This window comes from Nymphaea colorata, chromosome 10, assembly GCF_008831285.2.
Source record: "Nymphaea colorata isolate Beijing-Zhang1983 chromosome 10, ASM883128v2, whole genome shotgun sequence".
Lineage (NCBI taxonomy): Eukaryota > Viridiplantae > Streptophyta > Magnoliopsida > Nymphaeales > Nymphaeaceae > Nymphaea > Nymphaea colorata.
In genome coordinates, this window is record NC_045147.1 from 5,989,285 (window position 1) to 6,044,100 (window position 54,816).

The 54,816-nt window shown below is 37.7% G+C and overlaps 1 protein-coding gene across 34 annotated transcripts; it reads right to left on the reverse strand.

Moving 5' to 3' along the window:
* Positions 1-7,883: 7,883 nt before the first annotated feature.
* On the reverse strand, positions 7,884-46,455 carry LOC116262466 (phospholipid-transporting ATPase 2-like). 34 transcript variants are annotated; one of them, XR_004174484.2, is made up of 38 exons: positions 46,371-46,455; positions 46,171-46,270; positions 45,830-46,071; positions 43,815-44,113; positions 43,435-43,671; positions 42,164-42,339; positions 40,711-41,217; positions 38,021-38,211; positions 34,650-34,734; positions 32,504-32,610; positions 32,269-32,382; positions 29,700-29,755; positions 29,474-29,590; positions 29,109-29,245; positions 28,860-28,966; positions 28,625-28,738; positions 26,042-26,097; positions 25,816-25,932; positions 25,451-25,587; positions 25,202-25,308; positions 24,967-25,080; positions 22,386-22,441; positions 22,160-22,276; positions 21,797-21,933; positions 21,548-21,654; positions 21,313-21,426; positions 18,731-18,786; positions 18,505-18,621; positions 18,141-18,277; positions 17,892-17,998; positions 17,657-17,770; positions 15,076-15,131; positions 14,851-14,967; positions 14,486-14,622; positions 14,237-14,343; positions 14,002-14,115; positions 11,421-11,476; positions 7,915-10,083 (listed from the first exon to the last, which is right to left on the reverse strand). XR_004174484.2 is itself a non-coding variant. In XM_050080033.1 (4 exons), the coding sequence occupies exons 1-4, from the start codon at positions 29,604-29,606 to the stop codon at positions 11,248-11,250; spliced, it is 360 nt and encodes a 119-aa protein (XP_049935990.1). In that variant the 5' UTR covers positions 29,607-29,693; the 3' UTR covers positions 10,093-11,247. The 34 variants fall into 34 exon arrangements, 2 of the variants coding, with proteins under 2 accessions (XP_049935990.1, XP_049935991.1); XR_007574433.1 differs by lacking the exon at positions 7,915-10,083 and adding an exon at positions 10,115-11,311; XR_007574434.1 differs by lacking the exon at positions 14,002-14,115 and having other exon boundaries at positions 7,907-10,083.
* Between the last annotated feature and the right edge of the window lie 8,361 nt (positions 46,456-54,816).

Below are 54,816 nucleotides of genomic sequence, written 5' to 3' on the forward strand. Positions count from 1 at the left end.
AGGAAAAAGTTGTTGACTGCTCAGAGTAGATAGAAAAGTTATGCCGACTTTCAGCGTAGAGAGTTGGCTTTTGAGGTTGGTGATCATGTGTTCTTGAAGATTTCACCTACTAAAGGTGTGTTTTGATTTGGTGTTAAGAGAAAGTTGAGCCCGAGGTTCATTGGACCTTTCGAAATCTTAGAGAAGATTGGAGAGGTGGCATACCGATTGGCACTACCACCTAATTTGAGTCATGTTCATGATGTTTTCCATGTTTTCCTGCTTCGAAAGTACGTACCAGATCCTATGCATGTGATCGATTTTCAAGGTATTCAGGTGCAAGATGAATTGACAATGGAAGAAAAGCATATTAGAACTGTGGATCAAAAAGATCAAGTGCTTCGTACAAAGAGAATTCCTTTAGTGAAAGTGGAATGGCAACACCATGGCTTGAAGGAAAGCACGGGAGAACTCGAGGAAGATATGCGAAGGAAGTACCCACATCTGTATTTGCATTGAGGTATGAACTAAATTTCAAGGACGAAATTTTATTTAAGGAGGGTAGGATGTAACGCTCGTTTCATGTTTCAGGTCGGGTTGGAGCGGGTCCAGACCCGGACCCGATCTCCATGTGCAAGAGGGTCCCGACGTCGCCCTCTCCTCCCTCGTCTTTCCCTCTTCTCCCTTGTTTCCCCTCTCCGACTCTCCCTGAGCTACGACCGCAACATAGAGAAGAAGAAAGCGTAGGTTTGAGCAGCGGCGACGGTGGTGACATCGGCGGCTGCGGCGATGGTGCTTGGGTAAACACTCTCTCTTGTGATATTTCCCTTCTCCACCACTCCCATGCTCCCTTGCCCTCTCTGCCGCACATTCTCTCTTTCTCTCTCTCACCACTCTCTTTTCCTTTTCCGCTAGCTCTCTCCCGCACGGTCCCTCTCCTCACTCACTCTCACCCTCGTGTTTTCTTCTCCCTTCTCACGCACTCTCACCCTCACTACCGTTTTTCCCCCTTTTTTTTTGGTCTGAACCCTCTCTCTCTCTGTTTCCCCTTTTTGCCAGCAACTCCCCTGCCCACACGCTCCCTACTTGAGCTCTCTCTCCCCATTTTATATTTGTTTTTCCTTTTTTTCCCAGCCGAGCACTCTTCCTCACTGATTTTATAACTGTTTGATAGGATTCCAGCTTGGGGGACGTGTTCTTTTCCTGATAACAGCGATTAGAAGGTGTTAGTGGTGGAGGCAGTGATCAATTTTGGGCATTGGCACTTGATCGAATGCTTGAGGCGGCAGCCAAGAACATTGCGGCAGTTTGGACACTAAATTTGGGGTGAGCAAGGCTAAATGTAACCTAAATTGTCGAATATTTTCTGTTAGAGCATGTATAATTATTGTTTGAGCATGCTAGAAATTAGAAGTTGATGTTTAGGGATGCATGTTAGCGACTTTGCTTTTTGGGGAAAGTTTAGGATTATGTTAAAAAGCGATAATTCATGTATTTATTGATCTTTTAAGCTTGAGGTGTTGATTTTCGAAGCAATAGGGATGCATGGTAGAGATTGTGATGTTATGGGGAAGATTTAGAACTGTCTTGGTGAGCACGTGGCACATGTTTTTGTGAACGGGTGTATCTTGGAGTCATTTGGGGAAAGCATACGTAAGTTGGATATGACTATGGGGTTGACGCCTCGACTAAAGAAAGCAAATGAGAATTGAGTTGTGATGGATTGATCAAAACAGTGATTTTTGACGTTTGGTGGCAACGTCAAGAGGTTAGGAGGAGGCCTATTGGAGGGCTTGTAGGTCGAAACTACCTGTCGACACCTTCTTGAGGCAATGACATGTGCCTCAATGATTTTGTTTTATGTTTTTTTGGATCGTATAGGTACACCGGGCACGTCCCACAGACCTTGGGCGACCAGTTTCGAAGCTCGAGGCATTTTGAAGAGTTTTGTAGGCGCACGACTAGTATGGCAGCATTCCAGGCAAATCCATGCCTGGGCAAATGTGTGAATGAGTGTGTTAAGTTTGTGCGCCCAGGATCAGGTCTGTCCAGACAATCCGATCCAATTCTTTTACATTCGCATGCCCAAATATACTAGGCGGTGGCATACTTGTAATTTTTTTTTTACATATTTTTGTAGAAGCTGTTGTAATTTGATTAGGTTATCTTAATAACAGTGATTAAGGATTGCAGTGAACGAATGTGTGCATACATACAAACGATTTGATACATGATATGATTTGTTTTGAAAGACTATTAGAAGCATGTTTTGAAAATGTTACGCATTTGCATGTGCATACTAGAATTGATAACTGTTTAGGATAGATGAGGTGGGGTATCGAGTCGAGTGTCTCCTCGACCCCAATTGTGCATTAGAAAGCATCCTGTAATGATAACTGCATAGGACAGCTACGAGCTAATCACAGATCGAGACTACTCTATGTGGTTTGGCTAACTTTTTCAAAGAGGTGATTGTTGTGATAATTGATGTGAAGGTTGTGTTTTGTTGCATACACATTGCCATGGGCAATGATGCAAATGAATGAATTGGAGGGTAATTGTACCCGTATTGTATGACAGCTAGCTATGACTCTTAAATGTTATATGTGGACCTCGTGTGGGGGCAATTGGATGTGTGGGTGCACTCTTGAAGTGAACCAACCTCATGAGCTAGTCAGTCATTTTGTGAATGTGTTTTTGTAATGATAATAGTGTATGAATAAGAGATAAGAGGCCAGTGGGTTGTGGCAATGTGTTTGGGAGACATCCCGCTTTTGCCACTGGTCTCGCATGTTTGGAGCGCAGGCGGTGCAAGGCCCCAAGGTTCTCTTGTGTGTTGTGCTTGGAGCATTGGGCTCCCGCCTTCCAAACCTGGGTGTCCTAGGGAAGGCTGAGTATCTCTCCATGGAATTCACACACCCATGGATGAGTGCTCTACCGCTGCAGTGGATGAATGGATCCATACTGTTATGGGCCACCACAAGGGTTGTCTCTCAGCTATGGGCCGCCCATGGTGTGCACGTGCTTGTGTTTGCATCCACATGAACTGTCAATTCACTAAAGCTAATGAAAATGAAAGTATGTGAACGAATGAATGTGATTGGTGTGCATGTGAATGATATGAATGAAATGAAATGTTTACACATGCTTTGCATGAGATTGAGATTATGTTACTGTGGCCCTTGAGTGGCCTTGATATGTCGTGGTCTATGTAAGGAGTTTTCTTGGCAAATGATGTGGTTATGCCCTGATATGACATGATGATAGATTGTTTTTATGCTTGTTCTCAAATTTGAGCCCTACCTAAGTGGGTTTGAAATTTTCCTGGCTTGTTGCCATACTGCGAAGGCTAAGCCTTCTGTTGTTTCATTTTTCAGCTTTTGGTGGACCAAGGGCAGTAGGTTGAGCAGATGGCTTTACTCATGTCCTACTGGGGAGGTTTTGAGTATTTTGTAGCACCGGCGCGTCTTATTTTGATTGTATTGATGTCTTGTTTTTGTTAGACATCAATTATATGTTTTAGGGCATTTTTGTCATACACTTAGATGTGATTTTATATGAATCAAAGTTGTTATATGAATGAAATTTCGCCTCATTGTTTTGAATAGCATAGCTCCCTCTTTTGAATTGTTGTGTTGTCACACTTTAATGCTTTATGTTAGAAAAAAAAATGTGTTTGAGTGTCAAAAAGGTTGGGGTGTGACATTTCAGGTTCCTCATATCCTGGAGGCATACACTTATGTACTTCCTCTTCAAGGTCTCCATTAAGAAAAGCGTTCTTGACATCAAGTTGGTATATCTTCCACTCCTTCATCACAGCTAAGAGGATAATGACTCTGACAGTCTTCATCTTCGCAACAGGAGCAAATGTCTCCAAGTAAACAATCCCATATTTTTTACTAAACCCTTGGCCACAAGATGAGCTTTGTATCTTTCAACACTTCCACCTGGTTTGTACTTGATGGTGTAAACCCACTTAGATCCAACCAAGTGAGCCGCCTCAAGAATCTTTACAACTTCCCATGTCATGTTTCTTATCAGGGCTTCCATCTCTTCTTGTGTTGGATAAGTCTACTTTGGATCACTCTGAGCATCAGCAACATTCTTGGGAATCATAGTCAAAGAAAGAGAAGATACAAAACATTTGTAGTCCTTGCTCAGTCTAGAATATGAAACAAAGTTACCAATAAAATGTTGAGTACATGACCTAACACCCTTTCGCAGGGCGATGGGAAGCTCTTCACTTGCAACAACAGTCTGACTCTCTTCTTCAACAAGTTGCTTTTGAGCACGACTTGGGTCATCCAAGGAAGGACTAACTGGATTGGGAGTAGAATTCTCACCACCTGTCATCTCATCTGTACAGACTCTTTGCTTAGAGTAAACTTACCCAAATAGACGATTGCATTCCTCTTCTGTCCCAGTAGAACACTCTCCATTTTTCTCCTGTTCAGGCACCTCAATAGAAGGTCCAACAGATTCACACATGTAGTCCAAAAATCTGTAAACTGAATTTCTGGACTCGGAGAATACTGAGAATACTCTTCTTTTGACATAGAATTCTCCCCCTAAAGAGGATTCTCACCAAAATAGGAACCATGTTCAAAGAAAGTGACATCTTTGTAACATAGGCACGACCAGTGGAAGGGTCCCAACACTTGTACCCTTTTTGAGTGGAGAATAACCTAGAAATATGCCTTTAATAGACCTTGGATCAAGTTTTTTAATGTGAGGACTATGATTGTGAATAAAGCAAACATAACCAAAAACTCAGGGTGAAAGAGAGAAAGGTTCATGACTCCCCGGTAACATAGAGTGAGGCGTCTGCCCATTCAACATACGACTAGGCAAACGATTTATAAGATACACACTAGTCAACACAGCATCCCCCCAATACCTTTTTGGAACATGACGTTGAAAAAGAAGAGCCCGAGTCATATTCAATAACTGATGATTCTTTCATTCAACAACTCTATTTTGAAGAGGAGTATAACTACAGGAAGTCTCATGAACAATTCCCCTTTTTCGAAAGAAGCTATCAACAGACTGACACATATATTCACGAGCATTGTCAGATCGAAAGGTCTTAACAGATGCTCCATATTGAGTTTCCACATAAGCAATGAAAGTCTCTATACGGTCTTTCAACAAGTAGACAATCGTGTTACGAGAACAATCATCTATAAAGGTGATAAAATACTGAAAACCATGACAAGAAGGAATCCCTGAAGGCCCCCACACATCAGAATGAATCATGACAAATACCTCATTCGACCGATGGCTAGACAAAGGGTATGAAGCTCTAACATGTTTGGCCAGGTGACAGACATCACAAGACACCATGGTCATGTCTAACCTGGAACATAAATCAGGAAACAGCTGTCTAAGAAGTCCAAAAGGCAGGTGTCCAAGGCGCTCATGCCAACGGAAAATCAACTAAAGGGAGTCCTCTTTGTGCTTCGTTGCTTGGCTAACTGCCATCATAAGAACCTGAGCAGCCCCCATAGGTAAACGATATAACCCGTCAGAAGCCAGACCAATCCCAATCCTCTTCCCTATCACCAAGTCCTGCATAACACAGCGATCAGCAGAAAAGATAAGTTTGCAATTCAACTCTTTCGTGATCTTGCTAACCGACAAGAGGTTCAAGGGAAAATGGGGAACATGTAGAGCATTGTGGACTAAGAACTTGTTCAAAAGTGAGAGACTCCCTTTCCCAGCCACAGAGATAGATGAACCATCGGCAAGAGAAACATGTTCCTTTCCTGACGAAAGCTTATACCCATGAAAGACCTTAGGATCGCCGGACATGTGGTGAGTAGCGCCACTGTTGATGATCCAATCGCCCATATGGGAATCCACCATCACGTCGATAGAACACCCAAATTTCTTCCAGAACGACACTGGTGGCGCAGAATGAGAGAGGCTGCAGACGCTGGGGACGACAGCCAGACGACGCAGCTGATGATCCAAGGCGTGAGAGCACTGGGACCGTCGGGAGAAGTCCTCAGGCACAACTCAGCTTTAGGCCTGTCGAAGAGGGCTTCACTTGAAAAATCGTACAAAATCATAGACACCTTCAAAAATTCTGAAATTTGAACCACAGCAAGAGCACAAGCCAAGGAGTGGACGCTCCAAATTTGGGCTGAATCCGAGCAGTCTACACTCAGGTCATTGAGCCTTGAAGTCACAGGTTGTCTGTCGCCTGCTTGAGTTAGACGCCGCCGATTTCTGCCAGATTTCGTCCATCACCTCCAGAATGCCATCTGTGGTCCGATTGATGTCAAATTAGTGGAGAGGATCTCCTAGATGTTAGGAATCGAATGGCACCAGAATCATCAAAATCCAACGGTCTGATCACCGGAAAAGTCACCAGAAACAGGGACTGGTCGGCGGCAAAGCAGAACAGTGTCTAATCAAACTTCTTGAGCTCGAAAATCACTCAGCACCGATTGACACAATTCCACTTACCTTCGACAGATTGGTTTGTTGGGAAGCGATCAGAATCAAAAACCCCAAATGTTACAGCCGATTGAGCCCTCAATTGAAGCTCGGACAGAAACAGGCTTAGTAAGGCCTGTTAAAACTGAGTATACAGAATATGGCACGATCGTCTTCAACCGGCCCTCAAATCGGTTCTCCTTCGATCAAATCCGCTGGTAGGTCATCCACAAGTCGATGGTGAAGAAGCTCGCAAAGGCAAACCGCCAAGAGTCGACGGTGTCCACCGAAACTTCACAGCGGCAGACGATCACCACTCAAACGGTGGTCCAATACGAGCACAAACAAAAAACTCAGAACCAAGTGGAGGAGCAGAGGGCAGCTTAGGGCGACAGCAATCTCCGACGTCAATCTGGAGAGGGCAACAATCTCAGGCGATGCAGCCAGGCGGCGGTTGTAGTGGCGGCAACGACAGCGGCGGAACAAGAGCAGCAAGTGATGGAAAGGTCAGGGCCGAAACTCTACGACCGCAAAAAAAAATTCCCAAACTCGTTGGCTCTAATACCATGTAGAAACACGAAAAATAGGAAAAAGAATACGATGAACACGATGTAACGTGGAAAAACCCTCAACAAGAGACAAAAAACCACAGATGAGGAGGAACTGGTGCCCACTAGCAACCAGACTATCTCTCTCTTAAGATTTCATTCACTCTAAAAAATTAGGGTTACAAAGATATAAGTAGAGCCTCAACAGGCCTAAACAGGAGCACCCGCTGGACCGGGTCCAGATCCAAACCCGTACATTAAAACATATCAACAATTAGCTCATGTGTCTAAACTGTCATCACAAAGAAATTGAATAAGGTCACCTGTAGGCAGGCTGACAAAGAGAGAGAGAGAACTACATACATGCACACACTCAGAAGCTCTTCACACAGTCATGAATATTGGACATCAAAGCAAACAAGGGACAAACCAACGAGTAACTAGACAAAGTTAACTTACATAAAAGAGATGAAGACTATTTTCAAACTGCCTATCCAACATTCCAGTCTTCAAGACAAACAAAATAAATAATGATGGTGCCATCAGTCAAATTAACTATACCATTTTTAGGCATAAACATTAAAGAAGGGAAAAGGTCCATTGTATACACCAGCATCCACACGCAGCATAAGCAGAAGAAAAGTGAAGTTCTTAGCAATACCACCTAAACCTACATGCATCATAATGATAAACACTTCCCGTGAGCTAATCCACAATGAAAAATTGACAATTTATGGCGTCATGTTAAAAAATATTGTTTAATACAGAAAAAAGTATGAAAAAAATAAACCATAAAATAAACATCAATTTCCAAAAAGCATTAAGAGTAATAAGTACCTTTTAATCATCTACACTTTCAACCATGTCAAGATTAGGGACAGATGCTGCGAAAAATGGATAAATACAGTGAGACAAACTAAAAACTGTCTTCTATTATATACACAAAAAATGTAATACACAAACATGATCCACTTAGCTTAACTGATATGAGATTAATCAAGTTAGAAGTTGACATAACGAGGAGCCATAAGCATTTACGTAGTGAAATGCTCAAATTATGAAGAGGTACAAAAGCCATGTACATAACCATACATGCTTTGACAATGGAATGACCATTTAGGAATACGATATAGTTGTTTTAGTTATCCAGTACAAAGTAACAGATGAAAATATTTCTGTCATTAGTCGTTTCCTAATGCAATACCAAGCCTTCAATTTGCAGTGATTAGCACATTTAAACTTGGATTACATAAGCAAATGACATGAGGAACAATCTCTCTGGATGTTGTAAAGGACTATAACATGTATCAAGTTTTCAAAAGTAGAAGATGAAGCATAAATAGAGATTGAATACAAAGATCCAACAGTGACAGTCATTGTGAAAGCACAATATTAGGAAATTACAGGAGGCTAAATAATGCAAGAAGAATTAAGATTAACGAATCTTAATCCAACTGCACTCACTACTAAACTGAAACTAACTAAAAATCAAGCAAAGATCAAACAAACAAGAAGAACAAAAGAAAACTAACAAACAACTGGCATTTCTTTCAACTGATTGATTCCCCTACAACATGATCCAACGCCCCTTTATATAGAGAAAGGGATGGACTGCAGATCTAGATCCATTTACAAATACTAAAAATTCTAATTGGATCCAATTACAAAATTTGGTTATGCTTTCATCTTGCATCAGACTCCCCTAGTTGGAGAAAAGTCATCCTCGACGAGTTTAAATCATTCATTCTGCCAAAATGCTTCTTCACCTTAGAGAGTTTGGACAAGGTTTGGATCTGGTGAACAAAAGGTCCCATTGTTCTCCTGCGTATGCTAAAGTGGTGGTATGCTCCCTATCTTCTGATGATGATCAAAGTGGCAGCATCGTGGCGGCTTTGGAGAAGAAACCCAAGCTTGGATATAATCTATGGGCATCCCCAAATCAGATCCAGTCTCAAATGATGAAACAAACTGATTTTGATCCCGATTCGAACCCTTATACCTGTGAATCAGGTGATATGGACTCGAATCGGGTCCAAACTCTGATTTGGTTCGAACCAGTCCCATAAGGGACCGGCCCGAACCGTCATGCCCTTCGAGATTTTTCTCGAAGCCCCTCGACACATCGGTGGTTTCTCCTTTCCTCAGGCAGAAAGCTAAAGCCGCCGTGGGAGGGAGGGGCACCCACCGCCTCCCACCCGTGATGATGGTGGGATAACGGCGACAGTGGGCGTCCGCCCATCAGTCCACCTTCTTCTCCAGGCAGTAAGGTCATAGGCGGTGGTCAAACAGTTGGAGGCGCCTTTGAATCTCGCCCAATAGTTGCAGAAGGAGCAAAATGGACTCCGTGGGTGCCGGCAGCACTCCCTGCACCACCATCGGCCGGTGATGTCTGCCACACCTCTCCTTGCCACCCAAAGTGACGGGCAACCCTGATGTTGTAGATGCTTCCTTGGCCGGACAAGGCATCCTCGTCCATTCACCGGCGTGCAGACCAGTGACGGTCGAATCCACGGCTGAACCCACCGCCTGTTGATGGGAGGAAGACAAAGACGAATGCAAGGGAACTCTGACAGGGAGCCTTGACGTCGACCGCCAATGGTGCTTCGACAGGAAACCCTTCAACTGATACAAAGTCACGATCCCAATTTTCTCCCAAAACCCCAACTCCTCTCGCAAGGTAATCCCGCGACCGTTCGCCTCCAGCAGCTCCCAATGCACCGATGTTGGGGACACGGTTTGCAGCAGGAAATGCCTGGTGATTTTCGTCTTTATTCTGCGCGTTTTGCAAAACCAAGCAAAGCATTCCTCTGATTTCATCAATATTTCAGGTTACGACAGCAAGATCTTGTCTCATGCAGGTGATTTCGAATCCGTGCTTTGCCACAGTCTGCTGTAAGTTTTCTTGATTTTCTTCTTAAGACTGCACGATTTCTGCAGGATTTCCTTCATTTACTTTGGATGCAAACTCTACAAAGTCTTTTTCTGTAGCAACATAATCCTTCTCCCGTTCCATATCTTTTGCATCTTTTACAGCCATGCGCAGGGTAGGAACACACTTTGGGGATGACAGCAAGGTATGTTGAACTTGGCCTCTCATGTTCGTAAAAACCTCGCTCTAATACCAATTAATGCAAGAAGAATTAAGATTAACGAATCCAACTGCATTCACTACTAAACTGAAACTAACAAAAACTCAAAAAAACTCAAGCAAAGATCAAGCAGCAACATAAAATAGTAAAGTCAGCAATCAGCATACATAGATGGCCTTATGAACAAGGGCACAAGGCAACAGCATGGAACAATATTCTAAATGTGATAACTGCATGGTATTCAATTCAATAAATATCACTTGTTTTCACATCAAACAGCTGCAAACAAGAGCACCACGGTCCTAGCTTCCCAACATCTAGCAAAAACATGAAAAATGGCATGATAATTTCAGAATGTTTTCAACATATCAAGAAAGCAACAATACTGCCATGGAACCTACTTAGCCATTATTAATTTCCAGATTACTGCTTAACCACTCACAATTTCCTCAGTATTTGTTTCATGTAGTTCCTCAAACCTGTCTCCTACCTTCTACAACATCCCATTTACATTTTTTCATCCAACACCATTGGCTGATAACCAAAATAAACTGCAGCCATCAAAGGCAATATTAAGGCTTGACCCCAAATGGGATTTTCAAAATTCCCCCAATGTTATAGTGCTACAAGTTAAGGATAGAGAAACAACAAAAAAAAAAGTATCCAGCATCTACAAACCTGTTTTCTAAGCAGCATCATAGTGTCCCCTGCCAATTTGTGCTAACAAGAAGAAGTAGTGTAAACATATGTACGCATATGCACTAGATGTACTCCATGCATGTACAACTATGTTCCAAGTATTTATGTGGAAATAGAGTCACCTTCTCGCTCTCTCAAATAATGATGCACCAGGTAGACAGTAAGTACTCAAAAGCGCTAAGTCAAGGAAATGAAAAAGTGACGAGGTGAGCCAAAAAAACAGTAAATGAAAGAAAAGAAAACGAAGAAGAACTGGAAAGAGAGCAAAAAGAAAATAAAAAAGAACAAAATACAAAAAAGGTAAAAGTAGAAAAAAGAAGATAAGAGGAATAAATATTACAATCTTTTTTTTACTTAAGCGCATGAATGGCCCAGCCCAGTTTAGAAGGTAAACGGACTACATACATTTTCTACTACATAGGCTAATCAAAGGTGCTAGTTTTGTCTGACACAACTAGGCCCTTAATAGATTTTCTAACGTATTTTGTTTATCACCAATAAGCATCCAAAAGTTGATTCCAGCCTTCCGAAGCAGATCGATTGTTCCAGGAACACCTTCCAGCAATGACATCCAAAAGAAAACGATGACAATCTACTTAAGTCAAACCAGAAGGAAAGCTCTCGCACGAAACAATACCCCCTAGAGAAGGAAAAAGGGAATCACCTGCAGACGGTCTTCAATTGCAGCAACTCCAAGAACCTCAAGATTGTGTTCCAAACCTATCAAGAATATATATAGTTAATAAATAATACAGCACAACTGAAACTTAAATGCAACAGCACATGCCAACTAGAAAGAATGCATGCAAAATACTCTAGGGAGACCAAAAGCATGGCCAATAGACAAGCCATTCCTAAGTAGCGACATGTTGGTCCATTCATTGGAACATTCAAGCTCGACAACAACCTCATCTATAGAGCCCTAATTTGGCCCCCAGAGCCTACAATGAGTTGGATGAACTTCACGTACATCTAAAGTGCCAATGATTAGGTAAAACAAGACATTTGACAATTATAACCTACAATAAAAACTTGATTTTGAAGTACAAGATCAAACTCTCGTGCAACATGAATCGGCTTTTCCAAAACCACTGTACATCCACAAGAACACTGATGAGTTGGGCTTTAAACATTGACATCAGCTGCATGAATCAGAAGATACTGATAATGTAAAAAAAAAAAAAAAACTAGTGATAAAAAAGTTAAAAGCTAACGACTCTTTCAAACCCTTTCCTAAGCAAAACATAAAAGAGAAATAAAAAAAACTACTGCCTAGCCTTCACAAGAAAACAAATTGTGATGGGAACATGGAAAGGGGAAGATGGAAAATTCATTACACTCAGCATGAGTGGAATATGTTTGAGGGGTTTCATCGACTCTATGAATGGACTAACGGTTTGGTAATAAAAAGGACAACATTTTTCAAAAACAGAGAGGGGCTGAGAGTTCCTAATATGCCCATGAAGTCAGGAAACATTACAAAAGATGTCAACTGTTTACTTTTAAATAGTTTATAAATCATCAATTTAAATCATAAGCAGAAAATGCTCGTGTTGTGCAAATGATATGGCTTTCATTTACCCTCAATACCGTACAAGCATCGAGATTCATTTCGCATCAATGTTGTTGAATCTCAAGAAGGGTAGCATTTAAATTTCCAAAAAAAATGAACATAAAGTAATCGTCCTCAATGTCTTAGGAAATCAAAAAGAAGAGCAGATATTGACCCAAGGATCGCACATCCAGGAAAGATTGTCGCATTCCATATCCTTAGAGTTCAGCCTTCATGCCATTTATTTCTTGACAGGCACCTTTTTTGTTTTTCTTGGGTTTGCTTCTTTTTCTTCCTTTTTTTTCTGCATTTGGGTTTTTGCCTTTTCATTTTTTCTTGCTTTTGATTTTCTTTTTCAGGCCGACCTTCACCTTTGAGGGAATACCTCACCACCCCATAGGCTACTACGAAACTCCACCGCTTTGGCAGTCAGGTGTAGTTTTGTCACATATCAACCCGTTTCACCTTGCGGGTTTTCAACATGCCAAAAGTACATAAGTCATTATCTTCGTGGTATAGACATAAATCACCTATATGCCTACCCGGTACTCTTGATTATTAACCCAGATGAACAACTACACAAGCCCCGAGCCCATCTCTCAACTCTTATTTTGCTACCTGCCAATATTTTATAAGACATTATGGCTTCTCTCTTAGGATATTTTCCTGCTAAACCCTTACAGACACTTGATCACTAGAGTCAATAGCATCTCCTAGTCTTGACTTTCTCAGCTTCATAGGATTTTGCCAGATTGACTCTCTTAATGATTGACAACAAAAAAAACTTGAAAGTTTCCTTTTGCTTGGGCAGGTAGTAAGAACAAAACGAAGGCATATCATTCCTTGATAAGACACTTTTAAAATGTTTTTAGGCACAATAAAAAATTTTCTCTTTTAAAAAAATACTTGACATCAAATGGCATATCACCTAGAAGTAGGAGCTCTCTTCTACCAAAAGAGGAGTTTTTATGAAACCAGACTGATTTGTTGGGTAGAAGAAGAACTCCATATGGTCTCCTATAGAAGTAGGGAATATCTAACTATCCAATTCAAAAATCGAACTATCGAATTCAAAAATCAAATACAAACCATCTATTCTACTCTATCCCCACCTATCTAATCACTCCTTCCTCGCACCTTATGCTAAATAAATCAAGAATTCAAGCAAAAAAAATAAAATAGTTTAAAAGAACATAAACACGTCCTAAAAACAAAGAAGTGAACCTATATTTACTAAGTTGAACCCTTACCAACTATAAGATACAAAATTTCACTAAAAAAAATGAACAACAACAAAGCAAACCTTTCCACCAATGTCGTGTGAGTTTAATGACTAAAGATCCAAAATTCTAAAAAAAATGAAGACTACTAAATAATATTGCAAATCCAACCTAATTGGTCCAACTGAAAACTGGTGGCCATTTTACATATGCCAAAGAAGTTTTAGATACAAAAAAAACAAAAAAACAAAAATTTTTGAAGGTCATTTTTATATTTGAAAACGATTTTTAATTTGGTGAAAATTCTATGAGAAACATAGGACAACAGCTACAATTCCTAGTCTACTTCAAAAACGATCCTACAAATAAAAGTTCAATGTTCTCCAGTAAAAAAAATGATTTTAGCACGTCAAAAAACAGAAATAAACACTCAATTGAACAATCACACCCACACCAGGCACTCGTATCCATACCAATGTAACATAAGTATCCATGCAACATGGTATATACTACTCATGCCATTCATACGAATAACCGTACTTCTGATGAACATAGATGTGCATCTTTTTGAAAGTACTCCTCAAAACCTGCAGCAAAAGAAATGCAGACATAAAACCGATAGCTTATTTTATGAGGCACAATTGGCTGATATGGCCTACATGCAGCTCAACTAAAGTTAAAAAAAAAGTTGTGTGACAAAGTTTGCACCTTTGGCTCTAAGGTGCTTATTCGCAATGTAGGCAACACCCTTTCCAAGCTCCTTGCAACTTCATCTTCTGTCCTCCCATTTATTAACAGAAGCTGTCCTTTTGGCTCTGCATGATCTAACCGACATAAGTTCTACTACCATTTGATAGCTTATGCACAACAAAGTAGTTTGTAATAGAAAGCACAAGAAATAGGCCGGATCAAGTCCAACAGAAACAACATCAGCAAGTTTATCAAAAGGAACCATACTATTAGATCTGGATGCTAGCAGTATTCCTATTATCTTTCTCACGTATGCCTACACCATCTGTGCAGGCCTGAGTCTCCACCAACAGCAGCACATAAAAGGATCAAGGGCGTCTTCCGTTCATCCACATATTGAAGATCTTGTGTGAAGGAAGAAAAGACAACTAAGACCACATTCTGATCACATCCACATACAGCTTGCACACAGAAGAAAGTTTATGATCTTATATAGTAAAAGATTATTAATTTTCTTTTCGAAAGTTATCAAATGCCAAAAAGAGAAAACATTTCAGCTCTTTGTGACAATCTGCCTTGATGAGACAAAGTGACTTGGGCTCGTGAGAAAAGAAGAATGAAGCATGACTAACCAGGAGAAATTAGGTTGCAAGATAGCGCTATCTGAATGGTTGTATTTTGTTTATCACCAGTAAGCATCCAAAAGTTGATTCCAGCCTTCCGAAGCAGATCGATTGTTCCAGGAACACCTTCCAGCAATGACATCCAAAAGAAAACGATGACAATCTACTTAAGTCAAACCAGAAGGAAAGCTCTCGCACGAAACAATACCCCCTAGAGAAGGAAAAGGGAATCACCTGCAGACGGTCTTCAATTGCAGCAACTCCAAGAACCTCAAGACTGTGTTCCAAACCTATCAAGAATATATATAGTTAATAAATAATACAGCACAACTGAAACTTAAATGCAACAGCACATGCCAACTAGAAAGAATGCATGCAAAATACTCTAGGGAGACCAAAAGCATGGCCAATAGACAAGCCATTCCTAAGTAGCGACATGTTGGTCCATTCATTGGAACATTCAAGCTCGACAACAACCTCATCTATAGAGCCCTAATTTGGCCCCCAGAGCCTACAATGAGTTGGATGAACTTCACGTACATCTAAAGTGCCAATGATTAGGTAAAACAAGACATTTGACAATTATAACCTACAATAAAAACTTGATTTTGAAGTACAAGATCAAACTCTCGTGCAACATGAATCGGCTTTTCCAAAACCACTGTACATCCACAAGAACACTGATGAGTTGGGCTTTAAACATTGACATCAGCTGCATGAATCAGAAGATACTGATAATGTAAAAAAAAAAAAAAAAACTAATGATAAAAAAGTTAAAAGCTAACGACTCTTTCAAACCCTTTCCTAAGCAAAACATAAAAGAGAAATAAAAAAAACTACTGCCTAGCCTTCACAAGAAAACAAATTGTGATGGGAACATGGAAAGGGGAAGATGGAAAATTCATTACACTCAGCATGAGTGGAATATGTTTGAGAGGTTTCATCTACTCTATGAATGGACTAACGGTTTGGTAATAAAAAGGACAACATTTTTCAAAAACAGAGAGGGGCTGAGAGTTCCTAATATGCCCATGAAGTCAGGAAACATTACAAAAGATGTCAACTGTTTACTTTTAAATAGTTTATAAATCATCAATTTAAATCATAAGCAGAAAATGCTCGTGTTGTGCAAATGATATGGCTTTCATTTACCCTCAATACCGTACAAGCATCGAGATTCATTTCGCATCAATGTTGTTGAATCTCAAGAAGGGTAGCATTTAAATTTCCAAAAAAAATGAACATAAAGTAATCGTCCTCAATGTCTTAGGAAATCAAAAAGAAGAGCAGATATTGACCCAAGGATCGCACATCCAGGAAAGATTGTCGCATTCCATATCCTTAGAGTTCAGCCTTCATGCCATTTATTTCTTGACAGGCACCTTTTTTGTTTTTATTGGGTTTGCTTCTTTTTCTTCCTTTTTTTCTGCATTTGGTTTTTTGCCTTTTCATTTTTTCTTGCTTTTGATTTTCTTTTTCAGGCCGACCTTCACCTTTGAGGGAATACCTCACCACCCCATAGGCTACTACGAAACTCCACCGCTTTGGCAGTCAGGTGTAGTTTTGTCACATATCAACCCGTTTCACCTTGCGGGTTTTCAACATGCCAAAAGTACATAAGTCATTATCTTCGTGGTATAGACATAAATCACCTATATGCCTACCCGGTACTCTTGATTATTAACCCAGATGAACAACTACACAAGCCCCGAGCCCATCTCTCAACTCTTATTTTGCTACCTGCCAATATTTTATAAGACATTATGGCTTCTCTCTTAGGATATTTTCCTGCTAAACCCTTACAGACACTTGATCACTAGAGTCAATAGCATCTCCTAGTCTTGACTTTCTCAGCTTCATAGGATTTTGCCAGATTGACTCTCTTAATGATTGACAACAAAAAAAACTTGAAAGTTTCCTTTTGCTTGGGCAGGTAGTAAGAACAAAACGAAGGCATATCATTCCTTGATAAGACACTTTTAAAATGTTTTTAGGCACAATAAAAAATTTTCTCTTTTAAAAAAATACTTGACATCAAATGGCATATCACCTAGAAGTAGGAGCTCTCTTCTACCAAAAGAGGAGTTTTTATGAAACCAGACTGATTTGTTGGGTAGAAGAAGAACTCCATATGGTCTCCTATAGAAGTAGGGAATATCTAACTATCCAATTCAAAAATCGAACTATCGAATTCAAAAATCAAATACAAACCATCTATTCTACTCTATCCCCACCTATCTAATCACTCCTTCCTCGCACCTTATGCTAAATAAATCAAGAATTCAAGCAAAAAAATAAAATAGTTTATAAGAACATAAACACGTCCTAAAAACAAAGAAGTGAACCTATATTTACTAAGTTGAACCCTTACCAACTATAAGATACAAAATTTCACTAAAAAAATGAACAACAACAAAGCAAACCTTTCCACCAATGTCGTGTGAGTTTAATGACTAAAGATCCAAAATTCAAAAAAAAATGAAGACTACTAAATAATATTGCAAATCCAACCTAATTGGTCCAACTGAAAACTGGTGGCCATTTTACATATGCCAAAGAAGTTTTAGATACAAAAAAAAACAAAAAAACAAAAATTTTTGAAGGTCATTTTTATATTTGAAAACGATTTTTAATTTGGTGAAAATTCTATGAGAAACATAGGACAACAGCTACAATTCCTAGTCTACTTCAAAAACGATCCTACAAATAAAAGTTCAATGTTCTCCAGTAAAAAAAAATGATATTAGCACGTCAAAAAACAGAAATAAACACTCAATTGAACAATCACACCCACACCAGGCACTCGTATCCATACCAATGTAACATAAGTATCCATGCAACATGGTATATACTACTCATTCCATTCATACGAATAACCGTACTTCTGATGAACATAGATGTGCATCTTTTTGAAAGTACTCCTCAAAACCTGTAGCAAAAGAAATGCAGACATAAAACCGATAGCTTATTTTATGAGGCACAATTGGCTGATATGGCCTACATGCAGCTCAACTAAAGTTAAAAAAAAAGCTGTGTGACAAAGTTTGCACCTTTGGCTCTAAGGTGCTTATTCGCAATGTAAGCAACACCCTTTCCAAGCTCCTTGCAACTTCATCTTCTGTCCTCCCATTTATTAACAGAAGCTGTCCTTTTGGCTCTGCATGATCTAACCGACATAAGTTCTACTACCATTTGATAGCTTATGCACAACAAAGTAGTTTGTAATAGAAAGCACAAGAAATAGGCCGGATCAAGTCCAACAGAAACAACATCAGCAAGTTTATCAAAAGGAACCATACTATTAGATCTGGATGCTAGCAGTATTCCAATTATCTTTCTCACGTATGCCTACACCATCTGTGCAGGCCTGAGTCTCCACCAACAGCAGCACATAAAAGGATCAAGGGCGTCTTCCGTTCATCCACATATTGAAGATCTTGTGTGAAGGAAGAAAAGACAACTAAGACCACATTCTGATCACATCCACATACAGCTTGCACACAGAAGAAAGTTTATGATCTTATATAGTAAAAGATTATTAATTTTCTTTTCGAAAGTTATCAAATGCCAAAAGAGAAAACATTTCAGCTCTTTGTGACAATATGCCTTGATGAGACAAAGTGACTTGGGCTCGTGAGAAAAGAAGAATGAAGCATGACTAACCAGGAGAAATTAGGTTGCAAGATAGCGCTATCTGAATGGTTGTATTTTGTTTATCACCAGTAAGCATCCAAAAGTTGATTCCAGCCTTCCGAAGCAGATCGATTGTTCCAGGAACACCTTCCAGCAATGACATCCAAAAGAAAACGATGACAATCTACTTAAGTCAAACCAGAAGGAAAGCTCTCGCACGAAACAATACCCCCTAGAGAAGGAAAAAGGGAATCACCTGCAGATGGTCTTCAATTGCAGCAACTCCAAGAACCTCAAGACTGTGTTCCAAACCTATCAAGAATATATATAGTTAATAAATAATACAGCACAACTGAAACTTAAATGCAACAGCACATGCCAACTAGAAAGAATGCATGCAAAATACTCTAGGGAGACCAAAAGCATGGCCAATAGACAAGCCATTCCTAAGTAGCGACATGTTGGTCCATTCATTGGAACATTCAAGCTCGACAACAACCTCATCTATAGAGCCCTAATTTGGCCCCCAGAGCCTACAATGAGTTGGATGAACTTCACGTACATCTAAAGTGCCAATGATTAGGTAAAACAAGACATTTGACAATTATAACCTACAATAAAAACTTGATTTTGAAGTACAAGAGCAAACTCTCGTGCAACATGAATCGGCTTTTCCAAAACCACTGTACATCCACAAGAACACTGATGAGTTGGGCTTTAAACATTGACATCAGCTGCATGAATCAAATGATACTGATAATGTAAAAAAAAAAAAAAAACTAATGATAAAAAAGTTAAAAGCTAACGACTCTTTCAAACCCTTTCCTAAGCAAAACATAAAAGAGAAATAAAAAAAACTACTGCCTAGCCTTCACAAGAAAACAAATTGTGATGGGAACATGGAAAGGGGAAGATGGAAAATTCATTACACTCAGCATGAGTGGAATATGTTTGAGGGGTTTCATCTACTCTATGAATGGACTAACGGTTTGGTAATAAAAAGGACAACATTTTTCAAAAGCAGAGAGGGGCTGAGAGTTCCTAATATGCCCATGAAGTCAGGAAACATTACAAAAGATGTCAACTGTTTACTTTTAAATAGTTTATAAATCATCAATTTAAATCATAAGCAGAAAATGCTCGTGTTGTGCAAATGATATGGCTTTCATTTACCCTCAATACCGTACAAGCATCGAGATTCATTTCGCATCAATGTTGTTGAATCTCAAGAAGGGTAGCATTTAAATTTCCAAAAAAAATGAACATAAAGTAATCGTCCTCAATGTCTTAGGAAATCAAAAAGAAGAGCAGATATTGACCCAAGGATCGCACATCCAGGAAAGATTGTCGCATTCCATATCCTTAGAGTTCAGCCTTCATGCCATTTATTTCTTGACAGGCACCTTTTTTGTTTTTCTTGGGTTCGCTTCTTTTTCATCCTTTTTTTTCTGCATTTGGTTTTTTGCCTTTCCATTTTTTCTTGCTTTTGATTTTCCTTTTCAGGCCGACCTTCACCTTTGAGGGAATACCTTACCACCCCATAGGCTACTACAAAACTCCACCGCTTTGGCAGTCAAGTGTAGTTTTGTCACATATCAACCCGTTTCACCTTGCGGGTTTTCAACATGCCAAAAGTACATAAGTCATTATCTTCGTGGTATAGACATAAATCACCTATATGCCTACCCGGTACTCTTGATTATTAACCCAGATGAACAACTACACAAGCCCCGAGCCCATCTCTCAACTCTTATTTTGCTACCTGCCAATATTTTATAAGACATTATGGCTTCTCTCTTAGGATATTTTCCTGCTAAACCCTTACAGACACTTGATCACTAGAGTCAATAGCATCTCCTAGTCTTGACTTTCTCAGCTTCATAGGATTTTGCCAGATTGACTCTCTTAATGATTGACAACAAAAAAAACTTGAAAGTTTCCTTTTGCTTGGGCAGGTAGTAAGAACAAAACGAAGGCATATCATTCCTTGATAAGACACTTTTAAAATGTTTTTAGGCACAATAAAAAATTTTCTCTTTTAAAAAAATACTTGACATCAAATGGCATATCACCTAGAAGTAGGAGCTCTCTTCTACCAAAAGAGGAGTTTTTATGAAACCAGACTGATTTGTTGGGTAGAAGAAGAACTCCATATGGTCTCCTATAGAAGTAGGGAATATCTAACTATCCAATTCAAAAATCGAACTATCGAATTCAAAAATCAAATACAAACCATCTATTCTACTCTATCCCCACCTATCTAATCACTCCTTCCTCGCACCTTATGCTAAATAAATCAAGAATTCAAGCAAAAAAATAAAATAGTTTAAAAGAACATAAACACGTCCTAAAAACAAAGAAGTGAACCTATATTTACTAAGTTGAACCCTTACCAACTATAAGATACAAAATTTCACTAAAAAAAATGAACAACAACAAAGCAAACCTTTCCACCAATGTCGTGTGAGTTTAATGACTAAAGATCCAAAATTCAAAAAAAAATGAAGACTACTAAATAATATTGCAAATCCAACCTAATTGGTCCAACTGAAAACTGGTGGCCATTTTACATATGCCAAAGAAGTTTTAGATACAAAAAAAAACAAAAAAACAAAAATTTTTGAAGGTCATTTTTATATTTGAAAACGATTTTTAATTTGGTGAAAATTCTATGAGAAACATAGGACAACAGCTACAATTCCTAGTCTACTTCAAAAACGATCCTACAAATAAAAGTTCAATGTTCTCCAGTAAAAAAAAATGATATTAGCACGTCAAAAAACAGAAATAAACACTCAATTGAACAATCACACCCACACCAGGCACTCGTATCCATACCAATGTAACATAAGTATCCATGCAACATGGTATATACTACTCATTCCATTCATACGAATAACCGTACTTCTGATGAACATAGATGTGCATCTTTTTGAAAGTACTCCTCAAAACCTGTAGCAAAAGAAATGCAGACATAAAACCGATAGCTTATTTTATGAGGCACAATTGGCTGATATGGCCTACATGCAGCTCAACTAAAGTTAAAAAAAAAGCTGTGTGACAAAGTTTGCACCTTTGGCTCTAAGGTGCTTATTCGCAATGTAAGCAACACCCTTTCCAAGCTCCTTGCAACTTCATCTTCTGTCCTCCCATTTATTAACAGAAGCTGTCCTTTTGGCTCTGCATGATCTAACCGACATAAGTTCTACTACCATTTGATAGCTTATGCACAACAAAGTAGTTTGTAATAGAAAGCACAAGAAATAGGCCGGATCAAGTCCAACAGAAACAACATCAGCAAGTTTATCAAAAGGAACCATACTATTAGATCTGGATGCTAGCAGTATTCCAATTATCTTTCTCACGTATGCCTACACCATCTGTGCAGGCCTGAGTCTCCACCAACAGCAGCACATAAAAGGATCAAGGGCGTCTTCCGTTCATCCACATATTGAAGATCTTGTGTGAAGGAAGAAAAGACAACTAAGACCACATTCTGATCACATCCACATACAGCTTGCACACAGAAGAAAGTTTATGATCTTATATAGTAAAAGATTATTAATTTTCTTTTCGAAAGTTATCAAATGCCAAAAAGAGAACATTTCAGCTCTTTGTGACAATATGCCTTGATGAGACAAAGTGACTTGGGCTCGTGAGAAAAGAAGAATGAAGCATGACTAACCAGGAGAAATTAGGTTGCAAGATAGCGCTATCTGAATGGTTGTATTTTGTTTATCACCAGTAAGCATCCAAAAGTTGATTCCAGCCTTCCGAAGCAGATCGATTGTTCCAGGAACACCTTCCAGCAATGACATCCAAAAGAAAACGATGACAATCTACTTAAGTCAAACCAGAAGGAAAGCTCTCGCACGAAACAATACCCCCTAGAGAAGGAAAAAGGGAATCACCTGCAGATGGTCTTCAATTGCAGCAACTCCAAGAACCTCAAGACTGTGTTCCAAACCTATCAAGAATATATATAGTTAATAAATAATACAGCACAACTGAAACTTAAATGCAACAGCACATGCCAACTAGAAAGAATGCATGCAAAATACTCTAGGGAGACCAAAAGCATGGCCAATAGACAAGCCATTCCTAAGTAGCGACATGTTGGTCCATTCATTGGAACATTCAAGCTCGACAACAACCTCATCTATAGAGCCCTAATTTGGCCCCCAGAGCCTACAATGAGTTGGATGAACTTCACGTACATCTAAAGTGCCAATGATTAGGTAAAACAAGACATTTGACAATTATAACCTACAATAAAAACTTGATTTTGAAGTACAAGAGCAAACTCTCGTGCAACATGAATCGGCTTTTCCAAAACCACTGTACATCCACAAGAACACTGATGAGTTGGGCTTTAAACATTGACATCAGCTGCATGAATCAAATGATACTGATAATGTAAAAAAAAAAAAAAAACTAATGATAAAAAAGTTAAAAGCTAACGACTCTTTCAAACCCTTTCCTAAGCAAAACATAAAAGAGAAATAAAAAAAACTACTGCCTAGCCTTCACAAGAAAACAAATTGTGATGGGAACATGGAAAGGGGAAGATGGAAAATTCATTACACTCAGCATGAGTGGAATATGTTTGAGGGGTTTCATCTACTCTATGAATGGACTAACGGTTTGGTAATAAAAAGGACAACATTTTTCAAAAGCAGAGAGGGGCTGAGAGTTCCTAATATGCCCATGAAGTCAGGAAACATTACAAAAGATGTCAACTGTTTACTTTTAAATAGTTTATAAATCATCAATTTAAATCATAAGCAGAAAATGCTCGTGTTGTGCAAATGATATGGCTTTCATTTACCCTCAATACCGTACAAGCATCGAGATTCATTTCGCATCAATGTTGTTGAATCTCAAGAAGGGTAGCATTTAAATTTCCAAAAAAAATGAACATAAAGTAATCGTCCTCAATGTCTTAGGAAATCAAAAAGAAGAGCAGATATTGACCCAAGGATCGCACATCCAGGAAAGATTGTCGCATTCCATATCCTTAGAGTTCAGCCTTCATGCCATTTATTTCTTGACAGGCACCTTTTTTGTTTTTCTTGGGTTCGCTTCTTTTTCATCCTTTTTTTTCTGCATTTGGTTTTTTGCCTTTCCATTTTTTCTTGCTTTTGATTTTCCTTTTCAGGCCGACCTTCACCTTTGAGGGAATACCTTACCACCCCATAGGCTACTACAAAACTCCACCGCTTTGGCAGTCAAGTGTAGTTTTGTCACATATCAACCCGTTTCACCTTGCGGGTTTTCAACATGCCAAAAGTACATAAGTCATTATCTTCGTGGTATAGACATAAATCACCTATATGCCTACCCGGTACTCTTGATTATTAACCCAGATGAACAACTACACAAGCCCCGAGCCCATCTCTCAACTCTTATTTTGCTACCTGCCAATATTTTATAAGACATTATGGCTTCTCTCTTAGGATATTTTCCTGCTAAACCCTTACAGACACTTGATCACTAGAGTCAATAGCATCTCCTAGTCTTGACTTTCTCAGCTTCATAGGATTTTGCCAGATTGACTCTCTTAATGATTGACAACAAAAAAAACTTGAAAGTTTCCTTTTGCTTGGGCAGGTAGTAAGAACAAAACGAAGGCATATCATTCCTTGATAAGACACTTTTAAAATGTTTTTAGGCACAATAAAAAATTTTCTCTTTTAAAAAAATACTTGACATCAAATGGCATATCACCTAGAAGTAGGAGCTCTCTTCTACCAAAAGAGGAGTTTTTATGAAACCAGACTGATTTGTTGGGTAGAAGAAGAACTCCATATGGTCTCCTATAGAAGTAGGGAATATCTAACTATCCAATTCAAAAATCGAACTATCGAATTCAAAAATCAAATACAAACCATCTATTCTACTCTATCCCCACCTATCTAATCACTCCTTCCTCGCACCTTATGCTAAATAAATCAAGAATTCAAGCAAAAAAAATAAAATAGTTTATAAGAACATAAACACGTCCTAAAAACAAAGAAGTGAACCTATATTTACTAAGTTGAACCCTTACCAACTATAAGATACAAAATTTCACTAAAAAAATGAACAACAACAAAGCAAACCTTTCCACCAATGTCGTGTGAGTTTAATGACTAAAGATCCAAAATTCTAAAAAAAATGAAGACTACTAAATAATATTGCAAATCCAACCTAATTGGTCCAACTGAAAACTGGTGGCCATTTTACATATGCCAAAGAAGTTTTAGATTAAAAAAAAAACAAAAAAACAAAAATTTTTGAAGGTCATTTTTATATTTGAAAACGATTTTTAATTTGGTGAAAATTCTATGAGAAACACAGGACAACAGCTACAATTCCTAGTCTACTTCAAAAACGATCCTACAAATAAAAGTTCAATGTTCTCCAGTAAAAAAAATGATATTAGCACGTCAAAAAACAGAAATAAACACTCAATTGAACAATCACACCCACACCAGGCACTCGTATCCATACCAATGTAACATAAGTATCCATGCAACATGGTATATACTACTCATTCCATTCATACGAATAACCGTACTTCTGATGAACATAGATGTGCATCTTTTTGAAAGTACTCCTCAAAACCTGCAGCAAAAGAAATGCAGACATAAAACCGATAGCTTATTTTATGAGGCACAATTGGCTGATATGGCGTACATGCAGCTCAACTAAAGTTAAAAAAAAAGCTGTGTGACAAAGTTTGCACCTTTGGCTCTAAGGTGCTTATTCGCAATGTAAGCAACACCCTTTCCAAGCTCCTTGCAACTTCATCTTCTGTCCTCCCATTTATTAACAGAAGTTGTCCTTTTGGCTCTGCATGATCTAACCGACATAAGTTCTACTACCATTTGATAGGTTATGCACAACAAAGTAGTTTGTAATAGAAAGCACAAGAAATAGGCCGGATCAAGTCCAACAGAAACAACATCAGCAAGTTTATCAAAAGGAACCATACTATTAGATCTGGATGCTAGCAGTATTCCTGTTATCTTTCTCACGTATGCCTACACCAACTGTGCAGGCCTGAGTCTCCACCAACAGCAGCACATAAAAGGATCAAGGGCGTCTTCCGTTCATCCACATATTGAAGATCTTGTGTGAAGGAAGAAAAGACAACTAAGACCACATTCTGATCACATCCACATACAGCTTGCACACAGAAGAAAGTTTATGATCTTATATAGTAAAAGATTATTAATTTTCTTTTCGAAAGTTATCAAATGCCAAAAAGAGAAAACATTTCAGCTCTTTGTGACAATCTGCCTTGATGAGACAAAGTGACTTGGGCTCGTGAGAAAAGAAGAATGAAGCATGACTAACCAGGAGAAATTAGGTTGCAAGATAGCGCTATCTGAATGGTTGTATTTTGTTTATCACCAGTAAGCATCCAAAAGTTGATTCCAGCCTTCCGAAGCAGATCGATTGTTCCAGGAACACCTTCCAGCAATGACATCCAAAAGAAAACGATGACAATCTACTTAAGTCAAACCAGAAGGAAAGCTCTCGCACGAAACAATACCCCCTAGAGAAGGAAAAAGGGAATCACCTGCAGACGGTCTTCAATTGCAGCAACTCCAAGAACCTCAAGACTGTGTTCCAAACCTATCAAGAATATATATAGTTAATAAATAATACAGCACAACTGAAACTTAAATGCAACAGCACATGCCAACTAGAAAGAATGCATGCAAAATACTCTAGGGAGACCAAAAGCATGGCCAATAGACAAGCCATTCCTAAGTAGCGACATGTTGGTCCATTCATTGGAACATTCAAGCTCGACAACAACCTCATCTATAGAGCCCTAATTTGGCCCCCAGAGCCTACAATGAGTTGGATGAACTTCACGTACATCTAAAGTGCCAATGATTAGGTAAAACAAGACATTTGACAATTATAACCTACAATAAAAACTTGATTTTGAAGTACAAGATCAAACTCTCGTGCAACATGAATCGGCTTTTCCAAAACCACTGTACATTCACAAGAACACTGATGAGTTGGGCTTTAAACATTGACATCAGCTGCATGAATCAGAAGATACTGATAATGTAAAAAAAAAAAAAAAAAAACTAATGATAAAAAAGTTAAAAGCTAACGACTCTTTCAAACCCTTTCCTAAGCAAAACATAAAAGAGAAATAAAAAAAACTACTGCCTAGCCTTCACAAGAAAACAAATTGTGATGGGAACATGGAAAGGGGAAGATGGAAAATTCATTACACTCAGCATGAGTGGAATATGTTTGAGAGGTTTCATCTACTCTATGAATGGACTAACGGTTTGGTAATAAAAAGGACAACATTTTTCAAAAACAGAGAGGGGCTGAGAGTTCCTAATATGCCCATGAAGTCAGGAAACATTACAAAAGATGTCAACTGTTTACTTTTAAATAGTTTATAAATCATCAATTTAAATCATAAGCAGAAAATGCTCGTGTTGTGCAAATGATATGGCTTTCATTTACCCTCAATACCGTACAAGCATCGAGATTCATTTCGCATCAATGTTGTTGAATCTCAAGAAGGGTAGCATTTAAATTTCCAAAAAAAATGAACATAAAGTAATCGTCCTCAATGTCTTAGGAAATCAAAAAGAAGAGCAGATATTGACCCAAGGATCGCACATCCAGGAAAGATTGTCGCATTCCATATCCTTAGAGTTCAGCCTTCATGCCATTTATTTCTTGACAGGCACCTTTTTTGTTTTTCTTGGGTTTGCTTCTTTTTCTTCCTTTTTTTCTGCATTTGGTTTTTTGCCTTTTCATTTTTTCTTGCTTTTGATTTTCTTTTTCAGGCCGACCTTCACCTTTGAGGGAATACCTCACCACCCCATAGGCTACTACGAAACTCCACCGCTTTGGCAGTCAGGTGTAGTTTTGTCACATATCAACCCGTTTCACCTTGCGGGTTTTCAACATGCCAAAAGTACATAAGTCATTATCTTCGTGGTATAGACATAAATCACCTATATGCCTACCCGGTACTCTTGATTATTAACCCAGATGAACAACTACACAAGCCCCGAGCCCATCTCTCAACTCTTATTTTGCTACCTGCCAATATTTTATAAGACATTATGGCTTCTCTCTTAGGATATTTTCCTGCTAAACCCTTACAGACACTTGATCACTAGAGTCAATAGCATCTCCTAGTCTTGACTTTCTCAGCTTCATAGGATTTTGCCAGATTGACTCTCTTAATGATTGACAACAAAAAAAACTTGAAAGTTTCCTTTTGCTTGGGCAGGTAGTAAGAACAAAACGAAGGCATATCATTCCTTGATAAGACACTTTTAAAATGTTTTTAGGCACAATAAAAAATTTTCTCTTTTAAAAAAATACTTGACATCAAATGGCATATCACCTAGAAGTAGGAGCTCTCTTCTACCAAAAGAGGAGTTTTTATGAAACCAGACTGATTTGTTGGGTAGAAGAAGAACTCCATATGGTCTCCTATAGAAGTAGGGAATATCTAACTATCCAATTCAAAAATCGAACTATCGAATTCAAAAATCAAATACAAACCATCTATTCTACTCTATCCCCACCTATCTAATCACTCCTTCCTCGCACCTTATGCTAAATAAATCAAGAATTCAAGCAAAAAAAATAAAATAGTTTATAAGAACATAAACACGTCCTAAAAACAAAGAAGTGAACCTATATTTACTAAGTTGAACCCTTACCAACTATAAGATACAAAATTTCACTAAAAAAATGAACAACAACAAAGCAAACCTTTCCACCAATGTCGTGTGAGTTTAATGACTAAAGTTCCAAAATTCTAAAAAAAATGAAGACTACTAAATAATATTGCAAATCCAACCTAATTGGTCCAACTGAAAACTGGTGGCCATTTTACATATGCCAAAGAAGTTTTAGATACAAAAAAAAACAAAAAAACAAAAATTTTTGAAGGTCATTTTTATATTTGAAAACGATTTTTAATTTGGTGAAAATTCTATGAGAAACACAGGACAACAGCTACAATTCCTAGTCTACTTCAAAAATGATCCTACAAATAAAAGTTCAATGTTCTCCAGTAAAAAACATGATATTAGCACGTCAAAAAACAGAAATAAACACTCAATTGAACAATCACACCCACACCAGGCACTCGTATCCATACCAATGTAACATAAGTATCCATGCAACATGGTATATACTACTCATGCCATTCATACGAATAACCGTACTTCTGATGAACATAGATGTGCATCTTTTTGAAAGTACTCCTCAAAACCTGCAGCAAAAGAAATGCAGACATAAAACCGATAGCTTATTTTATGAGGCACAATTGGCTGATATGGCCTACATGCAGCTCAACTAAAGTTAAAAAAAAAGCTGTGTGACAAAGTTTGCACCTTTGGCTCTAAGGTGCTTATTCGCAATGTAAGCAACACCCTTTCCAAGCTCCTTGCAACTTCATCTTCTGTCCTCCCATTTATTAACAGAAGCTGTCCTTTTGGCTCTGCATGATCTAACCGACATAAGTTCTACTACCATTTGATAGCTTATGCACAACAAAGTAGTTTGTAATAGAAAGCACAAGAAATAGGCCGGATCAAGTCCAACAGAAACAACATCAGCAAGTTTATCAAAAGGAACCATACTATTAGATCTGGATGCTAGCAATATTCCTGTTATCTTTGTCACGTATGCCTACACCATCTGTGCAGGCCTGAGTCTCCACCAACAGCAGCACATAAAAGGATCAAGGGCGTCTTCCGTTCATCCACATATTGAAGATCTTGTGTGAAGGAAGAAAAGACAACTAAGACCACATTCTGATCACATCCACATACAGCTTGCACACAGAAGAAAGTTTATGATCTTATATAGTAAAAGATTATTAATTTTCTTTTCGAAAGTTATCAAATGCCAAAAAGAGAAAACATTTCAGCTCTTTGTGACAATATGCCTTGATGAGACAAAGTGACTTGGGCTCGTGAGAAAAGAAGAATGAAGCATGACTAACCAGGAGAAATTAGGTTGCAAGATAGCGCTATCTGAATGGTTGTATTTTGTTTATCACCAGTAAGCATCCAAAAGTTGATTCCAGCCTTCCGAAGCAGATCGATTGTTCCAGGAACACCTTCCAGCAATGACATCCAAAAGAAAACGATGACAATCTACTTAAGTCAAACCAGAAGGAAAGCTCTCGCACGAAACAATACCCCCTAGAGAAGGAAAAAGGGAATCACCTGCAGACGGTCTTCAATTGCAGCAACTCCAAGAACCTCAAGACTGTGTTCCAAACCTATCAAGAATATATATAGTTAATAAATAATACAGCACAACTGAAACTTAAATGCAACAGCACATGCCAACTAGAAAGAATGCATGCAAAATACTCTAGGGAGACCAAAAGCATGGCCAATAGACAAGCCATTCCTAAGTAGCGACATGTTGGTCCATTCATTGGAACATTCAAGCTCGACAACAACCTCATCTATAGAGCCCTAATTTGGCCCCCAGAGCCTACAATGAGTTGGATGAACTTCACGTACATCTAAAGTGCCAATGATTAGGTAAAACAAGACATTTGACAATTATAACCTACAATAAAAACTTGATTTTGAAGTACAAGATCAAACTCTCGTGCAACATGAATCGGCTTTTCCAAACCACGAACACTGATGAGTTGGGCTTTAAACATTGACATCAGCTGCATGAATCAGAAGATACTGATAATGTAAAAAAAAAAAAAAAAAAACTAATGATAAAAAAGTTAAAAGCTAACGACTCTTTCAAACCCTTTCCTAAGCAAAACATAAAAGAGAAATAAAAAAAACTACTGCCTAGCCTTCACAAGAAAACAAATTGTGATGGGAACATGGAAAGGGGAAGATGGAAAATTCATTACACTCAGCATGAGTGGAATATGTTTGAGAGGTTTCATCTACTCTATGAATGGACTAACGGTTTGGTAATAAAAAGGACAACATTTTTCAAAAACAGAGAGGGGCTGAGAGTTCCTAATATGCCCATGAAGTCAGGAAACATTACAAAAGATGTCAACTGTTTACTTTTAAATAGTTTATAAATCATCAATTTAAATCATAAGCAGAAAATGCTCGTGTTGTGCAAATGATATGGCTTTCATTTACCCTCAATACCGTACAAGCATCGAGATTCATTTCGCATCAATGTTGTTGAATCTCAAGAAGGGTAGCATTTAAATTTCCAAAAAAAATGAACATAAAGTAATCGTCCTCAATGTCTTAGGAAATCAAAAAGAAGAGCAGATATTGACCCAAGGATCGCACATCCAGGAAAGATTGTCGCATTCCATATCCTTAGAGTTCAGCGTTCATGCCATTTATTTCTTGACAGGCACCTTTTTTGTTTTTATTGGGTTTGCTTCTTTTCTTCCTTTTTTTTCTGCATTTGGTTTTTTGCCTTTTCATTTTTTCTTGCTTTTGATTTTCTTTTTCAGGCCGACCTTCACCTTTGAGGGAATACCTCACCACCCCATAGGCTACTACGAAACTCCACCGCTTTGGCAGTCAGGTGTAGTTTTGTCACATATCAACCCGTTTCACCTTGCGGGTTTTCAACATGCCAAAAGTACATAAGTCATTATCTTCGTGGTATAGACATAAATCACCTATATGCCTACCCGGTACTCTTGATTATTAACCCAGATGAACAACTACACAAGCCCCGAGCCCATCTCTCAACTCTTATTTTGCTACCTGCCAATATTTTATAAGACATTATGGCTTCTCTCTTAGGATATTTTCCTGCTAAACCCTTACAGACACTTGATCACTAGAGTCAATAGCATCTCCTAGTCTTGACTTTCTCAGCTTCATAGGATTTTGCCAGATTGACTCTCTTAATGATTGACAACAAAAAAAACTTGAAAGTTTCCTTTTGCTTGGGCAGGTAGTAAGAACAAAACGAAGGCATATCATTCCTTGATAAGACACTTTTAAAATGTTTTTAGGCACAATAAAAAATTTTCTCTTTTAAAAAAATACTTGACATCAAATGGCATATCACCTAGAAGTAGGAGCTCTCTTCTACCAAAAGAGGAGTTTTTATGAAACCAGACTGATTTGTTGGGTAGAAGAAGAACTCCATATGGTCTCCTATAGAAGTAGGGAATATCTAACTATCCAATTCAAAAATCGAACTATCGAATTCAAAATCAAATACAAACCATCTATTCTACTCTATCCCCACCTATCTAATCACTCCTTCCTCGCACCTTATGCTAAATAAATCAAGAATTCAAGCAAAAAAAATAAAATAGTTTATAAGAACATAAACACGTCCTAAAAACAAAGAAGTGAACCTATATTTACTAAGTTGAACCCTTACCAACTATAAGATACAAAATTTCACTAAAAAAAATGAACAACAACAAAGCAAACCTTTCCACCAATGTCGTGTGAGTTTAATGACTAAAGTTCCAAAATTCTAAAAAAAATGAAGACTACTAAATAATATTGCAAATCCAACCTAATTGGTCCAACTGAAAACTGGTGGCCATTTTACATATGCCAAAGAAGTTTTAGATACAAAAAAAACAAAAAAACAAAAATTTTTGAAGGTCATTTTTATATTTGAAAACGATTTTTAATTTGGTGAAAATTCTATGAGAAACACAGGACAACAGCTACAATTCCTAGTCTACTTCAAAAACGATCCTACAAATAAAAGTTCAATGTTCTCCAGTAAAAAAAAATGATATTAGCACGTCAAAAAACAGAAATAAACACTCAATTGAACAATCACACCCACACCAGGCACTCGTATCCATACCAATGTAACATAAGTATCCATGCAACATGGTATATACTACTCATTCCATTCATACGAATAACCGTACTTCTGATGAACATAGATGTGCATCTTTTTGAAAGTACTCCTCAAAACCTGCAGCAAAAGAAATGCAGACATAAAACCGATAGCTTATTTTATGAGGCACAATTGGCTGATATGGCCTACATGCAGCTCAACTAAAGTTAAAAAAAAAGCTGTGTGACAAAGTTTGCACCTTTGGCTCTAAGGTGCTTATTCGCAATGTAAGCAACACCCTTTCCAAGCTCCTTGCAACTTCATCTTCTGTCCTCCCATTTATTAACAGAAGCTGTCCTTTTGGCTCTGCATGATCTAACCGACATAAGTTCTACTACCATTTGATAGCTTATGCACAACAAAGTAGTTTGTAATAGAAAGCACAAGAAATAGGCCGGATCAAGTCCAACAGAAACAACATCAGCAAGTTTATCAAAAGGAACCATACTATTAGATCTGGATGCTAGCAGTATTCCTATTATCTTTCTCACGTATGCCTACACCATCTGTGCAGGCCTGAGTCTCCACCAACAGCAGCACAAAAAAGGATCAAGGGCGTCTTCCGTTCATCCACATATTGAAGATCTTGCGTGAAGGAAGAAAAGACAACTAAGACCAGATTCTGATCACATCTACATACAGCTTGCACACAGAAGAAAGTTTATGATCTTCGTTCAAAGTTTATGATCTTCGTTCACTTTCTAGTTTGAGAACACCAAAGTACTTCACATGATCGCTTCACCAATTGAACATAAACTTGCTTCTTGAGTATCTTAGCCCATCTGATCACTAAAGGATTGACCATACCTCAATGATCATTTTTATTGTGTTTTACTTTCTTTATCATTTTTTTATTTTTCTAAAGTGTAAGCTTTTACAACTTCTTTCATTCCTGAATGTTAAAATTTTTCAAATAAAGTACATTTTTTTAGTCAATTAATTCTGGTTTCAATTCAATTTAATGAATCTTGATAACCTTCGTGTATGCAGTTAATCAAGCATCTTAGTTTGTACATGAACCAAGGCTAGAATAATGTTAAGACACTTAAAGGGCACTGTAGGCAATGGCCTCATTTAGGAGAGAACAAACTCGAACTAGACATGTTGATATTGTTGGCATATTCAGATGTGGGTTGGGCTGGAGATCTAGATGAAAGGAAACTAATATCTGGATATTTTTTCTTTGTTAAAGAGAACCTTGTCTAGTGGAGCAGCAAAAAGAGTGTTATTGCTAGATCAGGTGCAAAAGCATAATTTAGAGCTACAGTGTTAGCTACATCTAAAAAACTTGGATTCGGACATCTTTTGGTTGCACTTGGAGAATTTTTTGCTGAAGCCAGTTAACCGAATGGTAGAATAAAACACATTAAAACAGATTAGCATTTTATCAGACAAACTATTGAAGACCAAGAAGAAGCAAGATATGTTGGCACGAAGAATCACATTGATAACATATTTGGGAAAGGACTAACGAAGGAAGCTTTGGTTCCTTGAGGACAAGTCCAGCATGGTTCAAAGGCAAGTTTCAATTGAGGGAGACTATCACCACATATTTATCATATTATTTGCTTTGATAATATGGATTCATTATCCAGCCCTCTTAAGGGCATTCTAGGCCCTAGTGCCCTAATATATCTTATAAGTAAGAGGGATTTGTCCCACCATGCATGATGCTGCTGCACCACATCCTGATCCGAGAAAGCAGAGATTGGATTCCCTATTCTGTATAGAGATCTCGCTTAAGTCTTTCTACCTCTGCCTTCATCACAAATCTCTTGAAAGCAACATTGAAATTATGGAACTGAAGCTTCAGATGCAAAGGAGAAAAATATCAAAAAAATCTCGACATTTTATTTTTGTTTTCAACAGCATAAGCAAGAAACTTAAAGAATTGATAAACCAAGCATTGGCAAATAAAGCTTTCAAAAACGGGACACAATAAGTAAAACATTTGTCAAAAGTAAAAAATTGAATATCGTTTTACATGGATTAGAACAGCATTTAGAAAGTTCACGAGCATGATGATCTGGATACTTTGGCTAATGCACATTTTTTTTTCTTATGAAGAACATGCTGAACAGGAAATAAGGATTGAGGCAGTACGAGCCATTAGAAGAGTTTAAACGTTCAGACACCATGTGTGCTTACATAAGTAGAAACAAGACTAACTTTTCCTCCATGAAAGAAAAAAAGAAGAATCCTTTTTTACCTTCTCTAAAGCTAGTAAATGAATTTTCCATGCTTATTAGATGAATGTATATTAGACCTTAATTACAAATTTCAAAGAGGAAAAAGTATTTATACTTGGGGGATGGAAACCAGAACAGTTAGAAAACTAAACTAACCTCTGAGTAGAGAATGCAGGATGCAACCAATACCCTCTGCCGCTTTGACTCTGAAATTGGCATGTTTAGAACAGGTGATAAAACACTGTGGAACACCAAGCAATTTATCATTTATGAGTTGCTTGTGAGAAATTTCATTGAAATATCCATAAAAACAGCATTTTGTCTAACAAGCACAATAAAGAAGTAATAGGATAGTATTCTCACAAGTGGAACCTCTAAATAAATCAACAAATCCAGCAAGTGAATGAACACGAGAACAAAACAAGCAAGCTGTGCACTGTACAAACATCTACCTTTCATGTTTATATTCCATGGAAGACATTATAAATTCATCTAGCGATCTGTCATATGACCTTGAAATCAGAATTTCCAAGGACCAACTTGATAAAATGCTTGCAATGTAGAGGCCCAAAACAGCCCAAAATGAAGGATTCTAATACAAAGAATCAAGGCAACCTAAACAAGGACCCACTCAAAACATATAAATTGATGATGTTCCCCGAGTATGCTTACAAAAAACATGAAACGTATGAGGAATTCATCCCTCAAAACATACAACAAAGCAGCCCTGAACTAGCTGTTGAAGTACTTTCAATGTCTCTAAACTCTAAACGGAGCCGTTGGAGCTGGTCAAAGCTCTGGTGAAAATCCATTTTTGACAAAACCAATGGAAGTACAGAAACGAAGAATAAAAAATTATAAAACATGAAGAAACACTGACCAAAACTACATACAAAATACACTTGCACACACACACACACATATATGATGCACACACACAATTATACATGAACCAAGAAACACGTGACACTTAGCATGTGTGTGTGTGTGTGTAAGCCCATATTTGTAACAGCCATGAACGAGGTTACTAACAAAGCCCCTTGGAGAACTAAAAAAACTAATTGATGCTGTGCACATATTTTTAACACAAATAGCCATAAAGCAGGTTACTAATGAAGCCCTGGAAAACTGAAAAAAGAAAAAAGTGATGATCTGCATACCATAGCTCAAAAAATTGAAAATGAAGGCTAAAGAATGAAGATAATTATGAAAAAGAAGATGCTGCACAGGTATACATATGTATACCTGCGAGTGAAAATTTATGGAGACTAGGAAGCCAAAAGTGAGATCCCAAGTTCAGTGTAAGCATTCTTTGTTACTGGAATTGACTTCAGTGACTCAAATATCTCAAAATAAGCAGGCTATAGGTATCATACTGTTTATTCCTTTGTCAGAAATGCTCTTGATTTTTTAACTTCATACAGGAAGAAACCAGAGTTGAGAAAGGTCAGCTTTCCTACTGTTCTCAGGAAGAAAAAAAAAATGATGGATCCTTTTTGTTGTATCAAACATGAGATGCAAACTAGAAAGCAGCATTTAGATTTTAGAGATAAAAAGTAGACCCTATCAGCATTATTTCTTTTATGCAGTTCTTTAATGTCAATCAGAAGTGCCAGTGTTAAGCAGATGCCATTGACTTTGATCTAACTGGATCTAGTCTAAATTCATAGCCACATGCCATCCAGATCCGCACATCCTTATGTACTGCATTTCAACATATTTTCTGTTAGCTGAACATATTTGAATGAGAATTATGGCACGACTTATTTCTGGCAGAAGTGACCTTGCAGCATCCCTCTTGTGTTCTCTCTTCTTTTCTTCTCCTCTGTATTGTGAAACTACAGCAATAACAAAATCTTTCAATCAGAGGCAGGTTAACAAGCTGTAGATTTTGTAAAGGTATGTCCAATGAGATCTGCAACCAAAAATGCAGTCAAGGGTTCCTTCTTTAATCTTCTTCCTTACTCAAAGGTTCTTTTCTCCTTTCAAACATGTTTCCTTCTCTGTTTCCATTCTTCAGAAAATCCGCAGTAGGAATATTGTTGGTCCTCAACCCTAACGTGCCTGATTTTTTTATATTTCCTTTTCTATGAGCTGTGAGGGAGATCTCGCTATGTTAAGGAAGAAAACTTCAATTTCAAACTAGATGTACAAGTGAAGTAGCGAACTACGGTTGAAGAAAGACGGCTTTCCCATTTCTACCATGAAAGGCATAAAACCTCATGCTTTTACCATACATTTATATTGTTTTTCTCAAGACATGATTTCAAGTGACCCACACGGCAATGGTCCACATTGGTGAGAGAAATGAAAATTGAAAATCATTTTTATAAGTATTGTAAACAAGACTTATCAGCAAGAATATCTCTGCTAAAACACCATGTAGCTAGGATGCATGAGAATGTGGCTCTGTCCACTAGTAAAGGACCACAAGCAGTTGCCCGAAGACAATGTATGGACATGATTAATGGTCTCAAAGCAAAAAAGTTGGGCAAGAGTGTGACCCCTTAGGAAGTGGAGGATGAGGACAATAAACATGATATCAACCATTTCACAATTAACTCGTACAAAGTTCATCATGCAGATCACATTCTTATTTCTATAAAATAATGCTAGAAGTGCCATAAATAAACAGATGATTGTATATATATATATATATACATACATATATATATATGTATATATATATATATATATATACAAACACACACATACACACACACACACATATATATATACACATATATATATCTATATAGGAAAACAAGTAGCTGCCAGACCCTTGTATGCCATTCTGGATGGCCTGGGCCATCGATTTTAAGGAATTGCCTGGAAGAGATTAAATTGAAAAATAAATAAATAAATAAATAAAAATCAACAAGTATTTTAATCAAGATCTCTTGCCTTCTTGTGAGGGGTATTTCCCTCTCTTGAAAGTACAACTTGGTTTATAATTATTTCAGCTTAATCTCCACCATCCGATCTCCTTAAAATAGACAGCCCATATGATTCTCTTCTAGTCTGGATTATAAGGGTCTGGCTGATATATATATATATATATATATATATATATATATATATATATATATATATATATATATATATATATATATATATATATATATATATATATAATCTTTTAAAAATCATAATGACATGTAATGACCAATTTTGCAAAGGAAAAAATTGTTGAAAGCAAGCAAAAATAAGTTAATGATATTACGACAAGAAATGCCTACAAGTAGGCAGAATCAGCTATAGTTGAGTGTACAGATTCAACCAAATATCAGATTCAGTAGGGAAAAAAATCCATTTTCGGATACAATTTAGTTAAACCCCAGTAAGCCACTGGATTGTGTCTTCTTCGCCGGATGTTCTAAATATAAACATCTTATTTTCAACTTGCAGTTACTAACAATGCACCTTATAAGAATAAGATTTTCTAAGAATACAAAGACTACGATTGGATATTATAGGAGCACAAGGATAAGAAAGCTAGGAAACAAGTAATAAGATACTGCTTCTACCTTCCAACAAAGTAACATCAAGAAGAACAGATAATGCCCTTTGCAAGTATACATCCGCAATTTTGTTATCATCATGACCATCTTGTGTTTCTTCTATTTCTGTAATATTATCATAGGAACTAGTTTGCCCCTCCACTATTTCAGGTAAATCCTCTGAATCACCACATTGAAAAATTCGCACAGCCTTGCACCTAGATAAAATTACAAATTTAGCATAAATAACTGATAAAATTATAGAAAAAAAGGACCATAACTAGAAGAACATTAAGAGATTCACAAATTTTTTCAGTATAAACCAAAAACTCTGCCCTTCATAAATTACAATCTTCAAACAAATACACTTGGAAGACAGACATGTGTAGATATTCTTGGACAGCGGACCACATCTCCATTGCCATTTTTCAATCTCAATTCTCCATTGAACTGTAAAATCTGAAATAGCTATATGCAGAAAATTCAACTAAGCCCAAACTAAACATTTTGTGAATAACTATGATATAGAAATAAGATATATCAAGTCACAAGGAAAACTTTCAGTTAAACAAATAGTCATAAGAAGAAACTCTCAATGAAACAAAGTATACTAAGGCAAAAAAATATATAAAAATGCCTAGAAAAGCTTCAAAAGAAGCATAGAGTGACAAGGACCAAAGAAACCCTTACATAGACATCATTAATGAGCTATTAGGATATCCAACAACTAGAATTATAGGCACTGGAGAGCCAAGCAGCTCTTTCAGCTGGAGAATTCAGCTGCAAAAAGAACATAAACAACTGAAACAAAGCGAAGATTACAAAACAAAAAGGAAGAGACAAAATAAACAAAAAATACAAAAATTACAAAAGAAACCTAAAGACTGAACAAAAAGCCTGTGCCCTATATATATATATATATATATATATATATATATATATATATATATATATATATATATATATATATATATATATATATATATATATATATATATATATATATATATATATATATATTTATAAACTTTAACACGCTCATGCTATTCTCAAAAGAAAACATTCTGATCCCTTCACTGTTTGTATGTGACATCATGAAAGAGTGCTACCTTGCAGTCTATTTTGTCACTACATGCATTTGCATAGATGTGAATGCTCACACAAATACATACTATTTTCCTATATCCCCCTTGCGCCCTCCCAATTCTGTTATTTAAAGTCATTTTTCTGGGTCAGCCCAGTAAACCCAATCCAGACCCGATTCTAGAACTGAAACCTGGACACTAGCATTACTACCCCTTTCGAAAAAAACCTTGTCCTCAAGGTGTGATGAACCAAATCAATGTTGACAAACAAAAGTCTTTCCATGACTGCAGCCAACTAGGGCTATAGCTAATAGTAAAAACATGGCTTGACAATAGCCATGATAGTGTAAGGATACATTTGAAAGTCAGCTTCTCCTGCTCAAAAACTTCCTCCAAGTTGGCATGAGACAGTATTCCCAACAATGGCAAACCAGCTATTGGGTAATTGGGATATGCGTTCTGTTGCATGAGCCCTGTCATGAGAGATCAAAGGAGAAGAGACAAGGGGAGAGAGAGAGAGAGAGAGAGAGCTGCACTCTGTTTTTATTATTATGCCCTAATCTCATATTAAATGAGAATTAGGGTAACACTAACAAATTACATAGAAAGTCCACTATTAATAAAGAGCTGTTCCTACAACTATTAAATATTCAAAAAACCACCTAACATAAATGTTATTCAACATGTTCCTTAGCTTTCTTGTTCCATATTTGAAAAGTTGCAGTTGAGGTCTGCATTTGGATTTGATGCAAAAGTTGCCAGCTCTAGAACATGAGGTAACAACTAGTGGGTAGTACTCTGAAGCAGTTCATCTTGGAACTTCTCAATTATTTAGTCTAGTGAAATGATTTGAGCAACCCTGGTACCAATTTACGTCGGTTCCATCTGGTAGCTTCTTCCTGGAAGCTATGTCACACGGGTACTCCTCTTAAGGAGGAGTACCCGCACGGTACGGGTACGGGTACGGGTACGGCCCTGGTGCGGTCAACGTAGCATCAGGTATGGTCAACATATCATCGGGTACGGTCAACGTACCCAAGATCATTTTTGTCCATTTTCAGACTCAGTCAACTTTGACCGAGTCCAAAGTTGTCCAGTTTTTTAGTTGAAAATTAAAAATCCCCCTCTTTTCCTGTTTCCTTTTTCACTCTAAACCTTTCTTGCATATAGTTCCTCACAACTTTTCATTTAAAATCTTCCATACAATGTTTTGAAAATCCATCCCTTCTCTATAACTTGAATCTTCGATAATAGTGTGATCCATAACCATAGCGATGTCAATATATCTTAAATGCCTAACCTGTTGCTCCTTCTAATCTTGATGATGCGACGGAGAATCAAGAAAGCTGATGTATTTGTATGTTAATTACTTTCATACTGTGTTTTGGATCATGATTTATGAATATATTATTCATTTTGAAATTTTTTGACATAAATGTCTGTGTGTGTGTACGGCCGTACCCCCGCACTCAATTTTTTTGAAAATGCTCCGTACCGGTACCCGTACCCATACCTATGTGACATAGCCTGGAAGGTATCCTTCTGCTGCAAACTTTTTTCTTTTCTTGAGATATCTCAAATTCCTCAATAGACAGTGCATAAAGTTTGTCGTCAAACATATTCAAAAAATACCTCTTTGGTCTCGATTTCTAAGGCAGCTCTCATTGAGGGCTGACAGCTGCATCCTTCCAGTCCACCATGCTTAACTATCGTGCACACAGTGAACCCTCCCTCATTCCATCTCAGGAGTCCCAGTCTGGTTGAAGGCGATAGAACCTGAGCAAGTATGAGGAAGGGAAAATAGACATACCTCAAATGGCCAACTTCATCTGCTGCTGGGCTCTTACTTTCACCAATTTTTGGATCATTGGTAGTTATTCTGCTGCCTACAGCTAAGTCTCCTAATTCTTGTTCTTTGTATCGAGAATCCTTGTTTGCTCCTTTCATTGGAAGGATGGGCATCGTCAAAGAGTTGACAAGCACTTTCATTTCTCCCCCATTGTGCATCTCCTTGATTGCTCCATCTGCTACTGCCAATCTCTCCACGACTATGGATTTGGGTGCAGAAAGTTTCATCTTGTATAGTAGACAGAGAACCTTATCAAGGAGATTTTCATTTTCTTCTTGTAACATATCAAGCTGCCATTTAAAAAATGACCATGTTACAACATGGAAAGATATTTTAACAGCAATTAGAATACATCATGCTGCTGAGTTGAAGAGAAGCTAGTTCTGGTCATCTGAAAGAGACCTCATCCTGGATAGCAGAAGAATCAAGCTGGCTTCCTAGTACTCGTACACTGGGATTCATTAAATTTGTTGGATGCCTGTGCATTATGACGTGCTTATTGAAAAGCATAATGTATAGAATAATTAGTTTTTGGGGAAAAAGTGACGAATAAAACTAAAGTAAAACAAACTGCAAGAGGTATGTAGAGAAGATAAGAATCATCTAACACCAAAACTATGAGGTCACCTAGTAATATCATCAATTGTTTGCAACCTTGAGAATAAGCATGATGAGAACAAAAATCCATTTTTAACTTGGTAAAAAATGCCAGGTGACCATTTGGGAACTCAGCCTTGATAGGTTGCATGTCTTACCTGTGTACACTTGGCGACTCATAGAAATTACAAAAAAGAAAGAGAAATATTTTTCCAAAAGTGATATTTTTTTTCTGTTTCAGATAAGACAAAATATTAGTTTACAAGCATTTGAAGACATATATCTTGATTTATACTAGAACATATTCTGATGTGTATGCCTGCACAAGAGGATGTGGATATGAGAACAGAAGATGCAAAACCTTTTTTCTTACTTTTAGTAATATCTCAAATAATGTTTTTTGAATTTTGAACAAGTCATTGATCATCCTGGTTTTCCAAAAATGATGGAACTTGTGAATTCATGAACTTGTCACGTTTCATCTCCTCATATTATAGTCACAGAAACTTCAAAAATGAGAAAAATACAAAGTATCACAAATGAATCCCATTTCTCTAAGAATTTACCAACATTGGGAGTCTTCATCACATGAACACATGCTAGAATAAAGAATGTTTCCTTCTGAAAGTCTATCAGCACCTTTTATCTTTTTGATTGTCCACAGCAGCATCTGTTACAGGAGTTGGATGTTCTGGCAGTCTAACAACTAGCCCACTAGGTGGTATCACTGGAGGTATTTTCACTGGCCTCAGTGATGGTCTTCCAACAGATGGTACACGGGCGGTTGAACCAGGATCCACATGATTTGTGGCCAACTAAATTGGAATGTGAAATCGCTTAGTAAACTAGACATGCAAAACTGACCACATTAAACAAGAATAATCCAATCAGGAAATGATGATGTAACCAGAACAATACTAACCACAAATACCGTCACAATAGAAATGAACTACAAACTCACAAGATAGTACAGACAATTTACCTGTCTAACTTTCATTTTCATTGACAAAATCCAAAAAAGAAGTCCCCAAAATTGTAAAGGATATAAATTTCAGCTGAAGTGTAAGCCATGAAAACTATAAAAATGGTTGGAACCAGAACGCCTTAACTAACGTGACTTGAAAATCTTTACCTCCATAGGCAGGGAAGGCACCAAGTACCACTAGCTGTGGTGATCTTAGAATCCAGTGTATAGCACAATATGGATGAAATCCCAATTAATTAATAACATGATTCCTTGTATGAGATACAACATTGATCATTCTATGAGTTCCCACTACCTCCTTCTTGCCATTAACCAAAGAAGAACGGATCAAGATAGTCATACAAGGATACTCTTCCATTACTTTTAGACTTTTAGTATGACTAACCCTGCAAGCCTACCTTAGACACACAAAACATATAAAGATGCCATACATCTAGTTTTTCAGGACCACATAACAACCAGTTGCCCATTAAGCATAACTCTGAATTAGCATTTCTTTTATCTCCTGCAAGTATGACAGACCCTGTCAGCCCCACTTTAAACACATTCTGATGCATGAATACGCACACATACAACATACAAATATGTCACATCTAGGCATTCAGGACCCCTTAATGTCCAAAACAGAACATGTAGTGCCCATGAAGCATGGCCCTGAATTGGCATTTTTCAGTCTCCTGCGCAACAGGAAAATATAGAAGAATAGTGCATCAATTTGTCATTAAACATAAGCAAGACAGCAGAAGAGCTATGACAAAAACCTAGTACAAACAGCAGAGTGTTGCTTTTATGATGCTTCTAGTACAAGATTTGTTACGATGCTATGCTAACATGAGAAAGCAAGCCAGAAAAGTGTACCTAATTTCCCAAAAAGATCATTCACAATTTAAAAAAATGCACGAGAAAATGCATGTGAGACAATTACCTGGGGACTAGGAGACCTCCCTCCTTTCCTGCTGAAAGGCCAATGCCGCTTGTAACAACATAGTCTAATGAAAGCACATCACCATCGTCATCTTCATCATTAGCCCGTTGATGTGCCATAACTTGTGCAAGCTTTTGAGCAGCAGTTTTTGCATCATACTGTTGGGACCTTTTGAAGCTAGCTAGGCCAGTAGACCTAAGGGTGGGTATCGGGCCGGGCCGGGGTCTCGTTTCGGGTCTGGCCCGGCCCGGCCCATTTAAATTAAAAAAATATTATTTAATTATAAAATAAAATTTTTTAATATAAAATGTATTTATTAAGAATAAAAAATATTATTAAAACAAAAAAAATAAAAAAATATATATATTTTTTTTACTTACCGGGCCTAAACGGGCCGGGCCGGGCCGATCCGGGCCTGGCTGTCGGGCCTGGGCCCGGCCCGGGCCGGGATTTTCCTGGCCCAAACCAGGCCCATACCGGGCCGAGCCGGGCCGGCCCGACGCCCAGCCTTGAGTGGATCCAGATCGAAGGTGATGATGAACAGGTGACATCAACGGGGAAGGTGCACCACCGATACTAAAGATGCTCTTCTCTCTCATATACAAAGGATTCCTAGGTCTCACTCGGTCCATTTTTGTGTCTCAGATTAACTGGACAGAACAAAGAAACTCGTTCTCTTCTGCAAAACAGGTAGATCTATTAAGTTCATCATTCGGACATCAGGAAAAAATCACCGTCTACAGTCTGAGAACCATAAGTTGCAAAATTCCAAAGACCAAATATCATGCAATGCAACTGCAGAAGAGTGTGCAACTAGTTAAGTTTTCTATTTTCAACAGCTGTGGCCCCTAATTAAAACCTAGAACAATGGATGGGTTTGTTTGAATGCATAAACAGAACTTCATGAACATTCAAATTTTGATGGTCTAACTTCTCCAATTTCATGGATTATGAAAGATCTCCTATATTTATCTAATAGATCATTTATAATGTTTGAAATGTAGAAATTGCACCCATATGGTTAAAGTTTTGAACACAAGGCAAGTCCACACAATCTTCTACCTCAAAAAAAATAATCACTTAAAATGTAATCACAACTTTTTTTTTTTTGGCAATTACATTTGGAAAGTCTGACATCAAAGCTTATCCAAACAGCCAATTTATCCAGACTGGGGTACTAACGGGGTAAGTTATTTCTGGTCATCAATCTATCTGAAAACATTAGATATAAGACTACTCCAAAACCATTCACACATGCTACTTGTAACAAAGTAGAATTTGATCTCCATTTCAAATCTTTAAATGCTTTTCAGTTTCTTTTACTCTACGTTTCAGCATGGTCCAATTGCAAGACAAATCAGCACAAAAGTACTCTGGAACTGGCACATTTATGGTACCAATCTGGCATTTGTAGCATAAGTACATTTTATGAAACTGATCAGCATTGCTTAAAGCTCTAGCATTTGCACAAAACAGACAAACTGATTTTTTAAGCAATTCTGCATTGACTCTCTTATATTGTGCATTTGTGAGTTATTGGCTGAACCAAAGATTTTTCACTTTATTTTTCCATTTCTTTGTAATATGCATGCCAGTTTAAGCAGAAAATTTTCAAGCTGATTCCTAGAGATGCACCTTAGGCATCGAACTCTCAAGTCTTAACCTCCTTCAGCTTGGAAAACTTCATTCACCTGCCTACCCAAGTCGATGGAGCTCTTGATGGAACCAAACTCATATCAGAGAACCATTATTTTTCTTTTATGAAAAAAATAAAGGCTAGATCAGTGGGCAGAAGTAAATAGCATGAATACGATGGAGTCATGGTTACACACACACACACACATATATATATACATACATACATATATATATATATATATATATACATATCATTCTTAAACTACTTCCACGCGATTACATAGTCTAAGCCAACCTAGTCCCGACACCCTTTCGACATGAAATATGTTCTATGCAGATAGTCTGGCAGAGATAATCAGATTAAAAGGAAACCTCGAAATGGACTAAAATCCATGAACTAACTTCCACTGCGTCACTAGCTTCCTTCTTTTTTTGGTATTCAATACGTGGATGCTCATCGAAACCCACGTTATCGCAGCAAAGCATTTCACGTATAACAAATGTAGGAATCACACTAAACTTTTGCGTTCAGATAGAGAGAGGGAGTGTCGATTCCATATGCTATGAAAACAGATGAACTAAGCCGATCTCGCTCAAATGTTTGATCCGCCTATTCTCTTCTGAGTCTGCCAACATCTGGACGATTGCGAAACATTCAATATGGACAAAGGGAAAAATACAATGACGACACTAATTTTTATATGTATGAAGCGGAAATGCATGCACACAGAGTAAACGAGAGAGAGGAGGGGTGTACCGGATGCGCTCGTTGGCTCTGATACCGCTCGGCTTTGATCCTCCCAGTGCTCTTCCGGATCAACGCTATCGAAACGTTGAAGGAGGCATGACGATGCTAAGCTTTAGTTATATGAGACAAATATGAGAGAGAGCGAGAAGAGAGAGAGACCGACGTTTCCATGCTTAGCTGATGAACTCCGCCGATCTCGTCGCATTTTGTTCTTTAGTTCTTCTTCGATATCAACAAGACCTGACGCAGAACTTCCACCGCGAGTGGAGGAAAAGCAGAAACAAGAACGCCAAATTTTAGCGCTTATGAGATGAAAAAAGATATTAGAGAGTCACAGAGAGGACGCTCACCAATGGCGACGCTGAGAACGAAAAGGTCTGGTGAACTCCGTCGATCTCTTTCTTTTTGTTCCTTCGTTCTTCTCCGATATCAGCAAAACCTGATGCAGAACTTCCGAGGTCGAGTGGATGAAAAGTACAAACAAGAACGCCAAATTTTAGCGATTATGAGATGAAAAAAGATAATAGAGAGTCAGGGAGAGGACCCTCACCAATGATGATGCTGAGAAAGAAAAGATCTGGTGCTCCGTCGATCTCTTTCTGATTCGGAACCTTCTATCGATCGAGAGAGAGAGAGAGAGAGAAAGGGGGACGTTAACAAACTTATACCTCCAACGATCTTGGTTTGACTTAAGCCGGTGACGTTCGGTTAACAAAATTTTTCATTTCCAGACCCACTTTTTCAACATAATCTCAAACGCGACATCGTGACTACAAGCTAAATAAACAAAAAAAAAATTATGGACAAAAAGATAAATGTATGAAGCTGTAAAACAATGACAAAGACGAAAATTTTGGAAAAAAAAATTATGTTCTCACTCTTAAATGTGCTTTGCATCGAGTTGAGTGGTGTGTTATTGATGCCTCTTCAATCTAATTCATATGGGTAGTGGCATAGATGTTGAAAAGTGTAGCATAAAATCATTCAGATTCCAAAATAACTTTCAACTCAAAAAATAAGATAAGTATATATATATATATATATATATATATATATATATATATATATAAATGAAAGGAATGACTTATATCGTATCAAGAACATACATAAATAGTTATTCTTGCAAAATTTGTGCAAATGAAATTGTTTTAAATATGTTATGATGCACACGTATATACGTTTCAAACCATGGTGTACTGTTTTATTTTGGTCAAAGAAACTTGTGAAACCCAAACTAGCTTTTCCATGCAATCAATTGTAAATGAACAAAGAAAATCAGTTTCTGTTTTGGATTTAGAGTTCCAATAGGAACCTACGCCACATATAAACTGGGGGGTGTTTAAATGCATGGTATATAAGGTGGATTTTTTTTTTGTACGATGGAAGTATAATCCCATTAACGGAACCAGATAAATATATATATATATATATATATATATATATATATATATATATATATATATATATATATATATATATATATATAAACAATCAAATACATGCAAATATATAATTTTGTTAGCATAAGTAGCTTCTCAGCATTTATAAAAAAGTTGTGGTTTTGTCAAACTTTCTACGTCGAGAAAGTTAATTTATTTTTGTTATGAGTTTAGTATTTCACTAACTTGAAACACTCCTACATCTCTACAACTAATCAATCACCATGATGGGATTATGTTATTTCAAGAACACTCATATTGTTATAAAGCAGTTGTTTGTTATGGCCTTTCCCATGCGATAATTGAAGGCCTCAGCTACTAGACAACATGCATTCATCTTTGGAAAGAATATTTATAACTTTACAAATAAAATACAGGTACTCCTATTGGGATATCAACCAAATATAGGATTTGATAAACAACAGGAAGACTATTAGAAAATTAGAACAACTCCAAATTAAAGAATTTCCATATATAAAACCATTTTTACAAAATTTCTTTTATTATAGTTCCTTAGCATGATGTTCTTATAATAAAGATATAGGAGAAAACTTATTCATCAAATTACCGGATCCATTAGGTTCTGAAATTCACAAGAAGTATAAAGAAAATGAAGTAATACCCCAATTATATAACATTAGTATGAGGGCCCAATTCATTATTGAAAAATTAGTAAAGAAGTGTATTGAAATTACCATCTCAAAATAATTAAAAGGAGAGTATAGCTTTTATAAGCAAATATACACACCACAAAAGTATACCCGAATTATATAACATTAGTATGAGGACCCAATTCATTATTGAAAAATTAGTAAAGAAGTGTATTGAAATTACCATCTCAAAACAATTAAAAGGAGAGTATAGCTTTTATAAGCAAATATACACACCACAAAAGTATGATAAAGGGCCTAGACATGTAAAAACATATAAGAATAAAACAAGAGACAAAAGGAAAGAAATACTACCTTCAAACATCTAATGCCAGAAAACCTTACATTAACAAACATAGACATGTTAGAAAATTTAATACTCAGAGAGATTATAAAACAAATTAACATGCTTCACTTGTGGTAGCCCTGAAATCCCCTAAGTTAAAAAATAGGATTTATGTTGTAGATTATCGCCTTAAAATCTACCCTGAAAAAATCCTTCAAGATAAGTATGAGTTTTACGTTTAGGTAAAGCATCACGACCTTGCTCAACAAGTGAAATGAGGACAAGAACAAGAAGTTTGTCCTCTGAAAAAGACATGAGGTGAATACCCATATTAGAGAACATGTGGCTTCCTAGCATCGCCATGTTTAGAAGATTGATATTGATTTGCTGCTCTCGAGGATTTTCTTTAGCAAGGCAGATGTAATATTCTTGAAGGATAACTTATCTAGAACTGACTGAATACTTGGCGAATTTGAAAATAAAATGTTTATATTTAGAACATCCGGCGAAGAAGACACAATCCAGTGGCTTACTGGGGTTTAACTAAATTGTATCCGAAAATGGATTTTTTTCCCTACTGAATCTGATATTTGGTTGAATCTGTACACTCAACTACAGCTGATTCTGCCTACTTGTAGGCATTTCTTGTCGTAATATCATTAACTTATTTTTGCTTGCTTTCAACAATTTTTTCCTTTGCAAAATTGGTCATTACATGTCATTATTTTCCCCTTCTTCCATCTTCTCCTCCTCCCCTCGCACGCCCACTCTCCCGTGCTTTCCCCCTCTCTCTGCCTCTCCCACACTGTCTCGCCCTCTCTGTCTATGCACCTCACTCTCTCCTTCCCCTTCTTGCCAGCTCTCACACGCACGTTCCCTATCCTTTGCTGCCCTCTCTTGTCTCTCCCCTTTTGTCTGACCCCTCTCTCTCAGTCTCTCCTCTCTGCCAGCACCCTCTCCCACTTGTTTTCAGCCTCCCACACAACTACCGTGGGCTTCTTCTAATGACAGACCCCTCTCTTAAACCACCTTTCCATTAATTTTGACTTTTGGTGGCTGTTGGATTGGATTTGCACCTAGGGGATGCATCTTTCCCCTCATACCAGCGACTAGAATGCGTTGGTGGTGGAGGCAGCGATCAATCGTTGACGTTGGAGCTCAATCGAACTCTTGAAGTGGCTGCCGGGAGCACTACGACAGTTTGAATTCTAAGATTGGGGTGAGAAAGGCCCAATCGAGCTTTGATTGTTGTAAATTTTCTGTTGGAGTAATTATTGTTTGAGCATACTACAATTAAAAATTGATGATTTAGAAGGCATGCTAGAGATGTCGCTATTTTGGGGAAGTTTATGCCCATTTTGTGATGAACGAGGATCTATGTGTATAATTGTTTTTCTAGCATGATGTGTTGATCTTCGAAGCAATAGGCAAGCATGGTAGAGATTGTGATGTTGTGGTGAAGGTTTAAAACCGTTTTAGCAAGCTTGGGAAATAGGCTTCTAATGATGTACATATGCGTTGTATGTTGAGAATCTTAATGGTGGGGAAGACACCACAACTAAGGAAAACAAGTGAGAATTGCACATGTGATAAGTCGAATATAAGTTTGAGTTCTAATTGTTTGTGGAAACCTCGAGGGTTGGGAAGAGACCCTTTTCGGAGGGCTTCATAGGTCGACATCCATTTGAGGTGAAGACATGCCTCGATGATGGTATTTTCAGATTTGTATCGATTGTAAGCAAAACGAGTAGAGAATTTACCATTTGGTTATGTTTGCAGGTACACCGGGCACGTCAAGTAGGCCTTGAGCAACGTGGGTCGTAGTTCGAAGTGTTTAGTGGACGCACGACAGGTATGGCAGCATTCTATGCAAATCCTTGCCTGGGCAATTGTGTGAATGTGTGTTCCTAGGATCGTGGGATCCTAGGATTGTGATGTGATTGATGGATTGTTTTATGAATGAATATGTGTATACATGCAAATTGTTTGATATATGATATGATTTGTTTTGGAAAGACTATTAAAGGCATGTTTGAAAATGTTACGTATTTGCATGTGCATGCTAGAATTGATAACTGCGTAGGACAGATGAGGTGGGGTATCGAGTCGAGTGTCTCCTCGAGCCCAAGTGTGCATTAGAAAGCATCCTTGAATGATAATTGCCCAGGACAGCTACAAGTCAATCACGGATCGAGACTACTCTTCGTCGTTTGGCTAAGTTTTGAAAGATGTGACTGACGGGTGTGATTGTCAATGTTGTGATTTGTTGCATATGCATTGCCACGGGCAATGATGCAATTGAATGAATTGAAGGGTAGTTGTACCCGTATTGTTATGACAGCCAGCGAAGACTGTTATTGTTACCTGTAGCCCTCATGTGGAGGCAATTGGAGGTGTGGGTACACTTGTGAAGTAAACCAATCTCATGAGCTAGCCAGTCATTTTGTGAATGATTTGTCATGTAACAAGTTTTGTTTTGAAAAGTTATTTGAAGGTCATTTTGAAAATTGTTACGCATTTACATGTGCATGATAGAATTGATAACTGTTTAGGACAGATGAGGTGGGGTATCAAGTCGAGTGTCTCCTCGACCCTGGTTGTGCAATGGAGAGCATCATAGAATAATAATTGCATAGGACAGCTACAAGCCATCACAGATCAAGACTACTCTCCAGGGATTGACTAAGTTTTGAAAGATGTGAATGATGTGTTTGATAAGATGTGAGTGCTTATGAATGTGAATACTGTGAATTGTTGCATATGCATTGCCACGGGTAATGATGCAAATGAATGAATTGGAGGGTAGTTGTACCCATACTGTATGACGGCTAGCTAAGACTGTTAATGTTATGTGTGGCCCTCGTGTGGAGGCAATTGGAGGTGTTGGTGCACTCGTGAAGTGTACCAACCTCATGAGCTAGCCAATCATTTTGTGAATATGTAATTATAATGATAATAATGAAAGAATAAGAGATGAGAGGCCAGTGGGATGTGGCTATGTGTTTGGGAGTTGTCCCGCCTTCGCCACTGGTCTCGCCTGTTCGGAGCGCAGGCGGTGCAAGGCCCCGGGGTACTGTTGTGTGATGTGCTTGGAGCGTTGGGCTCCTGCCATCCCAACATGGGTGTCCTAGGGAAGGCTGAGTATCTTTCTTTGAAAGTCACACACCCATGGATGAGTGATGTACCGCTGCAGTGGATGAATGGATCCATACTGTTATGGGCCACCACGGGGGTTGTCTCTCGGTTATGGGCCGCCCATGGTGTGCATGTGCCTATGTTTGCACCCACAGGAACTATCAATTCATTAAAGCTAATGAAAATAAAAGTATGTGAATGGAATGTATATGAGTGATGTGCATGTGAATTGAGATTGTGTTATCGTAGCCATTGAATGGCCTTTACATGTCGCGGTATATGTGAGGGACCTTCTTGGTAAATGATGTGACTACGCCCTGATATGACATGATGATAGATTGTTTTTATTATTGTTCTCATATTTGAGCCCTACCTAAGAGGGTTTGGGATTTTTCTAGCTTGTTGCCATACTACAAAGGCTAAGCCTTCAATTGTTTCTTTTTTCAAGTTTTAGCGGACCCGGGACAGTAGGTTGATCAGATGGCTTCACTCACTTCCTACTGGAGATGTTTTGGGTTGTTTGTAGTGCCGGCGCATCGTGTTGTGGGTTATATTGATGTCTTGTTGTTGTTAGGCATCAATCATATGGTTTGGGGCATTTTGTCATACACATTGATGTAATTTTGTATCAACTGAAATTGTTATATAAATTAAAGTTTGCCCCATTGTTTTGAATTGCTTGGCTCATCTCATTTTAAATTGTTGTGTCGTCGCACCTCAATGTTTTATGTTTAGAAAAAAAAATTTGAGGGTCAAAAGGGTTGGGGTGTGACAACTTGATTGATCCTCAATCCCTATAACCGTTTGAAATTGGCCCAATTAAGTTTGTTGTTGAATTCAGTCAACTCACTTCAACATGCTTCTGTTAATAAGTGACCTTTTGATATAGCCAATAGGGAAGATGAAATTTCTTATGGATCGTAGCTAAATTGACCTAACAAGCTTTCGAAAGAATGTGTGGCTGGTGGTTTATGGCCAACAATTGCTAGTATCCCATTAGACTTCTGGAGTTCTTTATTATGTCTTTTAAATATCCAGTTGAGAAGTGGTTAATCAATAATCATATTGATTAATCATGAATGACTAATGCTTGCAGCACATCATGAAAAGGATTTTAATCTGCAAATGCAATTGAATTATTAGTTCCATTAATGTTTCTAGAAGGACAAATTAATAACCTTATTTGAAAAAATAGTTGATGAGGCATAAGAAATTTGACTAAATTGAGTTATTGACAGGAGTTGTGCTTTGTACTCCAAAATTTTCATGTTTGTCATTAAAGCTAAGATGTGGCTGGATGAATGAAATTATGAAGTGCCAATAGCAAAAAGTTATTGCCAGCTAGTTGGACCCTCTGGATATGTGATTGGTCTATTTAGATGGAACTCTAATTTGTTGGTGTTAAGTTTTTGTACACACGCTTGGAGTTTAGGAGGCTTCTAGTGATAGTGTGGTATTTCAGGTAGTGAATGATTTGTGCACTAATCAGATTAATACCTTATTCTATAAAGGTCAAACATTGTGCTGCTTTTATCACCACATTAGCATGACTTATTGGACACTGAGGATGTTTTACTAATGATGCCTTCATATATTAATGTTAAAGATGTACAGTCTCATGTTTTTTAACAAGATGCACATTTTCATATTCCCTTCATGTTTTAAAATCAGTTTTAGGTTTGTTCACATTTACCAACCTTGATGCATCGATCACCATCATTCTTTGTTGTTTAGAATCATTGTTCTCTTTTTGTAGCATTTACCATGAGTTACAAGGGTTTTCTCTAATTATATTGACACACAAGATATTAAACAATGGAAGGGATGAGATCATAAGCATCAAACTCTCAAATTTTTAAAGTTTTATTCAAGAGCAAAAAGTAAGCTTAAAAACTTGTTCCAACTCCTTGAGTATTTTCAAGGTGATAGGATAAAAATTATTATGACATAGGAATATAACAATTTTCACATTGCTTTAAGCATTTATTTTGTACTTAGAAAATAATTACGTATTTTCTTTATGCTTAAAGTCTCTATTAATGATTGATACATCTAGCAATGTTGTGATGATTCGAACATCCAATAATATTGGATGTTGTGCATTTCTTTGGTCAAAAATCATATTTCTTAAGAGAAAATTTGCTAAGAACAATGTGTTTTTTAAAAAAACATGATTCAAGAACACTAGTTGTTTGTTATTGGAAACATTGTGCAATTGAAATGTTATTCTTAAAAGTTAACGACCAAATGCTAGACATAACACATGCTTTCTTAGGAAGGAGAACATGGCAACAATTTGGTAGACTCATTGCTACAACTTTATATCATTTATTCTGTTATCTTCGTAAATAATGTTTCACCTATAGGGGTGAACAACGACTAGAGCTCGACTCGTTAAACCTCGGCTCGTGAACGAGTTCGAGCCGAGTCATTTGCTTAACGAGTTGAGCTCGAGTTCATGAGTCGGATTGTTCAAATAATCGAATTAATTTCAAGCTCAACACATAACTGTTGAGTCGAGCTCGAACCTTAATCGTGTTTGTCAAGCCTTAATGAAGTCGATATATTCAAACGAGTTTACGAGTTTGTTGAGCCTTAACCGAGTCGAGCTCGAGCTCAACACGCAATGATGAATATCAATTCTATTCAAATGAGTTTGTTGAGCCTTAACCGAGTCGAGCTTGAGCTCAACATGTAACTGCCGAGTCGAGCTTGAGGTTTTATTAGTCGAGCCCTGCTTAAGCTAACTGAGCTCAGGCTTGTGCTCACCCCTATTTACCACTGTTTATTGACATCACATACTAGCCTGCATAAACACATCAAGCTTCTGTTAATGTTGTAGATACAAACATTTGCATCTCATACAACATTGTCATTGTTTTCAAGTTTGCGACCATGTCAAATACGTGATTTATTGTGTGGTTCATCATAGAGCTGTAGTTGAGCCCTCAATCTAAGGTACATTATTATTCTTTGAATGACATCCAAGGTTAGTCTATACTCCATATTGTTGCTTTTTATAAAATAATAGAACTTTTGTGAAAAATCTATGTTCTTTTGATATGTATCTACAACATTAATAGAAGCAATCTCTATCGGAAACTAGAAATTCTTCAACAGATAGTATCGACAGAGATTTTTGATACTAACCTGGCTTGAAGAATTGCCGGTGGTCGTGGTTGCAGGGTCGGGATCCTTCATCGAGATCCTTGGTTGCAGATGCCCTTTACTGCAACTCCCGATGGTGATTGCAGCGTCTACTCACCTCCACGGTTGAGGGAAGTGCACCGCCGACCACTCTACAACGTTCGGCTGGGGAAGAAACGATGTCTGAAGCTCCGATAGTGGATTCCGACTGCCGAACCTCTGGAACTCAGGTAGTAATCCTTCTCGGCAATGCAAACCAAAGAAAGGTGTCTTTGGCGCCAAGACAGCTGCCAGGGAAGGAACTCAAAACTTCACTAATTTTTGGATAGGGTTATTAGA

Excerpts from the sequence above, each read along its gene's own strand:
- LOC116262466 (XM_050080033.1), bottom strand. The coding sequence starts at position 29,606 with ATGTCATTGCTGGAAGGTGTTCCTGGAACAATCGATCTGCTTCGGAAG. Across the intron at positions 25,309-29,473 it reads TTGCAACCTAATTTCTCCTG|AGCCAAAAGGACAACTTCTG; the intron begins GTTAGTCATGCT and ends TAGATCATGCAG. Across the intron at positions 11,312-18,730 it reads CAATTGAAGACCATCTGCAG|GTGTTCCTGGAACAATCGAT; the intron begins GTGATTCCCTTT and ends CATTGCTGGAAG.